Here is a 72,089-nt window from a genome sequence, read left to right as displayed (position 1 = left end):
GACAAAGTGCATCACACTCGATGGGTTCTCACACACTTCTCTCATCTCACTTTTTGTGGCAAATAGTATGAGGTTTTTCTCTCTATGCGAAGAGGCGCTCAAGTTTGGCTTGTGGCTCTCACTCACGTTATGGTGGCTCACTTTCTCACTCTTCTCTCCATGATGGGTGGCTTGCTTGTCGGCTATCACTTCACTAGGAGACATAGGTCGTAGCACATATTCCTTCCCTTTCATCTTGAAGCTATAGTGATTGGTACGCCCATTGTGGATAACACCACGGTTGAATTGTCATGGTCGACCAAGAAGGAGGTGGCAAACAGTCATTGGGACCACATCACACTCCAAAGTGTCCTCATATGCACCAATTTTGAAGGAGACTTGGACCGTATGCTCAACTCGGATAGTGTCGGAGTCACTTAGCCATTGAACCTTGTAAGGGTGCGGATGCTTCCTATTGACCAATTGAAGCTTGGAGCATAGGTCTTCACTTGCCAAATTATGGCAACTACCATCGATGATGACTAAGGGAGTCCTGGATTAGGGGGTGTCCGGATGGCCGGACTATGACCTTTGGCCGGACTCCCGGACTATGAAGATACAAGATTGAAGACTCCGTCCAGTGTCCGGATGGGACTTTCCTTGCCGTGGAAGGCAAGCTTGGCGATACGATATGAAGATATCCTCTGATTGTAACCGCCTCTGTGTAACCCTAGCCCTCTCCGGTGTCTATATAAACCAGAGAGTTTTAGTCCGTAGGACGAACAACAATCATACCATAGGCTAGCTTCTAGGATTTAGCCTCTCTGATCTCGTGGTAGATCCACTCTTGTACTACCCATATAATCAATATTAATCAAGCAGGAGTAGGGTTTTACCTCCATCGAGAGGGCCCGAACCTGGGTAAAAACATCGTGTCCCTTGTCTCCTGTTACCATCCGCCTAGACGCAAAGTTCGGGACCCCCTACCCGAGATCCGCCGGTTTTGACACCGATATTGGTGCTTTGATTGAGAGTTCCTCTGTGTCATCACCGTCAGGAAGGATGCCGCACCCCGTCTTTAAAGACGGCGCTGTTGCTAAAGGAGCTTTGGCTGTCGGCCAAACTCTCCGGCTAGGCAGTTTTTTGATGACCGCCTGTTCGGACGCCGCGCCGATGATGACCTCTCGGGCCATCGAAAGCAATCTTCACATCAGCTCAGAACTCGCCGAGCAGTTAGATCCGACGGAGCTCCTTTCCCTGAATGAGATCTTGGATCGCATTACCGCCCTGGGAGTTGCTACAGATTACGGCCAGATTGGGCTTAAACCCGATCAGAGACAGATCGACTCTCCCCAGGTCACCCACCACGTTGAAGTTGTGGAATAACAATGCGGCGAATCTTCGCCCGTTCTAAGGACCAGATGTGTCCGGATTCCCGACCCCTCCAAGTCGACACCCGCGGAGGGGAGGATGTTGCCTAAGCCCTGAACCTAAAGTCAAGCAGTAGGCCTGATTCATTGAATAATGTCCAAGAAAGCATGCTTCCGAGTTCGGAAACTTCTTGGCCCCTGAATCTTATATCGGGCGAGGTTCCGAATTTAAATCCACCCGCCCACCCAACTATAAGGGATTTATCCCAAATACGGCAAGAGCCCGGGGAAACAGTACACCACTATTGGGCCAGATTCCTCCTGGTTATGAACGGGATAAAGGACTGCCGTGAGAAAGAAGCAATTTCATTCTTCTGTAACAACTGCACGGACATCGGAATCCTCAACGCCATAAGTCGCCACGAAATTACACGCTTCGCTGACTTGACATGCATAGTACGAAAGTACTGTGCGACAGAAAGCGTTCGGAAAACCGAAGATAAATTCTGGGACAATCCGGCCCTGAATACAATACGAGTCCGAAACAAAAGGGTGCATTATCGCCAGGCATCTGAGCCAAACAGCAAAAAACAAAAACCCTCTATAGGTTATGGAACCTTACTGGAGGGATGGCTCAATGGACCCTGTAAAATTCATAGTTCAGGGGAAGTCACACCAACTCACAGCCTTAGAGCATGTTGGATACTCCGACAGGTGGCCAGAAGTGGCGAGGAGCTTCTAACTCCAGAATCCGCAGAGCACCACCCCAGAAACGCCAGTACAGTGTTGACAGTCTTCGAGACCTTCGCATCAAACAATGCGAGAAAACAAACGCGCCGCAGCCTTACCGAAGTCTACCAAGTAGCAACAATAAAGCCATGGAGTGACACGGCTATTACCTTTAATGCTAGTGATGAACCTAAATTCCGGACAGCCCGAGTACCAGCCGCATTGGTCCTCAGTCCGATAGTGGATGGCTTCCGACTTACAAAGGTACTCATGGACGGCGGCAGCGGGCTTAACCTCATCTACGAGGAAACCCTGCGAAAAATGGAAATTGACTGGAGCCGCATTGAGTGCAGCAACACAACTTTTAGGGGAATAATTCCAAGCCGGGAAGCGTGCTGTTCAGGAAAAATCACACTGGATGTGGTGTTCGGCACGCCGGATAATTACAGATCCGAGGAGGTCATGTTTCAAGTGGCCCCGTTCAGCAGCGGATACCACGCTCTGCTAGGGCGAGAAGCATTTACAATTTTCCAAGCCATACCCCATTACGGGTACATGAAGCTCAGAATGCCCGGACCCAACGGAATCATCACTCTCGCAAGTGATCCGGACATAACACTCCGCGCTGAAAACAAGACAGCCGCACTGGCACTGGAGGCACTATCCGAGGCCCTAGCGGCCGAGGAACTAACTGCGTTGCGCTCCACAGTGGACATGGACGATGTGATACTAGACAAGAGATCCAAGTCCACCTCTTTCAAACCAGCAGACGAAATAGTCAAATTCCAAGTCTGTCGGGGATATGCCCCGCGGCGTAAACCGGCCGGAAGGATAAGCCGGCCGGACCTGGCGATTCACCGCTGACCTGCACAGACCAGACGGTTTACAGTTCATTGGTAATCCGGCAGGCGGGCCAGAGGAGCGACAAGACCCGGTGGCCCGTCTGGCGGTTCATGAAGGCCGGTTCATATTATGGTGGGCCGGTTTAAGAGGAAAGGAATATTTACCTTACAAAGAGTTAAGACCAGGACTTGTATCCGGTTTGTATTAGAGATAGACTAGTCCTAATCCTAATAGGACTCCACATGTAACTCGCCCCTTCAACATATATAAGGAGGGGCAGGGCTCCCCAAAGAGGGACAGACAACAATCAATAATCTCTAGGGCTAGACACAAAGAGGAGAGCCGGTTTACGGCGACTCCCTCGTGATGATAATGAGACCTAGCCTCAAACAGCATGTAGGGTTTTTTACCGGATGATGTTTCCCGGGGCCCGAAGCTGTCTAAATCCCTGTCTTGTGTTGCGTATCTCGATTCCGCTCAACCCCTCTCAAGCTATCACATAGATGCGTTGGTCTCGCGACTAAGTCCTGACACTAAGGACATCTGCCGTGACAAAACCACGACAGTTGGCACCCACCGTGGGGCCTGCGCACGGTGGTGTTGAGTTCTTGGAGGGATCTTTCTAAGGATGGAGAAGTTCATAATACCAAGCCGGGAAGCGTGCTGTTCAGGGAAAATCACATTGGATGTGGTGTTCGGCACGCCGGATAATTACAGATCTGAGGAGGTGACATTTCAAGTAGCCCCGTTCAGCAGCGGATACCACGCACTGTTAGGGCGAGAAGCATTTACAATTTTTCAAGCCATACCCCATTATGGGTACATGAAGCTCAAAATGCCCAGACCCAACGGAATCATCACTCTTGCTAGTGATCCGGACACAGCGCTCCGCGCCGAAAACAAGACACCCGCACTGGCCCTGGAGGCATTATCCGAAGCCCTAGCGGCTGAGGAACTAACTGTGTTGCGCTCCACGGTGGACAGGGACGAAGTGATACTAGATAAGAGATCCAAGTCCACCTCTTTTAAACCAGTGGATGAAATAGTCAAATTCCAAGTCCGCCCAATGGACCCCACAAAAACGGCCTCCATCGGGGCACAACTAAAACCCGATGTAGACGCCGCACTCAGAGAATTCCTGCGAGAAAATTGGGACATTTTCGCCTAGCACCCTTCAGACATGCCAGGAATCCCACGCAGGCTGGTCGAGCACAGCCTGAACATCCTAAAAGGGTTTAAGCCCGTTAAGCAGACTCTACGGCGTTTCTCCGAACCCAAGAGACAAGCCATGGGAGAGGAGCTAGCAAAACTGCTGGAAGCCGGATTCATTAGAGATATAAAACATCCGGACTGGCTTGCAAACCTGGTGATGGTACCAAAGAAGGACAAATCCTGGCGCCTATGCATCGATTTCAAAGACCTAAATAAGGCATGCCCAAAGGATCCCTTCCCCCTCCCCCGAATTGATCAAATCATCGACGCCACTGCAGGACACGACTCATTGTGTTTCCTCGATGCATACTCTGGCTACCACCAAATCAAGATGGCAGAGTCAGACTAAGCCGCAATGACATTTATCACCCCATACGGCCCATTCTGCTTCAACACGATGCCCTTCGGGCTCAAAAACGCCGGTGCAACATATCAGCGCATGATTCAGACATGTTTGGCCAACCAGATCGGCAAAACAGTTGAAGCGTACATAGATGATGTGGTCGTCAAAACCAAACACGTCAATACTCTAGTAGACGACTTGAGGCTCACGTTCGACAATCTCTGAACATATGACATTAAGCTCAACCCAGAAAAATCCGATAGACGAATTGAAGCAAACCCAGCCAAGATCCGAGCTCTGTCACAATTGGATACCCCAAAATACCTCAAACAAATACAAAAATTGACAGGATGTGTGGCGGCTCTAAGCCGCTTTATCTCCCGCTTAGGAGAAAAGGCATTACCCCTTTACCGCCTCCTGCGGCGCACCGAACACTTCGAGTGGACGGATGCCACCACGGCCGGACTCGAAGAAATCAAAGCCATACTGGCAACAAATCTGGTCCTGGCCGCGCCCAACACGGGCGAACCAATGCTATTATACATCGCGGCAACCCATCAAGTTGTAAGCACGGTGCTCATTGTCGAACGAGAAACGGACGGACACAAGTTCCCCCTCCAAAAACCAGTTTATTACGTGTCCACTGTCCTAACTCCATGCAAGTCACGGTACCCGCATTATCAAAAGATAGCATACGCGGTGTTCATGGCATCCCGGAAGCTGCGACACTATTTTCAAGAGTGTTCAATAACAGTGGCATCCGAAGTACCTCTTAATGATATTATAAACAACCGCAACGCAACGGGCCGGATTGCCAAATGGGCCATTGAGCTCCTCCCGTTCGACATAACTTACAAGACAAGGCGAGCTATTAAGTCGCAGGTTTTGGCCAACTTCATCGCCGAATGGAGTGAAGCCGAGCTCCCTAAAGAGTACGGCGCATACTCCAACTAGATCATGCACTTCGACGGCTCCAAAATGTTGGCTGGCCTTGGGGCTGGCATCGTTCTGACGTCCCCAACTGGAGATACAGTCCAATACGTACTTCAGATAATGTACACGGATTCCAACAATGCAGCCGAATACGAGGCCCTTCTACATGGTCTCCGGATGGCAGTCTCCATGGGCATTCAGCGCCTAGAGGTCCGCGGGGATTCAAACCTCGCGATATCCCAAATAAATGGAGACTTTGACGCCAAGGATCCGAAAATGGCAGCTTACCGCAACACCGTCTTAAAGATGTCAGTTCGGTTTGAGGGGCTCGAATTTCACCACATAGCCCGGGAGAATAACCAGGCAGCAGACGTGTTGGCACGCATTGGTGCCAAGCGCGATGCCGTCCCTCCCAACATCTTCCTAGAGAGGTTGTTCAAGCCATCCGTATCATAGGAGGGAGAGTCTGGAAATAATAGCCCGGACACAACCACACTGCCCCTCACCGAACACTCTGACACAGTTGGTGGCTCCGCCAACGAAACAACACCATCATCCCACACAATAATGGCAGTCATTGCCCCGTGGACAGAACCATTCCTAGCCTACCTAACTAGGCAGGAACTTCCCGAGGACCAAAACGAGGCCCGTTGCATAGTGCGGCGATCTAAATCCTACAAAGTCCATGAGGGAGAGCTTTATAAGAAAAGCACAACCGGAGTCCTTCAAAGGTGTATCTCCGAAGAGGAAGGGCGAGACCTTCTGGCTGAAATTCATGCCGGACTCGGCGGGCACCACGCCGCAGCCCGGGCCCTTGTAAGCAAGGCCTTCCGTACCGGATTTTATTGGCCAACGGCCCGGGTAGACGCTTAGGACTTAGTGCAGCGATGCGTCGGTTGCCAATTATTCGCCAACCAAAGTCACATGCCGCCTATCGCCCTACAAACTATACCCATTACCTGGCCTTTGCGGTCTGGGGGCTTGACATGGTAGGACCCCTTAAAGGAGGAACCCACAAGCAAAAATATCTACTGGTCATGGTGGACAAATTCACCAAACGGATAGAGGCCAAGCCTGTAAAGACGGCCGAATCTGGACCGGTGATAGACTTCATATCCGGGGTTGTACACCGTTACGGCGTCCCCCACAGCATCATAACTGACAACGGCACAAACTTCATGGCCGATGAAGTTAAACTCTGGTGCAAAAACATGGGCATTAAGCTCGACTACGCTTTAGTCTATCACCCTCAAACCAATGGTCAAGTCGAGCGAGCCAGCGGTCTCATTATGAGCGGCATCAAACCCAGACTAGTGCGATCCCTCCGGGAATCTAACACGCACTGGGTAGAGGAGCTTGACTCCGTACTCTGGGGGCTGCGGACCACGCCAAATCGCACTACCGGATTCACACCATTTTTTATGGTATACGGCGCAGAGGCAGTACTGCCATGCGACATAATTCATGACTCACCTCGAGTGCGCATGTACGAAGAAATAGAAGCCGAGCTCGATCGGCAGGACAGCTTGGACGCATTGGAGGAGGAGCGCGACGTGGCAAAAGCTCATTCCGCATTCTATCAACAACAGGCTCGAAGATATCAAAGCAGAGAAGTACGGGCCAAAACTTATAACATTGGCGAACTAGTTCTACGCCTGCCGGACAAGAAAAAGGACAAACTAAAGCCCAAACGGGAGGGTCCATTCATAATCGACCAAGTACTGACTGGTGGAGCGTACCGTCTGCGAAACGCATCGGACAACCGACTCGAGCCGAACCCATGGAACGCAGCACGCCTACGAAGATTCTACACCTAGCGCCGGACTCCGTGTTCGTCTCCTTCCTCTGTCCCCTTTTTTTATTTTTATTTTTCACATTAGTTGTCTGGCTTTTCTCTCCTTCTCCCTACCCTTTTTCTCCCAAGCCCTTAGGGGCTTGCATGTGCATTGTTCGCACATACTTGACGCGCCACCCGCGCTCATCATACCTGGGGGCTTCTTTATCAGAAGTTTATATAAAACGGGCCTCATGCCCAAAACATGTGTGACACTTCCGCATGAACCTTTTATACACCATTATATGCATCGATATGACTTAAGTTTTGGCCAAGCTGGGTTGCCTGGCTCCTGTGCTTACCCCTACGTTCCCGTTCATTCGGCTAGGTGGTAAAGGGAGCACCTCTGCGATTGTTACTGCCGGGTCAGCCGGATGTGTACCTCAGACTGGGTGAAGCCGAAAGCTAGAGTTCTTAAGGGAATATTCGGTCGGTGAACTAAAAGATGATTTTCTTTGTTTATTTATCTGCCCCCAGATGCTTTTCTGCTCTTTTTAGCAGTTCGGACATGCACTTTAGGGCATGCCTCCCAGGGAAAGGAACCCCTAACGGAACTATACTCCCTGGAAGATGTTTCTTACTAACCATGTAATATAACATAACTAGTTGGGCACTTGTCTGCTAAAGCAATTATGACCCCTACGCCTTGTCTCCATGCATGCCCCGGTTCTTACATAATCGAGAGGGTATTCGGACACACTCCGGACTATAGGGTCCAGAGGTCGAAGCGAAAAGGTCCGCAATGACAAACGATCTACAATCCGGCTAGAAGGCATTTTTCATGTCATTTTAAATTACAGAGTCAATCCGACTCGGTATATTCTTCTTCAATACCATCCAACAGGCGGTCTAATTTACAGTCCTGTTGGGAATACTTTGCAGCCAGCTCTACCTGGCCATATACTAAGCTGACAGGGATCTCCTTTCCGTCAGGACCCATAGGGCCGACCTCGGCCATGTCATTCGGGTCAGCCTTCGTGTACCGAGTCTTCACCATGGCCCAGGCCTCCCTGGCACCTTGACGGCAGGCCGATATCTTCCACAACTGGAAGCGTCGCCGCACTCCCTCCAGCTTCTTTGCAAGCTCCCCAAGGCCTTCTGGCATGGAGAGGGATGGCCACATAGCCTGGACGACGCCCTGCATTGCCTGCCGAACTCGTTCGTGCAGTTGCAACAGCTCTGGAAGAAGGTCCCCCGTTGAACCGGGCATTTCCTCCGCAGGACGACCTGTCAGCAGACCTACAGACATAGCTCTGTCAATCGACTTCCTCGCCAATTTTTTTTTCGAAGATTCGTTCAAGCACTTACTAAAAATGTCGCGTCGAAGTCGCCGATTCTCCTTTACGGAAGCAGACAGCTGAATACGAACATCCTTTAGTTCCTCGCCCAGCTAGGTATTGGCGTCTTGAAGTTTGTTCTTCTCTTGCCTCACCCTCGTCAGCATGCTCTCGCCAGCCTTCAGTTGGCGTAGGAGTTGTTGCTTGTCCGGATTTACTCCGGCCCCATCTGCACTATTCTTGTCAGAGTTGCACACATGCCGCACTTCACAACGGAATCATCTTTCGAAGCGTATATTACCTGAGGGCGTCCCCTTGGCATTATCTGAAGTGGCCAGTCCAACCTCCATTTGGGCCTTGCACTCTTCAAGCTCCTGGGACAGTTGCGTGTTCTTCTTTGTAAGACACTGCATAGCACATGATCCTTAAAACAGTTATCTTCAAGTCTTGGGGGCTACTGACATACATAACCTTCAATTTTACTCACCTGTATGTCTTTTACATACTGCTCTGTGGCTCTGGCTAGACCATTTTGAGCGGCACGGAGATACGCATCTCCTGTATTAAAGGCGTCCAACGCCTCTGGGGAAAAACATGCGTCACGAAGAACAGTCCGGCGACGCCTGTGGTTCATGGCACTCTCCACCTATGAATTGGTGGCAGATAGCCCGTCTGCGTCCTCTGTCAGAGGAACGCCCGAGGCACGCCCCATGTCCGTCTCCGCTTCCGGACCCGGCCTTGAACCCTGGCCGGTGGATATAGTCCGGCGGGCTCTCTTCTTTCTAAGAAAAGCATGAGCGTTAGTATGACTTAAGGGCATAAACCCTAGGCGTTAAATTTGCACGCCGTACTGTTGCGCCAGAATCTCGATCTGGTCCGCACTTCTTTTTGGCCCGCCTGGCTTCAGCGGCCCTTGTTGGCTGCCCACCGCGGGATCGGACTTCCGCCTCAAGGATTTACCCTACGAAACCAAACACTATTGGTTCATGGCATTCAAGACAAAGCATGGATGAATCTCCTTGAAAATACTGGGACTTCGGTCTCAATTACCTTTGAGGCTGGAAGTAGTCCGGGATAGTCGGCCGTAATGGCCACTAGGGTGTTGTCCTTACTCAATTGATGAAAAACCCCATCAATTAACTCCACACATAAGTCCGGGTCCTCTTGGGAGTCCGGATCGAGGGACCGTTCCGGGTCCTCGGGTTGTGGAGGAGGATTGTTTATCTCCTTCACAGTCTGGCGCAGCTCCTGCGTTAACATTGTTAGACTAAGTACTCAACTATGGGAATTTCTAAAGCGGGTAGGCAGGTGAAAATGTTCGCTCACCCAACTTGAAGGATTGTACATGGAGAACCCGCCCTTTGGGTTGGCACGGAGGAATTCCTCTTCTTCTCCCTTGTACAAAGCGGATAAGATTCTCGTTAAAGTGGCGGCCGAATCTGGCCCCTTACAACCACACCGGGTGGCGTCGTCCTCCCCGTTGAAATCCCACATGGGGTGGCCTCTGTATTGAAGCGTCTGCACCCCTCGCATAATGCATATGGCCATGACCTTGATCATGGTCAGTCCGGAATGAGCCAACAACCTTATCCGGCTCATTAGGTAAAGGACGTCCCTATCAGTATCCCTCTGAGGATTCCGCGGGCGCCAGCTCAGGCGCTTCTTCAACGGAGCATTATTGAACTTAGGGAGGCCGGTCTGTACAAGGTCCGGCAGGGGGACATCATCTATATAGAACCACTTTGAGGGCCAGTCCTCGGACATCCTCTTTGGGGTACCGGATAGATATCCGGTCCCAGCGATGCGCCATAGTTCGGCTCCGCCCACTTGATAAATAGACCCCTCCTAAGAACGGGGCACGAGGCAAAGCAACCTCTTCCACAGCGCGAAATGGGCCTCAACGCCCAAGAACAGCTCGCAGAGGGCCACAAAGCCTGCGATGTGCAGTATGGAGGCAGGTGTGAGGTCGTGTAGCTGGAGGCCGTAGAACTCCAGTAGCCCTCGGAGAAACCGATGAATTGGAAATCCGAGTCCTCTTACTAAATAAGGGACTAGGCATACCCGCTCTCCTTGAGAAGGATTGGGGATGCTCTCTGCCTGCTCTCCGCCGCTATAGGTGGCAATCCCGGCTCGAACTGGGACCATATATGCTGGGGGGAGGAGCCCCTTGGACTGAAGCACTACTAGCTCGCTATGCGGGACGGAACACCGCCCCCAATCTCCGGGCCGAGGGCTGGAGAGGCGAGAGGAGGAGCTGCACCGACCGGCCATGGTGGAATGGATCCCTGTCGCAGGCACTCTGATGAAGACTCGCGGAGGGAAGATGGCGTTAATTGGATCTAAATCCCCGTCTCTTTTATGGGCGGCTCATTAGCGCAACTGGGGGGGTAAATGAAAAACCCCCTGGCTTTTCGCATTCGTTTGACACGTGGAAGATGGCCATTATGGGGCACAGAAGCCGAGGAGAGCAGCACGCACTAGAAGCCGGACACTATTCGACAGGTACAGGGAATTTGGAGAAGAACCCGCCTTGCAATGCCGAAGACAACTTGCACGCCGCACTCGTCGTCATTGAAGCCTGGTTCGGGGGCTACTGAGGGAGTCCTGGATTAGGGGGTGTCCGGATGGCCGGACTATGACCTTTGGCCGGACTCCCGGACTATGAAGATACAACATTGAAGACTCTGTCCCATGTCCGGATGGGACTTTCCTTGGCGTGGAAGGCAAGCTTGGCGATATGATATGAAGATCTCCTCCGATTGTAACCGACTCTGTGTAACCCTAGCCCTCTCCGGTGTCTATATAAACCGGAGAGTTTTAGTCCGTAGGACGAACAACAATCATACCATAGGCTAGCTTCTAGGGTTTAGCCTCTCTGATCTCGTGGTAGATCCACTCTTGTACTACCCATATCATCAATATTGATCAAGCAAGAGTAGGGTTTTACCTCCATCGAGAGGGCCCGAACCTGGGTAAAAACATTGTGTCCCTTGTCTCCTGTTACCATCCGTCTAGACGCACAGTTCGGGACCCCCTACCCGAGATCCGCCGGTTTTGACACCGACAATGACGTTGATGGACCTTCCATTGATGTCGGCCTTGGTGTGGAAGATGTGGCACCGTTGGTCTTCTTCTTGGTGGTGTTGGAGCATCAAGACCTTGGAGACCACGAGAGAGGGACTTGAATCATTGTCACAAAAGACTTGGTCATCTTCATCTTTGTTCACGTGCCGGTGCATGGCCACATGCTCAATGGCTTCCATTTCTTCTTCACTCATTGAGTCATATGTGCCGTCATCGTTGAAGATCATTGTTCGCTTGTTGGTGCATTGGAAGGACTTGTGGCCTCGGCCACCACATGTGAAGCACTTGATTGAACTTGTCTTGACGGGATCATCGGGAGGCGCCGAAGATGAAGGAGTCTTGGGTTTGTAGGTGCTTGCCGGAGGACGAGTCGAGGAAGGTGCCACTTGCTTGGAACTTGACTTGTCGCCGGTACTTGGTGATGCTCGAGTTGATGTAGGGGGTGCCGAAGTCGCGGGAGCTTGAGAGTAGGAGCCGTAGGTCTTGGACGAGTACTTGGCGCATTTGAAGTCATCTTGCACTTGTCGCTCGGCCTTGGTCTCTTGATGAACTAGCTCAAGAAGGTTCGAGTATGGTTGGAAGTCGGCGATCTGCTTGATTGGGTGGTTGAGGCCGTTCAAGAAGCGTGCCATTGTTTGCTCATCATCTTCCTTGACATTGGCTCGTATCATGGCAATCTCCATTTCTTGGTAGTATTCTTCCACCGTCTTGGTGCCTTGCTTGAGGAGTTGCAACTTCTTGAAAAGATATCGAGTGTAGTGAGTAGGCACAAAGCAGGCTCTCATGACTTCCTTCATGGCTTCCCAAGTTGTGATTGGCGGTTCGCCTCTTGTATGTCGTCGCTCGATCACTTGTTCCCACCAAATGATGTCAACGTCTACGAAGAACCCTTCAAAAGGGGTTGTAGTGTCTTCTGTAAAACGTAAATTAAAGCAACATGAGTACAAAGGTACTCAGCAAGACTTACATCAGATCCTACATACATGCACATTATCAAGAAGGGTTGGTGGGGTTATTGCAGCAAGCCAGCTTTGACTCTTGGCTAAGCTATCCTACTAGACTCCAACTTGAAATGGTTTTGCGCACTCGAGTCCATTACTCACCACTTCAATACACTACCAAGGATCCACCTCTGTCTTCCTACGGAAGAGCCATCCCCCGCACTCACGCTTATCTTTAGGCTTTAAGTAGTTTCCATTTACTTGTCTATGAACTGTATAGGCAACCAAGTAGTCCCTTACCGCGGACGCGGCTATTCGAATAGATGATGTTAACCCTGCAGGGGTGTACTTCTTCATACACGCTCTCACCACTTACCGCCGTTTACACGACATGTACTCGGCAACCTTCAAGCGGAAGCCCAACGTGGGTGTCGGCCACGACCTACCTAAACACCTAAGTCTCTAGTCCAGGTTTATCGCCTATTCAGGTTCCATCCACAGGGAGTCCGGCCGAGGTTTCCACATATGGCCCCGAACGATGTGAAAAGGGTTCCCGAGATACCTAACGGGCATCCGGTACACCATGCCACGTACCTACCGCATCACAGCCCACCCCGCGGTCAGCATTGTCCACGGCCTCCAGTAGGCTACAAACACCAGAAACTACTTGCAACTCCTGGACAGAGAACTAGGGTGAATAAGAAGCCGAGAGGGTCCATTGGTTTCGGGCCCAATGTATGGTAGTAGCTGATTCTTAAATCACACATACAGATCTCAGTGCTTAAGGATGGCTTCAATGAAACAACCCAGCATGTACTGATACATGGCCTCTCATCGATACCTTTACCAAATCATGTTCAACACATTACTCTCATACCCACATGATCATTTCACTCTAGCCCATCACCCAGATGAACCAGACCTGACACGACTCTAAGCATAGTAGGCATAGCAAGGTAGGAACAACACATACACATGGCTCAATCAACTCCTACACATGCTAGTGGGTTTCATCTAGTTACTGTGGCAATGACAGGTCATGCAGAGGAAATGGGTTCAACTACCATAGCACACAACAGTTTGAATCACGTTGTCTTAATGCAGTAAAAGAGAGCAGAAGCAAGAACATGGGATTGTATCGATATGATCAAATGGGTGGTTGCTTGCCTGATGGGTCGATGCACTGGTATTGTTCTTCGTTGGGGTAATAACTGTACTCCTCGGGGGCAAGACCTGCCGCAGAGAGCACCGATACACAATCATCACCAAACAATATGCAACAATATGATGCATGCATGAGACATGGCAAAATGAGTGTATTGGGCTAATGGAACTAAGACCAGATGGGTTTGAACTATTTTGAACCAAAGGTTCAAGTTTCAAACTCATAAGTGGCCCTTTTAAGTGCTTTATCTTGCACTGTGCTAAATAGCAGGTTAGCTTGCTTAAACATGCATGAAACCAGTACAGATGGATAGATTGGATTTTTCTGATCATTTTTCATATATAACACTTTGCATTTGGAGCTAGAGATTAATTTCTATGATTTTTTGAAGTTTGTGGTGTTTTCTGGAATTTCCTGTGTAAAATTAATTCCGGTAAATAATTTACTGCATCAGCATTACGTCAGGATGACGTCAGTGGTCAACGGGACAGTCCAGGTCAAACCTGACAGTGGGTCCCGCGTGTTAGTGTAATTAGTTTAACTAAATATTAGTTAATACTAATCCTAATTAGTTAACAGGGCTGGGCCCCACCTGTCATTGACCCAGGGGAGTCAAATAGGGCCCACCCGTGGTCAAACAAGGGGTCAGCGGGGTCAACTCACCGGCGTTTAGCCGCCGGCGAGGCCAAACGCGGCGGTGCAGGTGCGGGTTTCGCCTACAGGACATCATTCGAGGCGTTGTTGGGCTCTACGGACAACTGGGAGCGAGCCGCGGCGGGTGGTGCGGGTGGTTGGGCTCGGGGTCACCGGAAACGGCATCGGCGACGTGTTTGGCGGCGGCTGGAGCTCGGGTGAGGTCGAACCCATCGCTAGGAAGCACGGCGAGGCACGAGAGTTAGTGCGTTGGGCTCCTGGGGGTGTGGTGTGACTAGTGGACAGGGTGACACGGTCGTTGGGTGGCCGGAGCCTCGTCGGCGACGAGCTCCGCGGCGGCACGTGCGGGTGAGCTCGGTGTGCTCGCTGTGGTGCACAAGAGCGAAAAAGGGAAGGGGGAGAAGGTAGCCGGGCTCATGGCGGTCTCGAGGGAGCAGACGCCGGGGTCGGGGACGAGCTGGTGCGGCGGCAACGGCGAAAGGGATCTCCGGCGGTGGCGGGGTCGGGCGAGGTTGGTGCAGAGGCCTCGGGGCAAGCGAGCGCTCGAGGCTCGGCTAGCTCAAAGGAGAGGATGGCGGCGGAGCTCCTGGACACGGTGGCGCGGCGCGGGGAATACGGGGAGCATGAGCTTCATGGTGGTGCAGGCGCGGCAGCGTCGGCCATGGAACGGGAGAGCGAGGGAGAGAGGCAGGGGGAGAATGGACGTGTCTAGAGGGGTCGGGGCGCGACGTGGAGGTCGTCCAGGCCAGCAGGGCGGCGAGGGGAGGAAGCAGGGCGGCGAGCAGCTGCGTGGCGCGCGCTAGAGTCGCCGTCGAGCACATGTCTGCTTGCCTGGCCACGTTAAGCAGGTCGCTGGAGCGGCTGCTGGGCTGGGCCGGCTAGGTGGGCCGGCTGGTGGGCTGCCAGGTTAGTTTCCCTCTCTCTCTTTTTATTTCTGTTTTCTATTTTTTTCTGTAACTTTGTGGACTTTCTAAAAATACCTAGGCAACTCCAAAAATCCTCAAACTGCTCATGCCCACTGTTTAGTATATACACAACATGGAACATTTTAGTTTAGGATTATTTGGACACTTAAAATATTTTATAGATTTTAAATGTCCAAATTCAAATACTTATGTTTTAATTCAAAGACCTTAGGATGACCTAGAAAATTGTGCACCACTTTTGGCAAGGGTTCTGGACCAAGACAAAAAATGATGGACATTTTAGAAGGGCATTTCAGGTTCATTGAAAATATTTTTAGTAAACCCTAGTTGGATTCAGAGGGGGCTGGGGTTCTGTCATCCCCATTTCAAGTTTCTGTTGAAAGGAATAGACATGATGCAACACTCTAATGCATGAACTAGCTAGGGTGTGACAACTCACCCCCACTCAAAAGAATCTCGTCCCGAGATTTAGGATCCTCCGGGAAGAAGGCGGGATACTCAAGTCGAAGACGATCCTCCCTTTCCCAAGTTGCTTCCTTCTCCGAATGGTGCGACCATTGAACCTTGAGAAACTTGATATTATGACGTCGAGTGGTACGCTCGGCTTGATCGAGGATACGAACGTGATACTCTCGATACGTGAGGTTATCTTGAAGATCAAGCGTTTCGTGGTCCACTCCACGGATAGGATCCGAGAGGCAACGCCTGAGTTGAGAAACGTGGAAGACATCATGGACTGTGGAGATATGCGGAGGTAGTTCCAATTGGTAGGCAACTTCTCCTCGTTTGGCAAGAATGCGAAAGGGTCCAATGTAGCGAGGAGCCAATTTGCCTTTGATACCGAAACGATGGGTTCCCTTCAAAGGAGTAACCCAAAGGTAAGCCTTCTCGTCAACCTCAAAAGTCATAGCCTTATGTTTTCGGTCATATTGACTCTTTTGACGAGATTGGGCTGTTTTTAGCTTTTCACGAATGATGCGAACTTGCTCTTCTGCTTCCTGGATCATATCCAGGCCAAAGAATTGTCTTTCCCCGGTTTCTGACCAGTTGAGAGGCGTTCGACACCTTCGTCCATAGAGAACTTCAAAAGAGGCTTTACCCAAGCTAGATTGATAGTTGTTGTTATAAGCAAATTCGGCAAATGGAAGGCACTTCTCCCAGTCCATTCCGGATGAGATAACAGAAGCTCGAAGCATGTCTTCTAGAATCTGGTTGACGCGCTCTACTTGACCACTTGATTGAGGGTGAAAGGCAGTGCTAAAGGAAAGGCGGGTTCCCATAGCATTTTGGGAGCTTTCCCAAAATCGAGAGGTGAAGAGACTTCCTCGATCCGAGTTAATTTCCAGTGGAACACCATGGAGGGACACTATTCAGGAGATGTACAAGTCTGCCAATTGACTAGCGGTTATACTCTCGCGAACAGGTAAGAAATGGGCCACTTTGGAAAGACGATCGATAACGACGAAGATAGCATTATTCCCTCTCTTGGTCCTGGGAAAACCGGTAATGAAGTCCATACCAATTTTGTCCCATTTCCATTCAGGAATAGCTAGAGGTTGAAGGGTGCCAGTAGGCCGTTGATGCTCTGCTTTTACACGACGACAGACATCGCAGTTAGCAATATACTAAGCAATTTCTCTCTTCTTCCTAGTCCACCAGAACCTCTGGCGTAGGTCCTGATACATCTTAGTGCTACCGGGATGAATGGTGAGAGGAGATTCATGAGCTTCCTTAAGGATCAATCGCCTTAGGTTTCGCACTTTGGGAACCACTAGACGGTTCCCGAAGTATACGACTCCTTGATCATCAATGGAGAAACAATTCGCAACTCCTTTCTTGACGTTTCTTTTGATACGGGAAATCCCCGGATCTACCTTCTGAGCTTTGATGATCTGATCCGTAAGGGTAGGTTTCGCCACCAAGGTGGAAAGGAATCCTTGAGGAACGATGTGAAGGTTAAGCTTCCGAAATTCCTCGTGCAGAAGTGGTTGATTTTGTTGCAACATCAGATTGTTGCAATAAGATTTACGACTTAGCGCATCAGCCATGGCGTTGGCTTTTCCCGGGGTGTAAGTTATCCCTAAGTTGAAATCTGTGATCAACTCGACCCAACGTCTTTGCCTGAGATTCAAATCCGGTTGGGTGAATATGTACTTCAGACTTTGGTGATCGGTGAAGATTTCGCAACGATTACCGAGGAGGTAATGTCGCCAGGTTTTGAGTGCATGTACTACAGCTGCAAGCTCTAGATCATGAGTAGGGTAATTTTCCTCATGTGGGTGTAATTGCCGTGAAGCATAAGCAATTACGTGACAATCTTGCATGAGAATGCAACCTAGTCCTTGTCGCGAGGCGTCGCAATAGATAACAAAGTCCTTGGAGAAGTATGGTGGTACCAGTACGGGAGCAGAAGTCAGGCGTCTTTTCAGTTCCTGAAAACTGTGCTCACATTGTGGAGTCCACTCGAACTTTTTATCTTTCTTGAGGAGTTCAGTTAGAGGTTTAGCAACTTTGGAGAAATTCTCGACAAAGCAACGACAATAGCTCGCTAAGCCAAGGAAACTCCGAACTTGCTTGACCGATTCAGGTGGAGTCCAATTAAGGACGGCTTGAACTCGCTCGGGATTGACAGCAATACCTTTACCAGAGATTACATGTCCTAGATAGGTCACTTCTGGCAACCAAAATTCGCATTTAGAGAACTTGGCATAAAGGCGATGCTCTCGAAGTTTCATCAACACTAGCCTTAGATGCTCGGCATGTTCTTCCTCGTTCTTGGAGTAGATGAGTATATCATCGAGGTAAACCACGACGAATTTATCCAAATACTCCATGAAGATTGAGTTCATTAACTGAGAGAAGGTGGCTGGGCGTTGGTTAAACCGAAGGACATGACGGTGTACTCGTATTGGCCGTAACGAGTAACAAAGGCCGTTTTGGGAATGTCCCCGTTCCTGATTTTGATTTGATGGTAGCCCAACCTCAAATCCATCTTAGAGAAGACTGAGGATCCAGCGAGCTGATCATACAAGTCGTTGATCCTGGGGAGCGGATACTTGTTCTTTATTCTGACCAAGTTGACGGGTCGATAATCTACAACCATCCGGTCCGTACCATCCTTCTTCTTGACGAAGAGGACGGGGCAAGCCCATGGAGATGAACTAGGGCAGATGAAACCCTTTTTCAAGGACTCATCGAGTTGTTTCTTAAGCTCGGCTAGTTCTAGTGGTGCCATCTTATAGGGTCTTCTAGAAATTGGGACAGTTCCTGGAATGAGATCTATCACGAACTCGACATCTCTGTCAGGTGGGACACCTGGCAATTCTTCTGGAAAGACATCCGAAAAGTCACGAACTACCGGAACGTCTTCAAGGTCTGGCAAAGGACTGGCATTAAGGGAATATAGTTGTCGCTTGGTTACTCGGGTCAAGACATTGACTATCTTTCCCGAAGGGTGCATAAGTTGAACAGTCCTAGAGAAGCAATCAATCTTGGCATGATGGCCTGACATCCAGTCCATACCCAAGATGATATTAATATCCAAAGATTTGAGAGCTATCAATGATGCAAGGAAAACAAGTCTGTCGACCTGAATTTCATTCCCATGGCTTACTCTAGAAGTTTGCCATTTGGATCCCGGGGTTTGAATTACCATGGAGGTGGGCATATCACAGAATGTGGTGTTATGCAGATGAGCATAGCTCTCAGATATAAATGAATGAGATGCTCCAGTATCAAAAAGAACAGATGCCAGGTGGCAATTAACAAGGAGTGTACCGAGAACGACGTTGGGATCCTCTTGAGTCTCTTTAGCTGAGACACAATTCACATGGCCATGTGCAGTGGTGGCCGGCTTGGCGTAGTACACCTTCCCTGCTGGCTTTCCACGGCCAACAGCCTTTCCAGACTGGTTGGGGTTGGTCTGGGGACACTCGCGCATGTAGTGGCCCGATTCCCCACACTTGAAGCACGTCACGGGGCTGGTGCGTGGAGGAGCATTGTTGGTTGGCCCACCATAGGGCTTAGCTGGTGCATACTGCTGAGCTGGACGAGGCGCCTAATAGGATGGCCTCGGTGTGAACCTGGGGGGCAGGGCAGTGTTAGGCACCCACACCCGGCGCTTCTGTGGTCCAGCGCCGGATGAGGAACCCATGTCACGGCCATGCTTGCGTGTTGCTTTGAAATCAGTCTGACCCGTCTCAGCACTGATGGCTTTGTTCACAAGCTTTTGAAAAGAGGTGCACTCATGCAGACGGAGATCTCAGTGAAGCTCGGGGCTAAGTCCCTTGCGGAACCTTGCCTGCTTCTTGGCATCGGTGGAGACTTCTTCAGTGGCATAGCATGCTAGGTTACCGAACTCCCTGCTGTATGCGTCCATAGAGAGTCGACCTTGAGTGAAACTGCAGAACTCCTCACGTTTACGGTCCATAAGCCCCTCTGGAATGTGATGTTCACGGAAAGCCTCACTAAATTCTGCCCAAGTAGTGACATGGCCAGCTGGGCGCATGGCTTCATAGTTCTCCCACCAGAGACTGGCGGGGCCTCCGAGATGATATGCAGCAAAGGTGACCTTATCAGCCTCAGCTACGAGTGCAGAATGTAGCTTGTGAGTAATGCTGCGAGGCCAGTCATTGGCGTCAAGAGGCTCGACGGAGTGGTGGAAGGTGGGTGGATGTAACTTGATAAAGTCGCTGAGCGACACCAAGTTATTCCTCTAATGTTGCGCGGTGTTCTGCTCGATGCGCTCCAACAAACGGTTGGTCTCTTGCTTGTTTCTCTCGGCCTCCAGCATAACCTCGGCCAGAGAAGGAGGGTGAGGCAGGTTTGCTTCCCCAACTCTGCTGCCTTCGGCCTGCTCCGGGGGAGCAGGGTTGTTGCGGGTGTTAACCATCCTAGGGAAACAAGACAATGGTTTAGTCTAGGATGATAAGATTCTGACATAGAAATGTAGAATGTAATGGATAACTCGGAATGCAAGATGATCATCCGTATGACATGGTAAATACAGAAACTGCTTCTTTTATTCCATCATCATACACACCATACAAGGTTTAGTACAATACCAAACGAAGTACTACTACGGTGAAAGGAAGATTACATCTCATCGGAGGCATCCCAAGCTCCTATACATTATTTTTCTACACCTCCGGAAGGTGGTACACACTAAGTCATATCCCACAAGTCACGCAGGACGGTGGATGCCATAACTGTTACAATACTAGTGGTGCTACTAGCAGCTCAGACATTTCTGTAGTAATCCTCATAGAAGTTACCCCCATGTCCTGGGAGCTGAACGTGATCATCCGGAAACAGCTGATCCCGTGGAGCCTGCGGTCCATAAGGACTCGGGTGTGGCCTGGGACCATCAAACGGTGGCAAAATAGGTCCACGGGGAGGAGTGATGCCCCCTACATCTCGCCAATCCATATGGTTCGGCAGAGTAGACCGCACGGGGTAGAGATCCCGCATATCCATATACCCTGCCTGCACAGCAGGTGCAAACTGGGTCAAGGTGGCCCAGTGATCAGAACGAGAGTTCAACAGCTCCAGTCGCAAGGCACGGTTTTCATGGTCCTTGTCCTCAAGCAACTGTGTGGTGGTGCGGAGCAATGAATCCTCATGAGAAGAGTCGGCGTAGATAGCGGTGAAGTAACCTTCTGGCCCAGGAAGTGACATCGGCATATAGCGGAAGTCAGTGTTCCGGAGCAAGGAGGTTCTAGCCCGTATGATAGTCATCATTGAATATGCAGCATCTTGCACAGCCATCTCGATAGTAGCCCCAAGTCCATATGAGCAATGGAGGGGTTCGGTGGATCCAGGATAGCTAGGAAATATCCTGACGGTGCAGAGGTATTGACTTTGATTGAAGTCCCTATATTGCTCCTCGACGGTATACTCGGGATACCAACGGTATCCAGCCTCGGTCATTACCCGGACCAACATGGCAGTATGGCCAGGTACATCGATGCATCGAGTCAGATGAACCACTTGATTCTTAGGGCGGGAAGCCATCTGAAACATGATATAATACCAAGGCATTAGAATTTCTAGCAGAATTTGGACAGCATAACGGCTGTAAATGCTCAAAAAGGATCTTGACACATTTTGCAAAGAGTTGCATAGACGCTCAACAATATCATATCAAGGTTCTGGGTCCAACTTAGCAACATAACAGGGTAGTAGAACTGGACTAGGCTTGTAATCATCAAACCTATAAGGTACTACTGATTAGTAACACGTGAACCTGATAGAGAGAAGAGATCCTAATACTTAACCCATGGTGGAAGAATGGCCTGACTCAGATCAGAATGCCATGAGGTAAAGGAGTAAAAAGAGCCTTGTGTTCCATTCCACAATCAATTCCCCTACATATAACTAAAGCATTTCTAGACTCAACATCGACCAGTTTGGCTTGGAGAACCTATAGGCAGTCCTGCTCTGATGCCAACGCTGTCAGGACCCCGACTCAATGCCACATCGATCTAGCATGTAACACCTCATATCACTTTGCAGCCTCACGCACGGTATTCCCACGAGTGTCGCCTTACCTTTGCCCCGGACCGTTTGCGCCTTTTGGCACACGTATATAATAGTGTCGCTAGCATCCATATGATAAGGAGCCCGGGCTGACATGGCTAGTCGTAAACCCAAAGTGGCACAGACTTACAGGGACAGGCATCCATGACCCAGCATCGAACGTGTCGGTCATCAGCGAGTGAATCCGGGCTGTAGCACTGGCCTAGCAGGACTCCGGTAAACCGGGCTAAAGCGGGCTAACAGGACTCCGGTATTCATCGCGTGACATTTCCCCGAAGGGACAGACACAGGAACGAAGAAGGACACATGCCGGCCAGCCTAAGTGTTCCGGAGTAGTAGCAAGCTACCATGGCTCAGTGGAAGCACTAGGAGACATTTCCCGATAAGAAAGGCTACTAAGGATAAACAACTAGATAGTCAGATCCCACACATACCAAGCATTTCAATCATACACACAATATGCTCGATATGTGCAAATACAACAAGGCATCACAACATGACTCTACAACACAAGTACTTTATTTAAAGGCTCAGAGAGCCATACATAACATACACACAAGTACGGGTCACACGGCCCACATTCAAGTCATACAAGCATACAGGCCAACAGCGGAAGTAACTTGTCTGAGTACAGACAACTAGTAAAATAAAAGAGGCTTGGGTAAGCCTAGCTATACTACATGGTCCTTCATGAGCTCGGGATCACCACCTGGGCTTCAGTCTACTCATCAATGTCAACGTCTACGAAGAACCCTTCAGAAGGGGTTGTAGCGTCTTCTGTAAAATGTAAATTAAAGCAACATGAGTACAAAGGTACTCAGCAAGACTTACATCAAATCCTACATACATGCACATTATCAAGAAGGGTTGGTGGGGTTATTGCAGCAAGCCAGCTTTGACTCTTGGCTAAGCTATCCTACGAGACTCCAACTTGAAATGGTTTTGTGCACTTGAGTCCATTACTCACCATTTCAATACACTACCGAGGATCCACCTCCGTCTTCCTACGGAAGAGCCATCCCCGGCACTCACGCTTATCTTGAGGCTTTTAGTAGTTTCCATTTACTCGTCTATGAACTGTATAGGCAACCAAGTAGTCCTTTACCGCGGACGCGGCTATTCGAATAGATGATGTTAACCCTGCAGGGGTGTACTTCTTCATACACGCTCTCACCACTTACCGCCGTTTACACGACATGTACTCGGCAACCTTCAAGCGGAAGCCCAACATGGGTGTCGGCCACGACCTACCTAAACACCTAAGTCTCTAGTCCAGGTTTATCGCCTATTCAGGTTCCATCCGCAAGGAGCCTGATGTAGGGTGGAACCCTATAGAGAATATCTTTCACGAATTGGAGGTGGAATCCCCAAGAACAAGATGAACAAAGGAGGGAAAACAAGAGGAGCACTCCAGAACAAGTCAAATCACACATCCACTAGACAATCAAACACATAAGATCCACAAGGTACATGAACAACAAAGGGAAATAAGATACATGGTAGAGTTCATCCCAAATCCTATGAAGGAGATGAGGGCTTGATGATCCTATGATTGGGATCCTTCCCCAAGAAGGAGGTCTTGATGTTTGGTCACTCCAAGAGGAGGTCTTGATCTCCTAGTGGAGTGGATCCATGGAGCAAAGCTCACAAATGTGTATCAACTACTTTTTCTCCCCTAACAAATGGTCTAGGTACGGAATATATAGCCTTGGGCACGAAGTGGAGGAAGAGGGGCTCGGAGTGGAGATCATGGCCGTCCATCCTGGTGAGCCCGTGTGCATGGGGTAAGTTGGGCCCGTGCGCACGGGGGTCCCGTGGGCACGGTACAGGCCCGTGCGCACAGGGTGCTCCAGCGCCAGCTCCCTGAGTGGTCCGTGCACACGGGGTCTCGGGGGCCCGTGCGCACGGGGTCGCCTGGGACCTCCTGTCCAGCTCCTGTTGTGCTCCATCTTCTTCCTCATGGCCTTGTGGTTCTTCTCCAACTCCTTTGGGGTGTCCCTCACCAGCTTGTGGGCGTCGGTCTTCGTACCTAAGTACACATAGAGCACTTTGATGAGGTAGCAAGAAAGTCCAATGGATATTCATGATGTTCTCGAAGAAGAGCGGGTTCACCTTAGTTCTGGTAGGTCCACTTGGGGCTTGATGTGCTATGAAGGTGTACATGGAGATGAATGTGGGATGCTCCGTATCATCTCCTCCCCCTTTGGAAAGATCCGACCTCGGATCGTAAACCGTATCGCCATGTACACGGTAGGCATGGATGTACCATAGGTCGATGTCGTGGCACTCCTCAACTTGAAGGTCCATATGGTCCATCTCCAATGTCGGTCCTCCATCCAATAGATGTATCATGTAGACAACAAGAAGGAAACAACAATGAAAGAATGGCCCATCCAATATGCATATTTGAAGATGGCTCAAAGGGAAGGAGTTCACCTTTAGGAGATTCTCATAAATGTTGGTGTTGCACATCATGTACGCCTTCACATAACCAAAATGTGTCTTTATGGCACCGCCTTGTGAATCCTTCAAAATGAAAGAACATGAGAAACACTTGGAAAAACAAATGAGGTTAGTGCAAAAGCAAGACCTATCATTCGAGGGGCGAGATACCCAACAAGTGTATGTATCATGCTCATCATAAGAAAGGACAATGGAGCATTTCATAGTATGTAGGCATATGATGCGAGAAGAACCAAATACAATAGGCTCAAGGAAAGAATTATGCATCACAAGTAAAGTGTCCAAGTCTCCAAGATCAATAAGCATAGTTTGGTTGCACTCAATACAAGTGGATATGAAAGAGGCAACTAATGGACACAAGAGACAATGATCAAGATATATCATGTGAGAGGCATGAACATATGTGTCATCAACCCAAGAAAGCAAGTGATAGTGGAACATGGGTGATGCAACATAGCAAGCAATCATAGCAATCAAGTCAAGTATGCTAGTAGTGCGAAGATGCAACATACTAGAAGGAATCATGGCAAACATGTCATTGGTGCCAATAGTGGGCATGAATAATTCACATGTCATAGCACAAGCATGAAAGCAAGATATGAGTAGAATGGCATGGGGCACATGATAAACATGGCAATAGCAACAAGGATTTCCACCAAGCATGCAAATACACATAGGAATATCATAATGGTGCCTCATGGGTAAATGCAAGCAAGGGTCACAATTGCATGGTAAAGGCATAGGAGCAAGCATAGCACGCAAAGTGAACACGGTAAAATGAGCATAATGTGAGAAGTGGTAAATGGCCCATAGCCATGTGAGAGCCAAGTAGAGGAGTTGCGCGTAGTCCTTGTGTGAAGGGGACATTGGTAAAGATAGTCCATGGGATCCCAAGTCATCATTGCTCTCAAGAGCTCGTTTTGTCAACTCTTGGGATTGAGAGGTTGATGAGTATATATGAGTACCTACACGAAACAAAGACAAAGGAAAAATTGTGTGTGCGTGGTAGATGTACACATCATCCATCATGATGCGCACGTGCATGTGTCGGTGAGCACAAAATAGCCAATGCTCAAATAAATGAGATGCGTGATATAGAAACATGTCATCCATCATGAGAGGTTTGTTATTATGTATGGCATAATGGAGACTCAAAGGATGTAATGCATCATGAGAAATATCGGGAGCATTGTTATTCATGTTATGCAAATGGTGCACGCAATCATGGGAATCATGCAAAGTATGAAATGTATCAAGATCTCTGAATATGTATGAGGAAACTATGGGGGTCTCCTCATGAGCATTAGTGGAAACATCACATGGAGAATATTGACAACATCCAAAACAATGCATATTTGGAGCAATGTGATCATGGCATGGCATATTAGATAAATGATGCAAAGGGAGCATATCAATATCATCACTAAGAGAAACAAATGCCAATAACCATGGACTTGTCATCTATGCCATATGTGCAAATTGGGTTTATTTTAATGGCATATGCATAATCACTATGAAGAGATTGCAAATAGGACATATGGTTGATCTTATGCATAGCATATGACAAGTCAAGCGGATTATCAAACATGATGTGACCAAGAGAATTTTCACATGATATCCTATGGAGCATAGCATCACAACTAGGCAACTCAACATGCTCATCATCATATTCATCGTAAATAGGTAAGTCAAGGCATGAAGAAGTTTCACTAGCATGAAGCATGGTAATAGGTGGGTCAACATCATGCAAGCAATCAATCTCAAGAATGTCCACTAGTGGGACTAGAGCATCACCGTCACCTTTGTTACCTTTGTCACTCCACTCAAGTGGTGTAGGTGAGGTGGGAAAGACCAAATGGTGGTCATCTTCATCTTGATGGAACCATGTGCGGGGTGCATCATGTTCCACCATGGCCATCGTCGTGTCCAAAGGGAGGACGTAGTCATCACGAATCGGCGCGTCATCATATATGGGTCCTGGCACCAAAGAAGAAAACACACTAGGAGTAGAGGTTAAGTCATTAGAAATCATGGTGGCCTCACATGCCGTGTCAACTACCTCACTCACTAGGTGTTGTGGCTCACTCACTCCCTCAAGGATGCACTCACTCATATTGTTGGTGGAGTCACTCAAATGGCGCTCAACCTCACATAGGATGTGTGGCATGCTCTCATGTGTGGGGCTAGTGGTGGTCACACTCATCCTCTCGTAGGAAATGCTCTCAATGTCACATATGGTGGAGTCACTCATGTCACTCATGTGGTGGTGGCTCTCCTCACATGGCAAATGTGGCATCTCGACATATGTGGGTGTCGGAGAGATGTAGGTGCAAATGTCTTCATGCGCGGTCTCGTAGCTTGACTCGGAGGATGAGTCCAATATGGGCACCATCTTCATGTTGTTGAAGAGGTTCGCGCTTGTCGCCGTAGTCGAAGGGGATGGCCCTTGCTCGACCGTCTTGTCGCTGTCTTGGTGTTGGAGGTCCATATGATGTGGCACCTCGTAGCTCGTCTCCATGACCGAAGGGAGTTTCCCATGCTCGGCCATCGTCCTTGAGGGGATTCCGAAGATGGAAGTGTCGCCCTCGCTCGTAGGTGGCCGCCTTGGACTTGATGAAGTCGTTGTAGGCGTACTCGTGGGAAGTAGGCGAAGATGTCGTACGTCCAAAGGCGAAGATGCCTCGATAGCACTTGGCGACGATGCCAAAGTGGTTGGTGTAGCCGTAGCGCCGTCTTGGTGGTGCTCGTCTCGCGGTCTTCTCTTGTGCTTATGAAGCTTCGACTTGGCGTGAAGTAGGGCTTGTGGAGCATCTTCATGATGATGATGTCGTTGTCGTGCTTGAGTTCGTAGGAGATGTCGTTCGTTGTCGTCGTGCACATGATGCTTTGAGGTGACTTGCCCTTCATGACGATGTGGATCACGAACGTGATGGTGGTCGCCATGTAGATGTAGACGAGGACGATTTGCACTTGCGTCGAGGCCGCGCTCCGAAGACTTGTGGCTTGAATGTCGCCGCCTTGAAGATGACGAAGGGGAAGAAGACTTTATCAAGGCTCTAATCTCTTCCATCCTCGCATCTTGGTCTTTCTTTTGTGCGGCAAGCTTGTTGTCGATGTAGTCCCTTTTCCTTGCTTCGGAGAGATGAATGTCGATGGAGAGGTTCTCGATGCGCTCTTGCAAGGTGGATTGTGCTCCTTGCATTTCTTGTTGTAGTCCGAAGATGGGCCTTTTGGTGATGTAGTCGTTCACGCCGTCGTTGTTGTTGTAGACCGGAGAGGAAATGCCTTGCCTATCCATCACAAGACTCGAGAAAATGTTAGTAGGAAATGAGATAAACAATACCAAGCTACCTTTTCCCAAAGTTGAGGATGTATCTTGTATCACTCAATGTGAAATGAAAGAATAGTGGAATTGGTACCGGACTTGTTCACTCACACCTACAAGTAAAAGCTTATGGTAGAGCTCGGTGAGGATAGTGGCACAAAAATTTGATGCAAAATGTTAGCAAGAGTCAATAATGTTGGAAAAGATTCACAAATTCGCAAGTGAAACAAGTAGACCAATAGCAAATGAGGTACACGGAAACACACACACGGATAGATAAATGGGGTCGTGCAACCAAGGAATGAGCACAAAATGTGGAGTCCACGGAAAACGCTCGTGTCGCACAACTCAAGAGAGACGCTAACACGATTGCTCAATAGGCGGATACGACACTTGTGCACAACCTATGATATGCAAAATGGATAAACTTCTATCCCAAGTATGCTATGTATGTATGGTTCCCGATGTTTCTCTCAAGATGATCCAAGATGATCGGATATGACAATCTTATGTGCAATGGGGTATGATGTTATGGCACTTGCTCACGAGCTCTTTGCTCTCTTTTTGCTTAAAAGCTTTTTTTCTTTTTTTTCAATGGCCACTTTTGCACAATGCACAAACCAAGATAGTTATTGTGAATATGCGGGAACGATATTGTGACACAATGGATGATATGATACCAATATGATATGGTATGTATGCAATGGAATGGTGGATCACTAATGTGCACAAGTAACGTTGCCGGCAATACTCAAATGGCTAGTCTCGATAGGTAAGTGACGCAAAATGGGCTCGGGGTTAACAATGCAATTGCAAGGGGAATATACAATGGTGTCGTCGAGGTTACCGTCCTTTGCGATGATGAGTAGCGGTGTTCTTGATGTAGATACCAAGATGATGTAGACCCGTCCCTAAGTAGCCGAAACACCTTAGGAAACGGTAAAAAACCGCAAACTCAAAATCTCAAATGACAAATGTCAAATGGTGGAAGTGGAAATGGCAATGTGGAAGTAGTGGTGGTTTGTGAAGAAGCAAATGTCCCTAAGTAGCCGAAACACCTTAGGAGACTCACGTCGCCACTCAAACAACCACAAATGCTAAATGGAGTAAAATGGGTTAGGTTGCGGAAGGCTATGGTGGTTTTGCGGATGATATGGTGGAAGGCCTAGGCAAAGATGCCAAAATGTAAAAATTTTGATGGAGTCAAATGGTGATGGTGACTATGTAGGTGGATGGGGGATGTCAATAGCTACACAACGAGCTAAAGAACGCGAAAATCGGACTCCGGATGTGGAAGTTATCGGCAAAACTGTGAACTGCTCGCGGCTGCTGTAGGGGGGCCGTGCGCACGGGGTCTAGGGCCCATGGGCACGGGGTCCCGTGCGCATGGTACATGCACCGAGGGCACGGGGTCACCTGGGACTCTCGGGTTTGGCGGATTTCTTGGCGATATGTGCTCCAAATGGATGGATCTCGTAGCTGGGGTTGAGGTGGGGGTAGGGGGTGGTATGGAGGACGAAGGGACAGCGGAAGGAACTCACTGGAAGGGTCGTGCGCACGGGGTCTGGCTGGCCCATGTGCACGGAGTCCCGATGGCCCATGTGCACGGGGTCCTCGAGGAGCGGATGAACAGCTCCAGATCCGTGGGGAAACTCGATTTTGAGGTCAAATTCGAAGGGTGGAAGGTAGGGGAAGGTGGTAGAGGGGTTGATCTACTTGCTAAACACCAAATTCATGGATCAAATCCAACAAAATGACACTAAACCAACAAATCACAAAAAAAAATTGGGGCTATTTTTGGTGGGGATTTTCGGATTTAGGACAAGAACAACAAAATCAAGCTAGAAAACAAAGAGGGGGCTCCAATTTCATGAGAAACCATGGCTCTTGATACCATATGATGTAGATTTTTGTGGGGATTTTCGAAATTGGGCAAGAACAAGCAAGATTAGGCTAGAAAACTAAGAGGGGGGCTCCAATTTCGTGAGAAACCATGGCTCTTGATACCATATGATGTAGATTTTTGTGGGGATTTTTGAAATTGGGCAAGAACAAGCAAAATTAGGCTAGAAAACTAAGAGGGGGGCTCCAATTTCGTGAGAAACCATGGCTCTTGATACCATATGATGTCGGGTGGAACCCTATAGAGAAGATCTTTCATGAATTGGAGGTGGAATCCCCAAGAACAAGATGAACAAAGGAGGGAAAACAAGACGAGCACTCGAGAACAAGTCAAATCACACATCCACTAGACAATCAAACACATAAGATCCACAAGGTACATGAACAACAAAGGGAAATAAGATACATGGTAGAGTTCATCCGAAATCCTATGAAGGAGATGAGGGCTTGATTATCCTATGATTGGGAACCTTCCCCAAGAAGGAGGTCTTGATGTTTGGTCACTCCAAGAGGAGGTCTTGATCTCCTAGTGGAGTGGATCCATGGAGCAAAGCTCACAAATGTGTATCAACTACTTTTTCTCCCCTAACAAATGGTCTAGGTACGGAATATATAGTCTTGGGCACGAAGTGGAGGAAGAGGGGCTCGGAGTGGAGATCATGGCCGTCCATCCTGGTGAGCCCGTGCGCATGGGGTAAGTTGGGCCCGTGCGCACAGGGGTCCCGTGGGCACGGTACAGGCCCGTGCGCACGGGGTGCCCCAACGCCAGCTCCCTGAGTGGTCCGTGCGCACGGGGTCTCGGGGGCCCGTGCGCACGAAGTCGCCTGGGACCTCCTGTCCAGCTCCTGTTGTGCTCCATCTTCTTCCTCGTGGCCTTGTGGTTCTTCTCCAACTCCTTTGGGGTGTCCCTCACCAGCTTGTGGGCGTCGGTCTTCGTACCTAAGGACACATAGAGCACTTTGGTGAGGTAGCAAGCAAGTCCAATGGATATTCATGATGTTCTCGAAGAAGAGGGGGTTCACCTTAGTTCCGGTAGGTCCACTTGGGGCTTGATGTGCTATGAAGGTGTACATGGAGATGAACGTGGGATGCTCCGTATCAGAGTCCGGCCGAGGTTTCCACATATGGCCCCGACCGATGTGAACAGGGTTCCCGAGATACCTAACGGGCATCCGGTACACCGTGCCACGTACCTACCGCATGACAGCCCACCCCGCGGTCAGGCGCTGTCCACGGCCTCCAGTAGGCTACAAACACCAGAAACTACTTGCAACTCCTGGACAGAGAACTAGGGTGAATAAGAAGCCGAGAGGGTCCATTGGTTACGGGCCCAATGTATGATAGTAGCTGATTCTTAAATCACACATACAGATCTCAGTGCTTAAGGACAGCTTCAATGAAACAACCCACCATGTACTCCTACATGGCCTCTCATCGATACCTTTACCAAATCGTGTTCAACACATTACTCTCATACCCACATGATCATTTCACTCTAGCCCATCACCCAGATGAACCAGACCTGACACGACTCTAAGCATAGCAGGCATAGCAAGGTAGGAACAACACATACACATGGCTCAATCAACTCCTACACATGCTAGTGGGTTTCATCTAGTTACTGTGGCAATGACAGGTCATGCAGAGGAAATGGGTTCAACTACCGCAGCACACAGCAGTTTGAGTCGCGTTGTCTTAATGCAGTAAAAGAGAGCAGAAGCGAGAACATGGGATTGTATCGGTATGATCAAATGGTTGGTTGCTTGCCTGATGGGTCGGTGCACTGGTATTGTTCTTCGTTGGGGTAATCACGGTACTCCTCGGGGGCAGGACCTGCCACAGAGAGCACCGATACACAATCATCACCAAACAATATGCAACAATATGATGCATGCATGAGACATGGCAAAATGAGTGTATTGGGCTAATGCAACTAAGACCAGATGGGTTTGAACTATTTTGAACCAAAGGTTCAAGTTTCAAACTCATAAGTGGCCCTTTTAAGTGCTTTATCTTGTTCTGTGCTAAACAGCAGGTTAGCTTGCTTAAACATGCATGAAACCAGTACAGATGGATAGATTGGATTTTTCTGATCATTTTTCATATATAACACTTTGCATTTGGAGCTACAGATTAAGTTCTATGATTTTTTTGAAGTTTGTGGTGTTTTCTGGAATTTCCTGTGTAAAAATAATTCCAGTAAATAATTTACTACGTCAGGATGACGTCAGTGGTCAACGGGACAGTCCAGGTCAAACCTGACAGTGGGTCCCGCGTGTTAGTGTAATTAGTTTAACTAAATATTAGTTAATACTAATTCTAATTAATTAACAGGGCTGGGCCCCACCTGTCATTGACCCAGGGGGGTCAAATAGGGCCCACCCATGGTCAAACAAGGGGTCAGCGGGGTCAACTCGCCGGCGTTTAGCCGCCGGCGAGGCCAAACGCGGCAGTGCAGGTGCGGGTTTCGCCTACAGGGCATCATTCGAGGCGCTGTTGGGATCTACGGACAGCTGGGAGCGAGCCGCAGCGGGTGGTGCAGGTGGTTGGGCTCGGGGTCGCCGGAAATGGCGCCGACGACGTGTTTGGCGGCGGCCAGAGCTCGGGTGAGGTCGAACCCGTTGCTAGGAAGCACGGCGAGGCACGAGAGTTAGTGCGTTGGGCTCCTGGGGGTGTGGTGTGACTAGTGGACAGAGTGACGCGGCCGTTGGGTGGCCGAAGCCTCGTCGGCGACGAGCTCCGCGGCGACGCGTGCGGGTGAGCTCGGTGTGCTCGCTGTGGTGCACGATAGCAAGAAAGGGAAGGGGGAGAAGGTAGCGGCAGTCTCGAGGGAGCAGACGGCGGGGTCGGGGACGAGCTGGTGCGGCGGCGACGGTGAAAGGGATCTCCGACGGTGGCGGGGTCGGGCGAGGTTGGTGCAGAGGCCTCAGGGCAAGCGAGCGCTCGGGGCTTGGCTAGCTCGAAGGAGAGGAGGGCGGCGGAGCTCCTAGACACGGTGGCGTGGCGCGGGGACGATGGGGAGCGCGAGCTTCACGGTGGTGCAGGCGCGGCAGCGTCGGCCATGGAACGGGAGAGCGAGGGAGAGAGGCAGGGGGAGAAAGGACGTGTCCAGAGGGGTCGGGGCGCGACGTGGAGGTCGTCCAGGCCAGCAGGGCGGCGAGGGGAGGAAGCAGGGCGGCGAGCAGCTGCGTGGCGCGCGCTGGAGTCGCTGTCGAGCACCTGCCTACCTGCCTGGCCACGTCAAGCAGCTCGCTGGAGCGGCTGCTGGGCTGGGCCGGCTAGGTGGGCCGGCTGGTGGGCTGCCAGGTTAGTTTCCCTCTCTCTCTTTTTATTTCTGTTTTCTATTTTTTCTGTAACTTTGTGGACTTCCTAAAAATACCTAGGCAACTCCAAAAATCCCCAAACTGCTCATGCCCACTGTTTAGTATATACACAACATGGAACATTTTAGTTTAGGATTATTTGGACAATTAAAATATTTTATAGATTTTAAATGTCCAAATTCAAATACTTATGTTTTAATTCAAAGACCTTAGGATGACCTAGGAAATTGTGCACCACTTTTGGCAAGGGTTCTGGACCAAGACAAAAAATGATGGACATTTTAGAAGGGCATTTCAGGTTCATTGAAAATATTTTTAGTAAACCCTAGTTGGATTCAGAGGGGGTGGGGGTTCTGTCATCCCCATTTCAAGTTTCTGTTGAAAGGAATAGACATGATGCAACACTCTAATGCATGAACTAGCTAGGGTGTGACACCGGCACCACCGAGACGGCCTCCTGAGCCTCTCCCTGGCTCGGGATCCTTTGAGACAACACCTTGGTGTTGTGCACGGCCTTGGGGGAGGAGGCCGTCGGAAGGGACCCGCTGTCCATCGCTGACGGGTCCAGCGACCCCTCCAAAGAGGAGGATAGCTCGATGTTGGACCGAGCCAGACTGCAAATGTGTAAATCAGCACATTAAAATAGTAAAATGACGAGGCCGGATACATGAACGTATCTGAATACTTACAATTTTGCCAGGGGCTTTTTCCTGGGTTCCCACTCCCCGCTGCTGTTGGTGGCAGCTGCGGAGCTGCCCGGAAGGGAAGTTATCCCCTTCTTGGGTGCCTCGGTCTCCACATGCGTGGAGGTTGTCCTCTTCTTTCTCCCCCTAGCAGGGGGGGATGGATCTCTTCCTCTTCCTCCTCCTCTTCCTCATCGTCTCCGGCGGCGGAGGAGTGATCCTCGGCGTCTTCAGACATTGCGTATGAAGCGCCCTTGCGACGGAGACCATCTTTGGTCCCCTGGGCCTTCTTCTTGGCCTTCTTCTCCGGCACCTCATAAGGCGCCGGAAACAGCATCTTCGTCAGGAGTGGGGTTTCTGGGTTTTCGGGCAGCGGAGCCGGACAGTTAATCTATTCCGCTATCTCTATCCAGGCCTGAAAAAATTGATAGTGAGGCAGATTCCTTCCTCAAATATGCCAGTAAAGGGTATACCTTGAAAACATGAAAGAACTTACCGGATTAGCCTGGCGAGTTGAGCTAAGCCCACGATCCTCGGTCATGGGCGGTGGTGTCTCGCCGGCCTTGAAAAGCACTTTCCAAATATCTTCGTGCGTCGTGCCGAAGAGCTCTAGTAGCGTCTGGTGCTTGGCCGGATTGATCTCCCACAAATAGCAAGTCTGGCGTTGGCACGGAAGGATCCGACGGATGAGCATAACCTGGGTTACGTTGACGAGCTTGATTCTCTTGCTTATCATGTTCTGGACACACGTCTGGAGCCCTGTCAGCTCGTCCGAAGAACCCCAGGCCAGGCCCTTCTCTTGCCAGGAGGTGAGCCGCATTGGGATGCCGGATCGGAATGCGGGAGCCGCCGCCTAGTTGGTGCCGTGCGGCTCGGTGATGTAGAACCACCCCTACTGCCATCCCTTCACAGTCTCCATAAAGGAGCCTTCGGGCCAGGTGACATTGGGCATCTTGCCCACCATGGCGCCTCCGCACTCTGCTTGTTGGCTGCTCACCACCTTTGGCTTCACATTGAAGGTCTTCAGCCATAGGCCGAAGTGAGGTGGGATGCGGAGAAAGGCCTCGCACATGACAATAAATGCCGAGATGTTGAGGATAGAGTTGGGGGCCAAATCATGGAAGTCTAGCCCGTAGTAAAATATCAGTCCGCAAACAAACGGGTGGAGAGGGAATCCCAGCTCGCGGACGAAGTGTGTGAGAAACACAACCCTCTCATGGGGCTCTGGGGTAGGGATGATCTGTCCTTTGGCCGGAAGCTGGTGAGCGATTCCCTTGGCCAAATACTCGGCCTCCCGGAGCTTCTTGATGTCCTTCTTCTCGATGGAGGAGGCCATCCACTTGCCTCCTGCTCCGGATCTGGACATGGTTGGAGTGCTTTTTTGGGCGGAGAAGGCGAGATCTTGGGCGCTGGAGCTCAAGGATGGATAGGCAGAGGAAGGAGAAGGCAGTAAAAGTCATGCACCTCCCCACTCGCCTTAAAACTCGCCTATTTCCCAAACGCCGTGCAGATGGCATGGTCGGGTTACCCATGCCCGTATTGATGAGAATCCCATGATAAGGGGACACGACCTCTGCTTTGACAAGACGTGCCAATGAAACCGCACCTTGAAATACGGAGCGGCAGGCTAAAAAACGGTTTGAATAATGACCAGATAGTGGCGTGATGTCATGCTACAAAAAGTTGTCAGCGGATTGGACTCGTGAAATATTATACTCTCTACGGTTGTGTGGGGTACTTGTTTTGCAGAGCCGGACACGTTTTCTATGTTCGGAATGCTATGTTGGAATATTTGGAGAAGGAACCCGCCTTGCAATGACGAAGACAATTTGCATGTCGGACTCATCATCATTGAAGCCTGGTTCAGGGGCTACTGAGGGAGTCCTGGATTAAGGGTCCTCGGACAGCCGGACTATATACTTTGGTCGGACTGTTGGACTATGAAGATACAAGATAGAAGACTTCGTCCCGTGTCCGGATGGGACTCTCCTTTGCGTGGAAGGCAAGCTTGGCGATTCGGATATGTAGATTCCTTTCTCTGTGACCGACTTTGTACAGCTCTAGCCCCCTCTGGTGTCTATATAAACCGGAGGGTTTAGACTTCTAGGGTTTAGCCACAACCATCATAATCTCATAGGCTAGACTTTTAGGGTTTAGCCATTACGATCCCGTGGTAGATCAACTCTTGCAGTACTCATATTCATCAAGATCAATCAAGCAGGAAGTAGGGTATTACCTCCATAGAGAGGGCCCGAACCTGGGTAAACATTGTGTCCCCCGCCTCCTGTTACCATTAGCCTTATACGCACAGTTCGGGACTACCCGAGATCCGCCGGTTTTGACACCGACAAGCGTGTATCCCTATTTAGGACACATGATTGTCTGGGGGTGGGAGGGACGCCCCGAGTGCGCTTTGAAGAGCCAGGTGTGCCCTCTCTGATGAGAGTCCGGGACGCCTCCTCGGCAGCCTGGACCTCAGCTATGAAAGTTGCGACCTGCTCCTTTGTTCGAAGGGAGCACTCAGTGTTGTCGTTGACTGTAATAACACCTTTTGGCACTAGCATTTTTAGTTTTAGATATGCGTAATGTGGGATGATACGTCCATTTTGCATCATGTTTTACTATTGTTATTTATAATGTTTTTATGCACAGTAATGCTTTATGGAGTAATTTTAATGTCTTTTCTCTCATAATATGCAAGGTTTACACAAAGAGGGAGAATACCAGCAACTGGAATTCTGGACTTGAAAAAGCTACGTCAGAGTTACCTATTCTGCACATCTCCAAATGAGTTGAAATTTTACGGAGAATTATTTTGTAATAAATAAAAAATACTGGAGAAAAGAGTTAACAGAGGGGGGATGTATGGTGCCCACAAGACACCAGGGCGCGCCAGGCCCCCAGGCGCGCCCTAGTGGTTGGTGGGCAGCCCAGCCCACCTCCGATGGCCATCTTCTGGTATATAAAGTCTTTTGACCTAGAAAAAAACAAGGGGAGGACTTTCGGGACGGAGCGTCATTGTCTCGAGGCGGAATTTGGGCAGGAGCACTTTTGCCCTCCGGTGGAGCGATTCCGTTGGGAGAACTTCCCTCTTGGAGGGGGAAATCGAAGTCATCGTCATCACCAACAACCCTCTCATCTTTGGGAGGCCAATCTCCATCAACAACACCATCTCATCTCAAACCCTAGTTCATCTCTTGTGTTCAATCTTTGTACCGGAACCTCAGATTGGTACATGTGGGTGACTAGTAGTGTTGATTACATCTTGTAGTTGATTACTATATGGTTTATTTGGTGGAATATATGTTCAGATCCATTATGCTATTTAATACCCCTCTAATCTTTAGCATGAATATCATTTGTGAGTAGCTACCTTTGTTATTGATGTCACGGGAGAAGTCATGTAACGAGTAATCATGTGAACTTGATATGTGTTCGATATTTTGATGATATGTATGTTGTGATTTCCTTAGTGGTGTCGGGTGAACATCAACTACATGACACTTCACCATCTTTGGGCCTAAGGGAATGCATTGTGGAGTATACCTGGCCAAACCTCGGGCCGGGCCAGGCTTTGGGTCGAGCCTAGCCAAGCCCGAGGCAAAAAAAACTAGGCCCGGGCCCAACCCAGCCCGGCCATCGGGCCTAGTTTTTTGGGCCCAAGCCCGGCCCGAACGTGTAAAAGCCCACCGGGCCTCGGGCCAGGCCCCTTCAAAAAAGCGCAAAAACGGCAGGCCCGGCCCAGGCCGGTCGGGCCGGGCTGCCCATGGCCAGGACTATTGCAAAGTAGTTATTAGATGATGGGTTGCTAGAGTGACAGAAGCTTCAACCCTAGTTTATACGTTATTTCGTAAGGGACTGATTTGGATCCATATGTTTAATGTTATGGTTAGATTTTATCTTAATACTTTTTTCGTAGTTGCGGATAAACCTGGGAATGGTTTGGACTGAAACTATGGTTTCAGTCAGTTTTCGTATTGGGCTGCTTTTGGATTGGATGAAATGGGCTAAGTATGAAATCAGTTTAATTTGGTCTGGGATTTAAGTATTGTTGGACTGGGTTAAGCTCGGTCTGGACAGGAACCGAATTGGTCTCACACCGTTTCGACCCATGGTCTGAAACCAGATCGAGGACCAAATCGGCAGCCGGGCAAGTGACCTAACGAGGAGCGCCTCTACGGCCGCCGCCTGCCGCTAAGTTAGGGATTTTCCGCCGCCTGCCTGCCGCTGTCGTTGCCGCCCACTGGAGCTTGGTCGCCGCCTTCCCCTCCCTCTGACACCATTCGGTCGGTGGATGGCCGTCTTCCCCTCCCTTGGCTGGAGCTTGGCCGTCGGTCACCGCTACGGGAAGGACTCGCCGGCTGCCGCTGGCTGGAGCTCGGTCAGTGCATCCTTACCATTCTCTTCCCCTGCTGCTGCTCCTTCCTCTCCCGAACTTGTTGATGCTCTCTCTTTCAACCTCCCTCTGCTGAAGATCCTTTCTCCACAAAACTGCTGCTCCTTTTCTTCCCCAAACCTTGCTGTCTGCTCCTGTCTGTATCTTGAACCTGCTATTTCGGTAGTATTGAGATGTGTAAGACAGTGTAATGATCAGATGTTACAAGTACTTGCACCTGTTAATTTTTCAGTTCAGATTTGTGCTTGTTTAGTACTTGCTGTTGCTGCTCCTCCCTGTCTCTTTCACATATGTGGCTGCCGCGGTCGACACCGCCCTCAGACGCAAGAATATCCTCAACATCAAGTGCCTTGACGATCCTCTCCTGTGAGCAACCGATCAATCTCCCAGTATATTCTTTTTCATCTATCAATGATATGCCACGTTTTAGAAACTCGATTGGTTCATATATGGTGTAGGTGTGTTGTTCCGAGGGATAAGCTCAACACCCTAGTGTATGACCAAAAGAAGAGTCTTGACCTTGTGAAATCCCTATAGACTTGGCTGTAAATCTAATCCTTTCTAATTACCTATTTCTAAAGTGCAAGACACAGGACATCTGGATGACCAACTTTTGCAGATACTGGTGCATTGTTACTCAAGTAACGTTGAATTTTTTTTATTTTTTTTTGAAGCAAAGTAACTTGAATTTGTATTGACGAATTTTAAGAACTTACTGAACATCTGATTATATTTCAGATCTAATGTTATTATATTTTAACTATTGTTATATTAGGATATTTGCATGTTAGTTAGAACGAATTGTGCTATTGCTATATTATTTTGACGCTCCGAACGTAGGGGAAACTTTTGTTTCTTGGATGGCCAGCTCCTGTATCCACGCCAACGGACAGATAATCGTTGGAGATGCACTAACAATATATGGCTAATTTCGGAATCCAGGTTAAAGCATAGCAATTGGGTGAGCAAGTAGAGAAGCAGGTAGAAAACAAAGAACCCTTTGCACCCACGTCGACTATTAGATTAAAAATGGTGAATGGAACTCTATTACACCCAGTCGGCTTTATATCACAAGTATAGCAACACAAAAAGTAAATGAAAATGAGGTAGAGTTGATAAAGCAAAAGAACTGCTGAAAGAGTTGTTTGTTGATGTCATTGAACTAGAGCCTGGTCTTCATAAACGAACCATACATTCTTCAGTAATATTCAGAGACTTCAGAATCATGACAAATAGAAGCAATATTTTTGTGAAACCTCATTAGACAATCAAATTACATGGTAGACATCCTTCTACAACATATATACATGCATATATTTCAACACAAGGTTCCCTACAAAGATTACTGTGTCAAAATTGTACATCTCTACCCAGTGAAGGGTAGCCAGAAGATATTGCTGGTCAATGAGACCATTTCTTCCCATAATCATAGCTAGTACATAGCACGACAATCAGCGTGTGTATCCTTCAAATACAGTCAGCCAAGAACCAAGCTGAGTTATCATGGTGGAGAAGTGCAAAGAAAAACTGTTCACTATGTCTCTAACTTCACATCTAATAATTTGAGCTCTTCTAATAATTCCTCATACTTCTTTGTTTCCTTAGCAATTTGATACCGGAGCTTTTGTTCCTAAAAGCATGATCACAATATTCTTTTGTTATATCAATCAGTTCTCTAAAATGTTCAGCTCTAAAGATAACACATAGGAATGTACAAGGGCACCAACCAAAATATAACTCAAGATTGCCAAATTTCTCTAAAATGTCAAGCTCTGAAGACAACACAAAGGAATGTACAAGGGCACCAACCGAATATTAAATGTAACTCATGATTACCAAATTATGACGGCGATGGCACTAGGCCACTAAATGGATTCATTTTCAGTACAAGGAGGGCCTTCATACTATGTAGGTTGTACCTTAACGATGGTGAAGTAAACCATGATTTCAATTAATAGATTAAAAATGATGTGGCTGAACTTTACAAGAATGGTTGACTTCTTTAAGTTTGGACAAAGTACATATTGCGGGAAGTTTGGTTCCGTTGAAAACCAAGCATTCACAGACATTAGAGACAGTACCTCATCATTTGCACTCATGAAACAACAGTAAGAGGTACTACTTTACTTGCACAGAAGATAATAATACCTTTTCGACAAGTTGCTTCTCTGATTCCTCGTATTGTAAGCATCTGGTAATTCAAAAAAGATAGGCGTTAACACTAAAATTGTCGAAGCACGCATGGCATATTTACTTTGAAGAAGCTGTAACCTCTTGGTTCTAATGTTACATGTATATTTGTTTTCATACTACCCTGATATTGCTAATAGAAACATGGTACCCAGACATACGAGCAACTGATAATCCTCTTTATCAACATATACTATTCATATTCTGCGTTAACTACATCAGCAGTAACAGATAAATTGCATGTGGGAAAATGCTTTCCTAAACTGCTTTGAACTCTGTAGATTCTCCTTAACAAACAAAGAAACTACAATGGCTAAAACAAAAAGATGTACAAAGTGCATATATTGACGTGTCAAACTCTGTAGATGTTCCTTATCAAACTCTGTATTGTACTTACTCATCACGCAATTTGTCATTTTCAAGTGTCAAGGTCTTGTATTCATGAAATCGTTTTCGTTGAATAACATCCCGATGCTGTCAAAGAAAACCAACAACAAATCAGCCATGTAAGGACACTCATGGTATTTTGAAGATGTTCCATACCAATATGCGCTTCTAAGAGGACCAAAAGAATTAGTTTTGCGGTGTGTAGCGTGTGGGTGGGGGTAACCAGACAGAAAAGATAGATGCCCATGCTAGTCTCCCTTGCCTTCGTCTGGTGATTATTTATGTTGCTGATGACTCCGAGGGCATCGAAATTTCTCTTCTGTCCCATGCCTGTTAAAAAACAGAAAAACATTAACCAAATAGTGAAATTTGACAGGTGACCCTAGAAAGATGGATTACTCACTACTCTGTGCACAGCTGCTTGTTGGAACATCAGCAGTCAGTAACTGATGAGGAACACTTGCTGGCGAAGTACCAGCGCCCGTCTGCTTAGCACGATAAAGTGCACGGGATGCTTTAGGTAATGACTTGTTATCATAACCAAGGCGATGGCAATGCAGGCCCCTACAAAAATGATTAGTTCAAGCATGAAATTCTGATGACATTAAGTCACTCAAAAAAGCATGACAAGGACACAACAAACACCCACACATCAATCATAGTCATTTATCACAACAAACGCGTAAAAGTTTAAGATGAGGTTAAGAACTAGCAGTTAACTAGTTAATATATCTCAAATGAGATAATATTCAGCTTTTACAAGTTATGATCTCAGGCCATCCAATTAACTCAAAATCAGCAACTTCCTACAGTGATCAACAAACTAAACCTCTTGTTGTTGCCAGTGCAGCAATGCTACAGTTCATGCACTACAGTGGTTCACAGGGTTCTCATGCCCAGCACACATTCACAGTAGGTACAGCATCGCAACTATTTCATATGTCAAGTAAACTCAGATCTTAGATAAAACAAGGAGGGAGTCAATAGATGCACGATATGGGGTTAAAGTACTAGAATGCAGAGTAGTAGGCCACAGATTAAAGAGAGGAATTTCATGAGGAAAAGGCTACTCATAAGTACAACGCAGTCATGACTTGACTTGACAATCCAATCTTCACTATTTTGCAATGCATGTGATGGCTCTTTTCAAGACATGCTTCTGCAATTGTAACAGAAGTAAAGTTCTGATTTCATACTGCAATAAAACGTAAGTTTTTTGCTCAAAAAACTGGATCAAATTTTAAGTCTTACATGCATGTCGTGTAAGCATTGTCAAATTATATCGGATGCTTTTTTTAACATTTTGAATGGCAAACTCAGGACCTAGGGAGCGCACCTAAATTAACATCACGGGACGTGTTTGGTTCCCTGGGTAGCTTTAGGCTGCATGGCATGGGGGATGCTGGGTGAGTGCGGCCTGGTTCAGCCGATGCAATGATGAGCCGAGATGAGTGTTTGGTGAAATTTGTATGATATGGCTGGCTGTACATGCAGGTTTTTCAGAATGTAGCTGAAATCAGGAAGGAACGTGGATCATGGCGACGGGATCTGGGGCTCGATGACTCCAGATGGCCTGACGGTGGATCCTCGCTTGTGACGGCACGAGGCGGCAGGATCCGGCGTGCAGCGCTTGGACGAGGGCGAACGAGGCCGGTGGCAGCGCTTGATGAGGCCGGCAGCGACGCTTGGACGTGGGCGAAGGAGGGCGGCGGAGCTTTACGAGGGCGCGGCGGCGGAGCTTGACAAGGGCGCGGCGGCGGAGCTTGACGAGGGCACGGCGGCGGCGGCGCTTGGTTCGAAGAGACCGAAGAGGGGAGAAGAAAACCAAAGGAACGAGCCTGTACACGAGCTACGCTCGATCCCTGCGTTTCCCTCAGCCTGGCTGAGAGGCCCCTTTTTGCATCCATCGGGCCAGGCTGAAGAGCCCATACAGGGTACCAAACCAAAATTTGCATGGTGTATGTGAACCACATGCAACGCAGCTAACCAAACACCCCTGCAAGTATGCTGCCAGCAGACGACATCAAAGAAAAAAGGTATGGACTATCCAGTAAATGCCAGAAAAAAAGGACTATCAGAACTACACAAAGGTCCCCCAATATGGTCAGTCTTACGGTTCTTAATCCAGACAGCATGTGCTGACTAACGAGTGACAAATTTTTTGATTAAATGATTTGGCAAAATGATCCACAACAGGGCACACCTGCTAGCGTGATGAGATCATATTTGTGTGGGTCTATTGTAGATTAGAAACGTGACCAAGTTATCGTTAGTTCGTTACTGTTGCAAATCTTTAGAATTTTTCTGAAAGAAAAAGCTTTACCAGTATTCGTAAGTCATTTCTTTCAAACGATTCTCGAGCCTTTGATAAAGGACTGACTTCTCAAAGTCCTGCTTGTCGTGGGTAGGTTTGATGAAACTCGCATCAAGAATACCTGAAAATACCAACAGAACAAAACATACGCATAATGTTTCTTCTATATTTTGCATAGGACACTACGCAAAAGGCTAATGCTCATCATCTCCACCCACTTAGATCTGCTCCCTATATTATCTCTACTCTTTTACCACTACAAAAAGTTATGACAAGAATGCATGGGTTTACATTCATATGTGCCAACTTGATATACGCCTAGAAAATCAGGAGCGTATGTGTCCCACACAAAAAGAACAAAGTGTACATGTTTGAATGGCATACAATTCACTGTTTAGGCTGTACCAATTTGATTGTTTGTGTAGGCACATGTGGTCATATTTTAGCACCACAATTTGAATGTGTACATCTTAGCTGTACCAATTTGATTGTTTTGTGTAGGCACATGTGGTCATATTTTAGCACCACAATTTGTACGTGTACATCTTATAGCATTGTAAACATCCATGAAATCCGTTTTAAAAAATCATTAAAAAGTCTCAAATATTTTCGTAACTTCTGTATAGTGGGAAAAGAGAGAGAATATAAGGAGCTTATACAAGTGGGCGAAGGAAATCTACTTTATACTAAGTAAAACATCTCTTACCCACAACTCCCCGCCCTTTGCCATATGAGTTGCTGGCAACTTTCCAAAAAGGCTGCAAATAATTTGGAAGTGTGACTTGCCAAGCAAACAACAGGGTTGAAGAAACATATCTAGTAAATAGCATACATCACATATTTTCTCAATTGTGCTACATAGTGAACTCAATTTCTTTATTATTCAAGTTGCAGGGATGATATTTACGTTTTTTAAAATATTTAGCTACTTGGAAGACTACATAGCACAATGGCACTACAAGCTTGGGTGAATGCTCGCTGAGCATGACCCGCAAAAAAAAAGGCTCGCTAAGCACCTAATCATGGGCAACTATTTAGAATGTTAATTAATCCATACTGGATTAAATTGGGTGTGTTGTGCATAAAATACTAAAGACTCCCTAGTCCCAACAGCATATTCTCACCCAACTATTTTAGATTGTTGATATATACCAGATTATAGTGGAGGTCTTATGCACAATTTGCCAAGGAGTCCCTAGTCTGAACAGCATATCCCCATCAACAGGATATGGACTTGTCCATAACTCAAATAAATTACCAATGCATTTCACTAGAACTACATTCCCATAGTCTAGAGTCATTCATTTGTTAGATAAAGACATTGCTTGAAGGAAGAGCTTTCTGATGATAAAAGTACGTCAAAAGCAACTTATTGCTGACAGAAGATAAAGACTATAAAAAAGGGCAGCCCCGTGCACGTAGCTCCCACTTGCGCAGGGTCCGGGGAAGGGTCCGACCACTTTGGGTCTATAGTACTCAGCCTTTCCCTGCATTTCTACAAGAGGCTGTTTCCAGGACTCAAACCCGTGACCTCATGGTCACAAGGCAACAGCTTTACCGCTGCGCCAAGGCTCCCCTTCGCAGAAGATAAAGACTATGAATAAACTATTTTCTTGAGAAGCACAATATTCTACGTTGTCAAGTGTCGTGGAAAAGAAGAAAGCTCTCACCGTTATTAAACGATTCTTGTGATAAACGTTGAATCCTTGTACATCAGTGTCTGGGGCACCTTTGACAAATCCGATGGTTGTGACTATAGATAGCTAAATAAAAACAACATGGAGGTACACTGAGAAGGCATGCTTTATATAAACAAGTTTTGCCTACTATACTACAAATACAGAACATTTTGCAAAATCTAAGCAGACTTTAGTGGAGGTGAGGGGGTAACCATTTCATGGAGTAAAAACCACTACCGAGGGACTAGATGATCCATCCAGTAGGACATTCATTTCCAGGCTAAAAAGACTTACAAAGGAGTGTTTCAAGTATTATTAATATATTAAGATCTTGTTTTACCTAGCAACTAGTGGTTCTGGAAAAAGTTGCATAACATAGCAAATGTAGACATTTCTAACAAGGATGATACAACAACACAAAGGGCAACCTATTCTGGACCTCCTCGTCATCCATACTTAACTAAAATGATTTACTTTGTACAACATGGATATGACTAACAGAAAATAACTAGATAAGCAATGTACAATTTAACCTTGATTTTTTCTCAAAAAACAGAACAGATTATCCATGGAAGTAAAACACTTCTATGAGTAAGATTCAATATGGGGAATTTATCATGAGAAATCCATAGGCGAAAGCAGTTAGCAGATGGCTATCAGATAGGTTTCTCACAAAACAGACCAACCAACTATTAGAATAGAGACATCCAGGATACAACCATACAAGTGAACATATACAATCATTCTAACTATCTTACAAGAAGCTTTAAAATGGTTTTCACATCGACCAAATTGGTGAAATAGAAAATATGCTTCAGAAATTCTAAGTTACACATACCTCTGGAAGTCCAGCGATTTGTGGTTTATACAACACACATTCACGATACAACAAATCATTAACTACATTATGTGGTTCCACATCCTGTCCACGCAGGATTATCCTGAAACTATCAGGTACACGAAGATACAAGATGGAGGCGTATGCCTGCTTGAATTCAGGCAGAAATGCAAATGAGACATGTTTGTCTAGCAAAATAAACAAAACAAGTTTAATAAATCAGATAATGGGGATCAGTACTTAACTCTAAGTGAATAACGAAGTCGATTTGCAATGTAGTCCTGAGTCACAAGCTTCTCATGTTTGTTGGTTTTGACCTTCTTCTGTGCCCCAGTAATGAGAATATCCTAAAATATTGTATATCGAACTGTTTAGCCAATGGTAGAACTGTTCAAATAATAACCCCAAAGGAGATGCACAGATAGAACATGTAGCTTGTAAGATAAATAAACACTTCTACTATATAGCATGGCATATGTATTGAAACATATCACTTCATCAAAACTAGAAACTCCTACAATACTTATTCAGCATGTATCAAATCTCAAATCAATTCCGTGTCAGTTCTATAGAGTTGTCATGTCATGTTTCTAATGTTATGCTTCCAAATAATGGATTGGGAACTTTGATTTTATTCCTATTGTGTTACACAAGAACTGGCTTACTTGTAAAACGAAGCAAATAACAAACTTATCTTTGTTCTACTTATTTTATATATGTGTGGTCCACGATCATGTAGGTTTGGCTAGTTGTCTACCATTTCAAAAGCATTTTAGAGGGGAAAAGCCCAATTGAAGTACTAAGAAAGAAAACTAGGGGGAGGCCCTGTTGAAGAGCTTGCTGTCATTAATTACATATCTCGCTCTTTCCACCTCCTACAGAACTAACAAGAAAAGCAGGGAAGGATTAGAGCTTGCCAAGCAATTACTGATCAAGCTAAAAATTCATCTTATCATCACATCTTCTATCGTTGAAACTGGTTTCTATAGTACATCAAAATAACATGTGGGCCCCAACCAGTTATTTTGGAAAATGATGTGCTACAGGGCAGGGAATGTGGCATACTGGCAAGTCCGTGTCTGTCAAACCATGTTTACTGAAATCCTCAAGCTAATCGTAAACAATTAAGTCAAACTGGATTGGGACATCAATGTCCCAATATAAACGAGCTAAGTTAATTCATGCAATAACACATCAAGTTTTGGGACATCAAAATCATCTGCCAGCAACAAATATAGCTCTAGGAGGCCAACATTACAAACCTTCTTATCGGAGTTGAAATCAAGCTCCATGTCCCCATCATCATTGAACCAGAGGTTGAATACAATTATCTTCGTCCCATGCTCCCCGATATCATCAAACTGTATCGTAAGTAAGAAAGTATTGAGATAAACCAGAGAAAAGATCAGCCAGAATGATAAGCTGGGCAGCTCGCCCTAACTAACAGAGATCTATGATAATTGAGGCACTTATTCTACAAGGGAACTGTCACATATAGAATTGATGGGAACTAGGAAAACCATTTGGCTTAATTTACAGATAAACTATACATGCATCAATTAATCTTTTGCGATAAATAAAGAATATAATACACATATAATGTTACATAGCATGCTAGAGACATATAATTGATTTTTAAGAATTAGAAAATCACTATGCAAGTCTATTATGGGGGGCAAAAGACTGTTCAACAGTTCCATAGGCACCTTCACATGCAGGTCACTTTCCTACAAAAGAAGACGGACCATCTTTCTAAACCATTTCATCTATACAGGCTATTTGTTAATCTGTCAAACCTCTTAATTTCCAAAAGCATCTGCGAACTCTTTCTTTACATAGTATACTCATCTTTATATGATTGTTAGCACCATTCAACAGGTTGCCAGAAATATGCCAAAACAATAAAATGCTAGTTTACATACTTGTTTAAGCAACTCAGCTTCACTAGCAAAAGGGGACCATTTCGAAAGGATCGCCAAATTAGAAGAGAAGAGTTTCTGATTATGACGTAACAGCTGAGTATATGAAGCAGTTGTAAGATCATATTGGTAGTCTACCTGCAAGAGACAATGGGGCAAGGGAACAAGTAAAACTACAACATAGCTCAGAGCCCAGCTAACTAAAATTTCCAGAACTTGACATCAGCTTACAAAGAAAGCATCAAACTTACTGTTGGCACCAATACATCATCGCAGCCTGTTTCCATCAGAAATGTGTAAGAAAGAAGACCAATACTTCTTGTCGGTGTCCTAAAAAGAAGCAACAAATTGCTTGAATTGATACATGAACTGGGTGGCCAGACATTTTACTAAGGCAACAGAGGAATTGAGAGGTATGATTATATTTTAAGCAACATAACCGAATGATAACTCATGTGGTGGCAGCGTCACAGTGAAGCATGAGTGTGTGTCTGACAAGGAACATGCAACAAATAATATAATAAATGAACAGTCGCCATATGAGATTGGATTAGACATTAGAGTGATACATGTTTGATTGTTTCCATGTGACACAAAAGGTGAAAATTACCCCCATACGGACATTTTATTCAAAAGCATTGCAAAAGGCCGTATTAACACTTAGAAATACTTTCAATAAATATTTCACCATTTCTCAGATCCATTCCTGCACAATACTCTTGAAAATTTTAGTGTACTTTCCCTAAGAGTTACTTTTGAAACCGACGACCAAGGTGGCAAGTGACACCACAAAATGTTTGTTCTGATATACCACCTGTTTCTAAATGTAAGACGCTTTGGCAGTTTAAAATGGACTGCCAAAACGTCTTGTATTTATGAACAGAGGGTGTAATTGTGAAGAACTGGACTCCTAGATTAAATGAGTGCAAATGAGAAATACCAGTTTTTTTGGTTCTGTGTAAAAACAATCACATCTGCTCCAAGCCTCATTGTGCTTGTTTTGAAACCATTGCCATCTGACAAACAGGCAACAATGAATCCAATAGCAAGACTTTAAGATATTGATGATCTTGCATGGAAATAGGAAAAAAGGCACAAAGAACATACATTGTCCGATGAAAGCATCAGACTGCTTATCTGAAAATCCAAAGCTCATGCAACATCGCAGTGCATCTGGATCCATCCCCCCTCCATCATCTTGGCCATACAGAACACCCCAAGGTCACTATTGAATGTTTCTACCAACTGAATAGTTTCACATTTATTTGTCATATCGAAGCTGCAAACCTTGAACCAACAATGAGGGACTACCATCCCGTGGGTTTGTGAATTTATTAACACGAACAAATGTTGCCCCATTATTCACCTGACAGAAAATACGCAACCAAATAAACCATACATAGCATTCATGTTGATCTATTTTTCCTTTTAGGATGGAGTTAATTGAGCATCGTCAAATACGGAAAATACCTCATCAATAGCGTTATCAAGAAGCTCAGCAATGGCTGCAAAAATTAGCGAAGTCAACACTGGATACAAATAATGAAGAGAAAGTACCATATGATGCAAAGCAAAGTGTGTCCATTATACACGCAAGAAAGTGGGTTAGGATCAGGTTAGATATGCTTGAATTTAACCCCAAAAACAAGTAGAAACCGCGATAATGTCCTAGATTGGTTTTCGAAGTGCTAGTATTTACACAATGATTCAAGCCTGTACTTACAAAAGTTATGTAAACAGTGGAACAATTGTTATAATACAAGATTCTGAGATCGAGAGGGACATTTATGCCCAGATTGTAAGGATAAATGGGCTAGGCCACCTTGTATGCGGCAGACAAAAATTCAGATGACAATTCTCAATATACGTCTCAGGTCCTTTTTGTTTTAACTAAGTGAGTAAGCCATTTAGAAGCCACTGTTTTACTATATTTACTGCTAACATGCAATTTTTTAAACTTCCCATTACATGTTTACAACCGGAAATAAAGTGGTAGTGAGGAAGAGAATTAACCCATGATAGTCAAATACATAAATGACAAGCTCACAACTGACAAGACAAGTTGTTACTACAAAACTGCATTCAACAGAAACTGGGACGCCATTATGCGTATGAACTCTTATCTTACTAAAAAAAATGCATTTAACAAAGACTGGGAGGCCATTAAGTGTATGAAAGAATTTGTGAACCAAATGAGTCAATTTCTCAAGATGGAGTTATTTTCTAAGATTAGTTAATTCTCATACCGCCAAATGCCCACTTGTGAGAAGTAGCATTTGAGTGCAGGAACTTTGGATTGATCCTCAGCCGATTCCGCCCACCTGCACACCACCAAATCACAAACACCGAAATCAAAAGGAAATAGTAGAAACAAGGGACGTGTCGCCGAGATTTCTGCAGTCAGCATACCAGGGGCATCGGCGTCAGGGTTGCGGCGGGCTACAACATACTCGCCGGACTTCCAGAATTGGCGGCAGAGGCGCGGCGGGGGGAGGACCCTGGGGGCTTCGGCGGCGAGTGGCAAGGGCACGGGTTCCTCGTCCTTGACGGGCACGAGCGCGTAGCAGCCTGGGGGCTGGATCGGGTAAAGCAGGGGCTTCACATCGGCGAGCTCGTACGGCTTGACATCGCGGGGGGAGGAGGGGGCGATGGTGACGGCGCTGGTGCTGGGAAAGGGGAGGGACTCCTCGTCGTCGTCGCTGGAGAGATCTATCACCTCGGCGGCGCCTCCGGACCTCATCCCGTCGCCGGCGTCGGAGCTAGGGCTTCTTTTTTACTCTACCTTCTCGGTCAGTCGGTCCCCTCTGAGCTTCTGGGCGGGTCGTTGAGCGGACAAACTCGTTCCTGTGTCCCGTATTTTCATTCGGAGGGTCGTTCAGCATCTTTTTTCATAGAAAAATCGTCTTGATTCCGTAAAACGGCCTGTTCTGAAAAAGAAAACGAGCGAACCTGCATATTTCGGCCCTCGTCCATTTTCTCTCTTCATTTTACCGTTTTCTCTATCTTACGTACGTTTTAGCTTGCGCCCAGCATTTCGCCGCATCTCGTCGCGGATTCTTGCTGTCCCGCGCACCCCACACCGTCGAATAGTTCCACCGCCCTCCGCCGCATCTTCTCCACCAATTTTGAAGCTTGGGGTTGCCGATTTTTACCGCAAGAGCGTGGCCGCCGCCATGAATATGTTCCAGAGCTTTGCGCGGGCCTCGTTGCGGGCGGATCCGGCTGCTCCGGCAGCGACTGAGCCACGGAATTGTCTTCGCACCTGCCGTAGGTTTGGGGCTGTGGGGAAGTACAGACGGCGGATTTGCTTCCGACCGACGGTGCGGAAGAGATCTCGGTTGCGCGGATTTGCTACCTGCCAAAGGTAATCTCTCTAGCGGTTTCTCTGCATTTTAATTTTAGGTGACGAGAGATATGTTATATTAAATCAATGATTAATTTTTTAGATGGATGATCGAAGTTCTTCGTCGTTGTTAGAGTCGGATGATTCTGACATAGAGGAGATGCTTTTTGACGACGATGTCGACCACCTCGTGATGGTGTTCTGGATAAGGGGGTGGTAGCCACGTCGGATCCCGGGCACATGGGTTGGGTCAAGGACCACCAAATAATTAGTCACTGGCCACATTCGTCGGCTCCTAGGACAATCAAAATGAAATTTTCCGAAGACTTGGTGCATACTCCAAGACTTAGAGGCAATCCTCAACATATTTACCATTAAATGTAACGACCTATGTGTAACCTGATGCGGAGCATCCTTCGATCATCCCCATGGACACTACATGGACTCATCAAGCACCACGAGAAACCTATGACAAGAGCTCGCGCACGTGCCATCGGAAACGAGGTGAACTCACTCCTTTATGAGATTGATATGGATATAGATGAAACTTGGATGCTACCTCATCAAAGAATGCTATGTGTCCTTACGTACGAGGACGACACCCATCAAGCAACTAAGGAGCATCCCCAAAGCCTAGGAGAAGGACGTCAAGGCCACAGGAAAGAAGGGGTCCCATCAAAAAGAAGGCAACACCTCCTAGGTGACCCCGTGCGCATGGGCCTCCCAGACCCCGTGCCCATGGGCTACCCAGAGAGCTATTAGAAGTGAAGATGCACACCCTGTGTGCAAGGGCCTTCAGACCACATGTCCATGGGTCTCGCCGATGTAGCTACCCCTTGCGCACGGGCGTGTACCGTGCCCACGGGACCCCCGTGCGCACGGGGCCAACTTAGCATGTGCGAACGGCCCTCCCAGGATTCGGCCATGGAATTTCCTGTTTTGCCCTCCAACTCGTCCCTCGCCCCTCGCCCCAAGCTACTTATATATTCCGTGTCTAAGACATTTGTTGGGGTTAGCAAAGTATATGAGACTATCTAGAGGGAGTTTTGCTCATCTACCACTCCTATAGGAGATCAAGAACTCCTAGGAGAAGATCCCTAGTGGATATCAAGACCCCTTCTAGGGAAGGATCTTGCTAGATCATCAAGACCTCATCTCCTCTTGGATTTCAGAAGAACTACCTTTGTGCTTGTTTTCCTTTGATTGATCTTGTATGCTTGTGTATCTTGACTATGTTATTCTAGTGGATGTGTAATGGGGTTTTGTTTGAGTGAATTTCTCTTGTTATTCCCTTTTCCCCCTCCAAGTGTGAAAAGATTATCCATTAGGGTTCCACCCTACAACATCTTGTATCATGAGCAAGGTTGGTTCACATCTTAGAGTCCCTATCCCCCCCCCCCATATTCTAGCCTAATTTTGTTGCTTTTTGTCCCAATTCGAATATCCCCAAAAAAATAGTCGTCCCAATTTTTTTGCAAGTTGTTGGTTCTTGTGAGATTTTATTGATTTGATCCACCAATTTCTTGTTTGGCAAATGGATCTATCCCTCCCCACTATCCCCAACCTTCCCCAATGATGATTTTTCCCGAAATCTTTGTTTTAGCCACGAATTTGGGTGTGTTCTTGCGCAGGCGGAACACTCCATGCGCACGGGACCCCGATACGCCGTGCCCACATGACCCCGTGCACATGGGCATCACTTACCCCATGTGCATGACCTCACTAGAGAGGTTTTCCTCGCCCATTTGGTCCAGTTTTCCACTACTTGCACCCCCATTTGTCTTCCGCATTACCACACTTCGCCCACATACGTAGACTTCTACCACCACACATTTAGTTTGAGATTTTGAGTTGCGGTTTCCGTTTCCGAAGGTTTCCGTTTGACGTCAACATCACGGCTATTCATCATTGCCACAGACTCGACATCGACAATGACCACCTCACCTTCATACCAACCGTAAGCAAGGACGGTAACCTCGATGACAACTTGTACATATCCCTTGCCATTGCATTGATAGCCTCGAGCCATTTTACGTCAATTACCCATCAAGACTAGCGAGTTGAGAATTGTCGGGCCACGCTCTTTGTGCACCTTAGTGATACGATTGCTCCGCATAGTTATATTTAGCGTGCAATCATATTGCTATCACCATTATGCCATAAGTCTCTCATGTGCATATCTTATATACTTGTCTCACATATTGGCTCACGCATCAAGCATTTTGGCATAGTCAAAATAAGAGGAAGAAAAAGCTTTTAAACAAAAGAAGAGAAACACGGAGCTTGTAATCAATAGCATTGAGCCATTTTGCATAGTTCATTGTTTTCGGTCATACATACATAGCATACTTGGGATTGAAGATGACACGTTACTCTCATAGGTTGGTGCACAAGCATATCTAGCCCATTTGAGCAATCGAGCTATTGTCTTTCTAGTATCCATGCAACAAGAGCATTTTCCATGGTTGCACATTTTGAGCTCATTCCTTGGCTGTGCAGATCCCATTTTATCTTTCGTGTGTGTGTTTCCAAGTGATATCCTAGGGTTTTGATCTATTTGTCTTACTTGCATTTGTGAATCTCTTCAACATTATCAATATCTTGCCTAAAACTTGCTTGAATTTTGTGCCACTCATCCTAACTGAGTTCCTCAATAAGCCTTTACTTTTGTAGGTGTGGGAAACAAACATGTTACCACTTCTACTATCATAGCATTTGCACTGAGTGATACTCCATACATCCTCAATCTTCAGAAAAGGTAACTTTGGTATTGCTCTCTCATTGTCCTACTCACCACCACTTGACTATGATGGATAGGCCAAGCACTTCGGCAAACCCACTCTTCAAGGATAAAGATGAAGCGCACGACTTGTTACTTTAATTTAATTTTGTTGGGTTTAATGATGATGCTTAATTGGGATTGAGAGGATGTCTATCTTCTCGATGTTTAACAACCACCATGATAGTTAAATAAAATTTATTCCTTTGCAGTAGGGAAAAATTGGATTTATGCAAAACTGTAACCATAGAGCTTTCCACCAGCCACACATGCATGCAGTATAGCATACTTCTGTTCATTACTCTCTATGTGTTACATTGCCAGCATATTCCATGTGCTGACCCATTTTCGGGCTGCAACGTTCATGTTGCAGACTTTCAGACGACGAGTAAGGTGCCTTAGGTCGTGGTTCTATACTCAGTGATGCCGTTGGAGTTCATGGACTCACTTATCTTCCAAGCCTTCCGTTGTTATCGTTATTAGATGGCCTTAAGCCATATTTATTGTAATAAGTTCTCTTTTGAGACATTCGATGTAATAAGTGTGTGATTGCTACTCTGTTATAAATCCTTCAAGTACTGTGTGTGTCAGCACTACTGATCCAGGGATGACACTGAAGCACAGAGGTCAGACCGGTTGAGGTCTGGTTGCTAGAGAACTGGACGAGGAGTCCACAAGCCCTCTAGGCGCTTTACCCCCCCCCCCTCGGGAGGGGGCTCCGGGCTTGTGGGCACCTCAGGCACCCCCTTGATGTGAGACCGACGCAAAAAAATCTTACAAATATCCAAACCTCCAAAAAGAACCTTAAATCAGAAGTTCCGCCGCCGTAAGCCTCTGTAGCCTCGAAAAACCAATTGGGAGCCCGTTCTGACACCCTGCCGGAGGGGAAAATCATCACCGGAGGCCATGTTCATCATCCCGGCGGTCTCCATGATGAGGAGGGAGTAGTTCACCCTCGGGGCTGAGGGTATGTACACTACTGCAGGATGCTGCTAACGCGACACTATAATCGGAGATCCTTCGACGAAACTGTGTGTGATGCATTAGATGCAAACGGTGATGTAAAAACCGTCAAAAAGATGCAAAACATTTGCGATGGCGGATACATCAAACACGGTTCAGATTTTAGTTGCGTGTGTGATGCGGGCATACGATTCAGTTCAATGAACTATTGGCAATGAGGAAGAAGAACAGAAACGGGCAACCAAATGAAGGCGTGTGCGATATACGACATACCGTTTAGTCAGATTAACTATTTGTGATGAGGCGGAATAACAGATATGGGCAGCCAAATGAAGGTATGTGCAATTGAGGGCAGACGCTTCAGACGAATCAACTGTTTAAGATTAGGCAACACAACAGAAACGGTCAGCAAAATCAACGTGTCTGCGATTGACGGCATACACTTCACACGGATGAACTGTTTGCGATTAGCACAATAAGCAAAACCAGTTAGACATATCAACGTGTGTGCGCTAGACGAGCACACATTCTAATTAAAAGAAGCATGCGCGATGGTAATAACGAGCGCGCCCGGTTGTTGGAACAAGACATGTGCTGACATTGCCTATTGCGGTGCACCCTATGGTGCAAACGCCACGTACGCGGCCGAGAAAGGGTGCCCACGTTACGCCATCCAGGAATAGTGCCGCACTTAGAAATTATAGAACCGTCAAATAAATTTTGAGCCTGCGTCCCGTCACATTCCAAATTACTACCACACTATATTTAATTACAAACCTGTTCATACCGATCAAAACCTAAACAGTTTCCCACTTAGGAGCCAATTAGTACTTGGTTATAAATACTACTACTTCAAGATGACTGCATATTCCTTCTCAAGTTCTCATCCACAAAAACAAACAAGTCATTCATCAGTGTTCCCTTGCATCTGCCATGGCCAGCGTGAGTTCTGGGTCGAGAGATTACCACCGGGGAGAGGCGAGCATGGAAGCGAAAGCATGAGAGATGTCCCGCCTCGCCGCAAAAGCAACTGATATGTCCCGTCGTGCGGCCGTAGCAGCACAGAGGTCCCGCCGCGCCGTCGAAGCATCACGTAGGTCCTACTGCACCATCGAGGCAGCAGACTAGTCCCGCCGCACCGCGGAAGCAGCAGAAATTCTTGCCGCGCCACGAATACAGCAAAGATGTCCTCCTGTGCCACAACGGCCTGGGAAAATGTCTCGCAGGCAGGCGAGGACTCTTATAGGCGCATGCATGCGATCATCCATAGCCAGATGGATCAGATCTCCAGCTGGGCGAGGTTGCAGGACGACATGAAAGCCTTGTTTGAACAGGCTACCGGCATCATCCGACAACTAAGGGAGGGCAATGCGAAGCTCCGAGCCAAGCGCGACCTGCTGAGGGCGAAGATCGTCGGAAGTGCGGAGCAGCAGGAGGAGACCACTGCCTTGTTGAAGAGGATCGACGTCATCGTCAAGAAACATATGGACGAGAATGCCATGCTCCCCATCGAACACCAAAGGATGGTGGAGGAATTCTTGGATGCTCTCAAGCAGCGTCTTGAGAACATGAATGAGCTCATCGCTGTTTGCCACGGAGACTAGTTCCCGCGGCCTGCAGCAACGCATCAAGAAAGTAGAGATCAGCGAGCCCGATCATTGTCTTCCTTCTTCTTTTACCCTTGTGTATTTCGGATGTTGCCGCATGTGGGTTTTTTAATTATCTTCCTCAATATTTAAGACAATTATTATCCACTGTCATCGTCCTTATATTCATCAGTCTTGCTATAAGTCGCAGTCGATGCTATATCGGTCCGTCGGATCTTACATCAAGATCCGTGCAAAACTTTCTTTTCAGATTTTTTGTTTTTCTCTCTTAAATCTCAATCAAGTGAGACATAGCCACGCCATGAAACAGGGGCTCGGGCGCCATTAATGGAGACGTTGGAAGGGAGGTGGGCAGCGGATAGAGGTCAATGGGCTCTCCTCTCGATGAGCACGTGTAGGGGTCTGATCGCACGCCTCCCATACTCAAATAGCTACCCCGCACTACACCTCCTAGCCAATAAAAAGGGGACACATGGTGGCACGTAAATGGTAAGTAGAACACCCACGGTTTCAATAATACTTGTGTTTTCGATTTGTAACATGACATCACTTGTTCCAAACTGGCTTTGTTGATTGTTAATGTGTGCGCCTTCGCAAATCGGACAAAAAATTTACCACAACATGTTGGTGCCATGTCATGACACCATGCCAAGTTTCATCATTTTTAGGCGAGTTTTGGATTTACGGGAATTTTAAAACCAAGTTTCTCGATGTTTCCGGCCGAGCCAAGACGCCCAGATGTTTGAATTCCATTCCCACTTCTTGCATGGGACCTAGAAATTTGCCCAAGTACACAAAAATGAATTTCCAACTAACTTTTGCACACTCGAGCATTCCCTTGTACTTCAAATTTGAATTATGTGCATTAAATGCCTGGAAAATCAATTAATGTATAAAAAGGCAAAACAAACCTGGAATAATTCCAAAATTTAGCATGAAGCTCCTATTTGGTCTAAGCTGCCTGTGTAAAAAAATCAAGGTGGGAGAAGGCAGTGTATGTCATTTCGCACACGGAGGTGACACGTTCCCTCTCGGAACCACGAGCCTTCTTGAGAAAAGCCCCGGTTTGCAAGAAGCTTATACCAAAGCTTGTCCCAATTCGGCCAAAAAATTTACCACATCATGTTGGTGCCATGTCATGACAGCATGCCAAGTTTCATGATTTTTAGACATGTTTTGGATTTATAGGAATTAATAAATCAAGTTTCTCAATATTTCCGGCCTAGTAACGATGCCTAGATGTTTGAATTCCGTCCCATTTCTTGCATGGGACCTAGAAATTCACCCAAGGACACACATGTGATTTTTCAATCAACTTTGGTGCATTGGAGCATGTGCTTGTAGTTCAAATTTGAATTATGCACATTAAATGCCCAGAAATTCAATTAATGTAATAAAAAGGCCAAACGAACCCAGAATAATTCCAAAATTTAGCACGAAACTCCTATTTGGTCTAAGCTGCCTGTGTAAAAAATTAAGGCGGAGGAAGGCTGTGTATGTCATTTCACATAGGGAGGTGACACGTTCCCTCTCGGAACCACGAGCCTTCTTGAGAGAAGCTCCGGTTTGCAAGAAGCTTATACCAAAGCTTGTCCCAATTCGGCCAAAAAAATACCAGAGCATGTTTTTTTTAGGGGTTTAGCATGGCACTCGTATAGTTCTATGTTACCTCTATAAAAAATCAAGGGGTTTAGCATATATGGTTTCACACACAAAGGTGACACGCCCCCCTTGGGAACCACAAGTCTTCTCGAGAGAAGCTCCGATTTGCAAGAAGCTTATACCAAAGCTTGTCCAAATGTGGCCAATTTTTACCATAACATGTTGGTGCCATGAAATGACACCATGCCAAGTTTCATGATTTTCAGGCGAGTTTTGAATTTATAGGAATTTACAAACCAAGATTCTCAATGTTCCCGACTGAGCCACGATGCCCAGATGTTTGAATTTCATTGCCATTCTTGCATGGGACCTATAAATTTACCCAAAGACACACATGTGATTTTTCAACAAACTTTGGTGCATTGGAGCATGTGCTTGTAGTTCAAATTTGAATTATGCACATTAAATGCCTAGAAACTCAATTAATGCATAAAAATGCCAAACGAACCCGGAATAATTCCAAATTTAAACACGGCACTCATGTAGTTGCATGTTCACTGTACATAAATGTTCTAGCAATTCGAACACCATCCTTTCCCTCCGAAACACCATTTTGTCTTTCAAAACATAATGAAAAAGTCAGGTGTACCACAAACAGTTAACTAGCAAGAACCGTGCGGGATGCGATATAAAATATGTTGGCGCACCGTCTTGTCTAGCTTATGCAGGAAGCTTCATCGTCTACAGTCCACCGCCAGCGCTTGAACCACACTTGTGCGCCAGTTTCTCACGGCACCGAGCGAAATTTTTCTGCCACCGCAAAAATATCTATCTCCCCGCCCCCTCCCTCCCACTAAAAGCCACATTTCCATTGTTCCTCCTTGCTTTCCAAGTTCAAACCTTCACTACTGCTTACTGGCAGCTCAGCCTCCTCGCCGGTGACCCTTCTTCTTGCAGTGCCGCCTCCTCGCCATAGACCCTTCTTCTTGCAGCGCGCCTCCTCACCACCGCCCCTTCTTCTTGTTGCGCGGCCTCCTCGCCGTCGACCCTTCTTCTTGCTGCGCGGCCTCATCGATATGGTTAGGTAATCCACACCCAACCCACACATCCTCCTCCTTCCCCGTCCCACATGCCTCGACCGACGACGCGACACCTTCCACCAAAATCACTGGCCCCGTCCTCTAATTAAGTGCCACCCACAGCCATTTTGCACATAGTATAACATGGAGCTCAGTAGCATATGGCAGCAAAGAAGCAAATCACGACTGCACGCGTGCATGAGGTTGCTATGGCTGCCATGCGTGCCAACCGCCAAATCTTGGAGGAGCACCTCATCTTCGAGGCCACCATCGACACCGCCACGCGGTTGTCTACTTTAAAATACAGTTCATGCTGTTTTCTCGAGGCCACCGCCAGTGCCTTCTAGTGATTTGTCCTCCGTAATGTTAATATGCAGTATGATGTTCAGTTAACAGTTTCGTCCTCTGAAATGTAGTGTTCAGTTAACAGTTTGGTCCAACAATTGCTACATTTCATAGTACTGTTCTCAAGCATTCTTTGTCTTGTTAACTATCTTATCTTCCAGTACATGTTTCTATTCTGCAATGTCGTGCTCAGTTAACTGTTTTGGTTCATTTGGTCTGCTGTCCATTTAACTGTTTGGTTCAATTCTGCAATTTGATTTTCATTTGCTGTGGGTACAATTTTGTATTGTTATGCATGTGAGAAATAAATCGAATTTGGCTGTACTCGGTACATATTCTACTGATAGTATGGAAACTCTCAGTTAACCTGATCAAGATCTTCCTTATGTGTTGTAGGGAAACAATGGGAGACACCGCGGTTTACCATCGAGGTTTGCTCATGCATGGTCCTTTTGCTAGTAGCACATTATTGTGCAGTTGCAGGAATCATTCTAATATTTAGGTTTCTTACAATTTGGTCTTGCACATGTAGGTCCTACTGTCAGAGGCTTAGACCCACTGTTCGACCCATTTTGCATATGGGGAAATGCGGTGTCCATAAATATCAGTCAAGTCAAGAAACTCAGAAAGATTGTTAGGATGAAGAAACTTGCGACGAATAACAGCAAGATCTTTGTTTGCACAATGAAGAAGACATCAGTCAACTATAGGATGGTACTAACTATTTTTCCTTGTTTTTACCCCTTGCGCCATTTCAAAATTTATAACAGTGATTTATGCATATCTTTGTTTTCAGTAATTTTCAAAGCAGTTCACCGATGATTACCTCTCAAACCACCTGCATGGTCAAGAGGCGAGAAAGTTATTCATTCAACACCCACGGTACAATATTGAAGTCTTCCTGAAGAGGACGATGGTTGGGCGGGCAATTATCCATAGCAACTGGCCTAAAGTTGCAAGGACATTCAACATCACTGAAGGCTCAATATTTGCCTTCCGCTTCTGCAGTTTCCCATATGAGATTCATGTGTCTATTTACCATGTAAGATGCTACTTTCCAAAGGTTTTCAATGTTGCATGTGAAACTTGGTGATGTTGTGTAATGGCATAATAGAGTGCTGAAGATATCTGATGTAATTCGATTATGAAATCTTTGTTGCCGTTATACGGATATGAAATATCTGGTGTGTTTCATAAGAAATGTCAATTTGATTACCACATGGATTATCAATAATAGGCTAATTACCCTACTTATTGGGCTTTTTTATTGCAGACGGTTACTGAGACAACACCGTGGGCAATGAACTCAAACAACCCACACGGCTTCTAGAAAGTAGGTGTGTTGGAGAGAACTGTTTGCGTTAGGCCACCTTGCACAAACGTTTCCACACAAAAAATTGTGTGTGATATATATACGAATGGAAATGTTTTTTGGGATTCACCGTGTGGAATATACATACGAACAAAAACGAATGGGTTTCGATACCTCGCCCGATCGCACACGAGCTCATTTTGCCCCCGCCTGTGTGGCCCGAGGGCCTATCCCCTACGGTTTCTGGGTCGTGTGGGAAGGACCCCCCCCATCGCACACACTCACTAGGCGACGATTTAAAACTACGTTGCAGAAAGGGGGTAAAAACGTTTGTATAGCACGTCTCTGCACCAGTGGTACCAGTAGCTATGTGTTTCATCTCTCTCTCTCTCTCTCGTGTTCTTGATTTGGCACGATCTTGATGTACCACGAGCTTTGTTACTATAGTTGGATCATATGGTGTTTCTCCCCCTCTACCTTCTTGTGATGAATTGAGTCTTACTCTTTGAGGTTTTGTTATGTTGGCTTGAGTATTCGATTTGTGAACACTTGATGTATGTCTCGTGATGGGATATCTGTGGTGACAATGGGATGTCTATTGATTCACTTGATGTATGTTTTGGCACTCAACTCACGGATTCCTAAGGTGACATTGGGGTAATCTATGCATAGGGGTTGATGCACGTTTTCGTCCTACGTTCTCTGATAGAAACTTTGGAGTGATTCTTTGTTGCACGTTGAGGGATTCTCATATGATTTAATTATGTTATCATTGTTGAGAGACTTTGCACTAGTGAAAGTATGAACCCTAGGCCTTGTTTTCAAGCATTGCAATACCGTTTTGCTCACTTTTTTTACTAGTTACCTTGCTATTTTTATATCTTCAGATTACAAAAACCTATATCGACTATCCATATTACACTTGTATCACCATCTCTTTGTTGTACTAGTGCACCTAGACAATTTACCATTGTATTGGGTGTGTTGGGGACACAAGAGACTCTTTGTTATTTGGTTGCGGGGTTGTTTGAGAGAGACCATCTTCATCCTAAGCCTCCTACGGATTGATAAACCTTAGGTCATCCACTTGAGGGTAAATTGCTACTGTCCTATAAAACTCTGCACTTGGAGGCCCAACACGAGTCTACAAGAAGAAGGTTGCATAGTAGACATCATTCAGCCCCTTGCAGCAGAGCTTCCAGGCAAGCAAACCCCCTTGATCATTCCTATATCGCCCATTCTTTCTCCCTCATGCTTGCATTAGAATTTGCTACTGTATTTGATTGCTCCTATTCTGATGCATAGCCTGATTTTAAAACCTGCTATTGTTACATATCTGCTTATCCTATATGTTTAGTATAGGTTGGTTAGTGATCCACCAGTGACCCCTCACCTTGTCCCTGTAGCCCCCACTTTATCATTGATGACTCGATCAACGTGATCGACGTCCTGAGCCCGACACATCACCTCACACCCCCTTAATTGCATGACTCTGTAGAGCTACTATCGACTACTGAGGGTGATACCTCGTTTAGCACTTCTAATGAGATCTTTGTAGTGTAGCTAATCAGTTGTGGGCTACGAAGGGTGATTCCTCCTTCACCACTCCCGGCAATGACTCTGTCGTGCAACACCTCAAGTGTGAACCCTTCGAGGGTGAATCCTCAAAGTTCACCTTGACGGTTACATCAAGTGGAATGCATTGAGGGTGATTCCTCGGATTCCCCCTTGGTGTTATGGACACACGGTTACTTTGACTTTACCCCCTGAACCATGACGAAGTCCGGTCGGCCCTGAGGGGTACCCACGAGAGTAATGTGAAGTCGAGTTGATCGTGATGGTACCCGCGAGTGATGTGGAGTTGGGTTGATCTGGAGGATACCCGCTAGATAATTATGCAGCACATCCGGGCATTCTTAGCCCTTGCCGTAAGTCGATGAGATGGGCGACGGGAACATAGATCGAGGATCATTGATCGTCTCCATGTGCTCCTAAGAAACTAATGGTTTGGATATGTGATCTGAGTAGGCCTCTGGCTTTTTTGTACTGACCACCATGCGGCAATAAGTATGGGCACTCTGAGTTGTACGATTCTTCCAAAAGTTCACTAACATCAGCGGTTTAGTGGCACACGCCCGGGTGGTATGCGTAAGCACCTGCTTTGTATAAAGAGGTAGCCAAGACTGATCTCGGCCGTCCGTGCAACACATAGGATTACAAAGGACGATTGGCCCATGGCCCCTTCGCATTTAGGATGTAGACTGGTGTGTTGGCCTCTTTGTTGAGCCTAGGTAGGACTACGGTGTGTCGATCAGCCAAGGCCGGGCATGACCCAGGAAAGTGTGTTTGACCAGAGTTAATCAAGCGTGTTGGGTAAGTTTGTGCACCCCTGGAGGGAAGTTAATCTATTCGAATAGTCGTGTCCACGGTAACAGACGCTCAGACTTGTCTCCCGATCTATATAACTAGAACTAGATACTGGAGACATGAAATGGGTATGATGGCTCCGGGATTGCTTTCTCGCATGGAGTCGAGGAAGAATCTCTAGGCATTACTACAATATACTTTCTGCTTTATAATATGCTAATCTGCACTCTTCTAATGTTGGAAGATGCTTCAAGATGCTAGTCTTTTATAGGCTAGGCTTTCCCTTCTCTTCTGACATTTCTGCAATCTAGTCCAAAGATATATCCCCATTCCCTTGATACTGATGCATGCTTAGTATAGATATGATGTAACTCTTGCGAGTACTTTGGATGAGTAATCACTGTTGCTTTGCTACCCTTTTCCCCTATACCCGATTGCTGCAATCAGATGACGGATCCCATGAGCCAGATGCCACCACCAACGACTACTACTACCCCGAGGGTGTCTACTACTATGTGGAGGCTTCCAACGCTAGGAGTAGTTAGGAGGCTCCTAGGCAGGAGGCCTTGCATTTTCGATCGTTGTTGTTGTTTCTGCTAGCCTTCTTAATGCAGACTTGTTTACCTTATGTTTGTACTCAGATATTGTTGCTTTCACTGACTCATTTTTATTCGAGCCCTCGAGGCCCTTGGCTTGTAATACAAGTCGTGTATGACTTTATTTTGTGTTTAGAGTTGTGTTGTGATATCTTCCGGTGAGTCTCTAATCTTGATCGTGCACATTTGCGTGTATGATTAGTGCACGATTAAGTCAGGGCGTCACATTGATCTAGCAGCACTTGCCTTGCGATGTTTAACTCTGTCAATTTTAGTTTTATCAATACTAGCTTCAATGGCTATACTAGGTTGTTTGTAGTTAAACGTGCCTTGTTTATATCAGTACTGCACACTATGTGATGTTCAAGTATGAACTGCCCAGCTCAATTTCACCAATACCAGCTACAAACTTACAATACATGACTTAGGGATGTGGTTAAGCCTGTTGTAATTAAAAGTTTTATCCATTTTTTAATCTGTCCCTCTGCTACCGTGCTACTCTTCGCAATGAAGATATCACTAGAGATGTTGTCATTTTATTTCCATTTGCTATTTTTGGTGGATGTTAACCGTGTTGTAGTTAACATGCCTTTCCATGTACTTACGCAGGACCACAATGGGCGATGCTATTGTTTGCCATCGAGGTTAGCTGCATCCCTTGTCTTATATTACTTTACATCATTTGTGCAATTGTAGTTTAGCTTGTAACATTTACTTGCTTCTTGCAGGTACACATGTCAGCGACACTGATCCATGCTTTGAATCGGAGGAACACCTTGCCTCTGCCGCCGCCGACTTGGGGCAGGCTCTGGTCCAGATGAAGTGCCCAAGCAACTACCCCTCAGGATTTACCAAGTATGAACTGACCAGTTCAATCTTACCAATACCAGTTACAATGGCTATGTTTGTACAATTGATGTATTAAGCATGTTGTAGTAAACACACCAGCCCCGTCCTAGCTATTTTTCGTACCTTTTTATAGACAACTCGGCCATTCTCTGCACCAGCCGCACTTGCCTTGCGATGTTTAACTCTATCAATTTCATATTTAGCAGTACCAATTTCAATGGTTATACTAGGTTGTGTGTAGTTAAATGTGCCTTGTTTATTTCTATAATGCACGCTGTGTGGTGTTCAGGTATGAATTGTCCAACTCAATTTCACCAATAACAGCTACAAACTTACAATACATGACTTAGGCTGCTGTTAAGCCCGATGTAATTAATAGTTCTATCCATTTTTAATCTGTCCCTTTGCTACATGTCATGTGTACGACGATCTATGGGACAGAAAAAAGGCCCCTTTGCAGTTCAACTCGGGAGATCAACAAGCACAAAGAGAAGAACTAGCAAAAAGCACGAGGATTTACCTAGGTTCAGGCTGCTATAAGGCGTAAAACCCTACTCCTGCTTTGATTGTATTAGACATGTTGAGCTCAAGTACAAGGAGCACAACTTGCCGGCAAGGTGCACGGGAAGTGCAGCTACACATGTAATTGACCAAAGTGTCGACCTTTATAAAGGTAGCCATGGACCTCCTTTTATACATGAAGGGGTTACCACAGTGGCAAAACAGTCTTTCACTACTAGGGAAAAGCCTATACATAGAATCTTATCAGCAGCGCGCTTTAAAATAAGGTGATGCTGCTAATTAGCAGTAGCGTGCTCAGGAGTAACTCGCTGCTGAAACAAATATAGCAGTAGCGCACCCGCTCAAAGACGCGCTACTGCTATAATTCCCACGAGGCCGCCATGAGGCTAGTTATAGCAGCAACGCGTTATAACGACGGGCGCTACTGCTACGTAGCATAGTAGCAGCGCATTTCTCCAATAAGCGCTACTGCTAAATTTACTACAAAAATTTAGCCCCATCTCCTCTATCCGATCCACTCACACAGTCACACACTAGCTCACTGGATCCCCTCTCAATCCCCCGCGCCGGTCCATCCCCGTCACCCCTCCTCCGTCTGCGTCGCCGTCACCTCCTCCTCCTTGCTGGACTCGGTACCGGCCTCCTCCTCCTCCGTCCTTCCTCTCCACTCGCTGCTGGCCGGCCCCTCCTCGCTCCGCCTTCCTCCTCCATCCTCCCTCCACTGGCCGCGCCGGCCGGCCCCTCCTCGCTCCGCCTTCCTCCTCCATCCTACTCTCTTCTCCCTCCTCGAGTCACCCCTCCTTCTCCCTCCTGCCCGCTACATTTTGATTTAGTAGCTAGGCTAGCTCATATGCAACATTTTGATTTAGTTGATATGATTAGTTGATTTAGTAGGCTAGTTGATTTAGTTGACTTAGAACATTTTGATTTAGTTGATTTAGTAGGCTAGTTCATATGCAACATTTTGATTTAGTTGATATGATTTAGTTGATTTAGTAGGCTAGTTGATTTACTTGACTTAGAACATTTTGATTTAGTTGATTTAGTAGGCTAGTTGATTTAGTTGATTTAGAACATTTTGATTTAGTTGATTTAGTAGGCTAGTTGATTTAGTTGACTTAGAACATTTTGATTTAGTTGATCGTTAATCCTTTGCTCATATTGCTTTAGGAAAAATGGCGCCACCGCCACCACCACTATGTCGACTGTGCAAGTCAAGATGCGCCAGCAGCCTTGCAACTGGCAAGCTGTTCGGCATCTACTTCTAGCCGAGTTTTCGTCATGCGGCGGTAAGAAATTAGATGAAATGTAATAACTATTTTGTTTTTAGTGTTGGCACTACTGCATTGTGTCATTTTGCTTATTTTACACAGATCGTCCCATGCAATGTGAGGTTGAAATTCAACAAGCTGACAGGAGACACTGTGACATTTGAGGCTCCTGGGGGGCCGTACACTATGGAGGTCGAGAAAGGACGCAATATGTCGCAGATTGGAGGAGATGGATGGGCCCGTTTCGTTGCTCGCATGCGTCTTACTGGTGGTGAGTTGATCAGCTTCTCCTTCCGAGTAGAAAGACCCAAGCTAGCTGTCATTTATCTCAACCTGGTGGAAGATGATGAAGATGACGAAGATGATGAAGATGATGAAGATAATGAGGACCCACTCGATGAAGATGATGAGGACCCACTTCATGAAGCCATCGTAGCTCAAAGAACAAGTCTGAGTGAGGAGGAGGTGTCCAACCTGTGGGACATAATTCCGCCACGTGCTGACTTTGTCGGGGTGCCATTCGTGACTCGCTTGACAAATACCATGGTTGATCGACATGATATGGTATGTTATACTTACAAATGCAAATTATCCGATGAATTACTTAGTGTACAATCCAATGATATGGTATGTTGTGTGGAATCTAGTCGATGATATGTTTTAGTGTAGAGTTCGATCACATGCTTATTAGTGTAGAATCTAACGAAACTATTAATAGTGTAGATAATCCATATGTACTTATTTGCGAGGCTATTTATTAATTGATATGTTTTTCTTATTCAGAAATTGGCAAAGAGCATACCTGTGAGTTATGGTATCGAGCCTGATGAAGAAGGCTCGGCTGGACTACGCCTTACTGCAAGGGGCTCCGTCACAACCTGTACTTACCGCGTGGACACGGACGGTCGCACACACTTAAACTCGGTTGGGTGGAAGAAATTCCTCGATGGCAAGAATCTTCGTGTTGGACAGGCCATCCTAATTACTATCAGGAACACCAACCGCCCAGGCTTAAGGATGATGATTGTCTTCGATATCATCTAGAACTACATATGTGTGTGTGGCTATATCATCTAGAACTACATATGTGTGTGTGGCTATATCATCTAGAACTACATATGATGATCGTCGTCGATATCATCTAGAACTACATATGATGATGGCCGTTCATATGACCTTGTACTGCTTGAGGATGCATGTTGACTATGCATGAAATTGTTATCTAGTACTCCCTTCGTTCAAATTACTCGTCGTGGTTTGAACTAAAACCACGACGAGTAATTTGGAACGAAGGGAGTACTACCTAGTAATGGTTTATGAATTTGATATCTACTAGCAGTACCTAGTATCTAGTATCTGAAAGGGAAACTGAAAGGGAAAGGGGTAACGGGAAAATGATGAAAGATATAGCAGTAGCGAGGGATGGTGAAATCGCTACAGCTAGGTAATAGTAGCGCATTCTTAAAAAGCGCTGCTGATATCGTAAACAGTAGTAGCGCGGGTAAGGGTCGCGCTACTACTATGAGTTAGCTGTAGCGCCTTATTAGTAGCGCGGCCACCCGCGCTGCTGCTAGCCTCAAAACCTGCGCTACTACTAGGGTTTTCCCTAGTAGTGTTTACACAAGGTAAATAGTGCCTATAGTGCCAAATACCTAACTCTGACGGGTTAGGACAAATGCATTAAATTTGTCATGAGGTGTCGTGCTGGTGAGGTGTTCCAGCAAGGGTTGTCTCTCCTTCTATGTCGTTCGCCTAGCTACGTCTTATTATCTTGACACGCCTTCAGGACAAGTGTCATTAAAGTTGTGTCCTCGACGGTGAGCTGCCACATGACCAGACAAGTTTCACCTAACTACCTGCCCGCTCGACACCTATTTGAAAAGCGACGAGCTGGCTGCTGAGGTGGAGCGGTGGCAAAGCAATGGGAGCTTTCCTACACGGAGCTTGCCGGGTCTTCACTTGCCGCCAAGTAGCTTGCCAGCAACCAAAGTCTTGATATTCAGTACTAAACTAGTACTTCTCAATGACTTGTCTTCAGGTCTTCTTCATGGTTTTGCACATGAAGACTTGAGTCTTGTTGGTAGTAGTCATCCGGCAAGCCCTGCCGTCAGGAAGGCTGCCACTGCCTGTGCACAAGTGAGGGTACTAAGGCACCATGTCCTTGTACAATGACAGGAGCCCCCGGGCCTGGGCCATACACGCATGTGTGGCATCATTGGATGATGACCCATGAGTATAGGGGATAAATCTTAGTCGTTTCGATCAGTAAGAGTGTTGAAACCAACGAGGAGCAAAAGGAAATGACAAGTGGTTTTTAGCAAGCTATTATCTGCAAGCACTAAAATTATCGATGACAGATAATTTGATAGTAAGGTAATTTGTAACAAGCAACGAGTAGTAATGGTAAAAAAAGGTGCAGCAAGGTAGCCCAATACTTTTTGTAGCAAAGGACAGGCCGGGACGGTCTCTTATAATAAGCAAAGCATTCTTGAGAACACATGGGAATTTCATCTAGTCACTTTCATCATGTTTGTTTGATTCGCGTTCGCTACTTTGATAATTTGATATGTGGGTGGACCGATGCTTGGGTGTTGTTCTAAATTGAACAAGTCTACCACTTATGGTTACCCCCTCTCGCAAGCGTCCGCAGCTACGAAAGAAGAATTATGATAAATCTAACCATAGCATGAAACATATGGATTCAAATCATCCCCTTATGGAATAACGCACAAACTAGGGTTTTAAGCTTTTGTCACTCTAGTAACCCATCATCTAATTACTACTCCATAGTGCCTTCCCTTAGGCCCAAGTATGGTGAAGTGTCATGTAGTCGGTGTTCACACGACACCACCAAGGGAAATAACAACATACATATCATCAAAGTACCGAACGAATACCAAATTCACATCATTACTTATGACAAGACTTCTTGCATGTCCTCAAGAACAAAAGTAACTACTCACAAATCATAGCATTTATAATAATATGATATATCTTCTTTTCATCAAGATAAGCATATTCCAACATGTCGGGTAATTTATTAATTAAGTTCAAACACGGGATCACCCTTAGGTGAAGGAGGACCTCCAAGAGTTTCAACAGGCAAATCATGTTTAAGGGTAGGTGCTTGATCAAAGAATATCTTATCTATTTCATTTCTTCCATTCATATGCATATCCATGGTCTAGCAAATATTGTTCTAACTGATCAGTAGGAGGTACGACAATAGAAGAGAGACCAACAATTTCATCCTTAATAGGTAATTATTTATCATGAAGTTTTATACGAAATTTAGAGAAACTAAACTCATGGGATACATCACCAAATTTAACACTGACAGTTTCTTTATTGCAATCAATCTTTGCATTAATTGTATTCAAGAAAAGTCTACCAAATATAATGGGACAAAATTTATCTTATGGAGAACCAAGAACTAGAAAATCAGTAGGGTATTTTATCTTTCCACACAAGACTTCAACATCTCTAACAATCCCAAGCGGTGAAATGGTATCTCTATTCGCAAGCTTAATAGTAACATCAATATCCTCTATCTCAGCAAGTGCAATATCATTCATAATCTCTGGATATAAGGTAAACGGAATAGCACTCACTAGCACCCAAATCACATAAACCATGGTAACAATGATCTCCTATTTTAACAGAAACAATAGGCATGCCAACAATAGGCTTATTCTTATCTTTAGGATCAGGCTAAGCAATTCTAGTAGTTTCATCACATAAGTAAATAACATGTCCATCAATATTATCGACCAAGAGATCTTTAACCACAACAACATTAGGCTCAACTTTAATTTTTTTCTAGAGGGTCTAAGTGTTCTAATATTACTTCTGTTAACTACAGTTGAGACTTTAGCATGTTCCTTAATCCTAACAGGAAAAGGAGGTTTCTCAATATAAGCAGTAGGCACAACTGGATCAACATTGTAAATGATAGTTTCATCTTTAACTATAACGGGTTCCTTAATATTTTCTTTAATAGGGGGGGGTGATATTTAAACCACTTCTCCTTTGGGAGATCAACATGAGTAGCAAATGATTCACATAAAGAGGCTACTATCTCAGAGTCAAGTCCATATTTATTGTTAAACTTATGAAAAGCATCAATGCCCATAAAAGATTAAACACAATCAAACTCAAGTTTCATACCTGACTCTTTACCTTTATCGAGTTCCCCTTCAGAGTTGCATTTAATTATTTCCAGAAGATCCCATTTGAATTCAATAGTTTTCTTCATAAAGGAACCAGTAGAAGAAGAATCGATCATGGTTTGATCATTATGAGAAAGCCGAGCATAAAAATTATGTATGATAATTTCTATTGAGAGCTCATGATTGGGGCATGTATACATCATGTACTTAAGCCTCCCCCAAGCTTGAGCGATACTTTCTCCTTCATGAGGACAAAATTTTTATATATAATGACAAGTGGTTTTCAGCAAGGTATTGTCTACAAGCACTGAAATTATCGGTAACAGATAGTTTGATAGCAAGGTAATTTGTAACAAGAAACAAGTAGTAACAGTAACAAAGGTGCAGAAAGGTATCCCAATCCTTTTTGTAGCAAAGGACAGGCCGGAATGGTGTGTTACAATAAGCAAAGCGTTCTTGAGGGCACACGGGAATTTCATCTAGTCACTTTCATTATGTTTGTTTGATTCACATTCGCTATTTTGATAATTTGATATGTGGGTGGACTAGTGCTTGGGTGCTATTATTACTTGAACAAGCCTCCCACTTATGATTACCACCTCTCACAAGCATCCACAACTACAAAATAAGAACCAACATAAATCTAACCATAGCATGAAACATATAGAACCAAATCAGCCCCTTACAGAATAGCACATAAACTAGGGTTTAAGCTTCTGTCACTCTACAAACCCATCTAATTACTACTCCAAAATGCATTCCCTTAGGCCCAAGTATGGTGAAGTGACATGTAGTCGACGTTCACACTACACCACTAAAGGAAACAACAACATACATATCATCACAATATCGAACGAATACCAAATTCACATGATTACTAATGACAAGACTTCTCCCATGTCCTCACGAACAAAAGTAACTACTCACAAATCATATTCATGTCTTTGTGTAAACCTTGCATATTATGAGAGAAAAGGCATTGAATTACTCCATAAACCATTATTATGCATAAAAACATTATAACTAACAATAGGAAAACATGATGCAAAATGGAGGTATCACAAAGGTGCTTCACTCCCCGGCAACGGCGCCAGAAAACAGTCTTGATGACCCACAAGTATAGGGGATCAATCCTGATTCTTTCGATAAGTAAGAGTGTCGAATGCAACGAGGGGTAGAAGGAAATAGCAAGTGGTTTTCAACAAGGTATTCTCTGCAAGTACTGGAAGTAGCAGTTACATATAGTTTTGTAGCAAGGTGATTCATAACAAATAGCAATAGTAAGAAAGGAGCAGCAATGAGGCCCAATCTTTTTTATAGCAAAGGACAAGCCGAAAAGTTCTCTTATATGAAGCTAAGCATTCTCGTGGACACATGGGAGTTCTCGTCTAGTCACGTTCATCACATTTAGTTGATTCGCGTTCACTACTTTGATAATTTGATATGTGGGTGGACAGGTGCTAGGGTGTCATTCTTACTTAAACAAGCAACCCTCTTATGATTACCCCCTCTCGCAAGCATCCGCAATTACGAAAGAAGAATTAAGATAAATCTAACAATAGCACGAAACATATGGATCCAAATCAGCCCCTTACAAAATAACTCATAAACTAGGGTTTAAGCTTGTGTCGCTCTCCCAACCCATCATCTACTTATTACTCCCCAATGCCTTCCCCTAGGCCCAAACATGGTGAAGTGTCATGTAGTCGATGTACACACGACAACACTAGAGGAAGAACAACATGCATATCATCAAATTATCGAACAAATATCAACTTCACATCATTACTTATAACAAGACTTCTTCCATGTCCTCAAGAACAAAAGTAACTACTGAAAAATTAGATTCAAGTTCAAGATTAGTGGGTATTGAACATGATTAAGGATATGACATATGATCTTCCACCAAATAACCAACTAGCATCAACTACAAGATGTAATCAACACTACTAACAACCCACATGTACCAATATGAGGTTTTGAGACAAATATTGAATACAAGAAATGAACCAGGGTTTCTGATGAGATGGTGCTGGTGA

The 72,089-nt window shown here is 46.2% G+C and overlaps 1 protein-coding gene and 1 long non-coding RNA gene across 5 annotated transcripts; one reads left to right on the top strand and one right to left on the bottom strand.

Moving 5' to 3' along the window:
* Positions 1–39,049: 39,049 nt before the first annotated feature.
* On the bottom strand, positions 39,050–50,108 carry LOC123069915 (protein MICRORCHIDIA 6). Of its 4 annotated transcripts, none has more exons than XR_006433197.1 (19): positions 49,656–50,108; positions 49,493–49,567; positions 48,717–48,751; positions 48,534–48,612; positions 48,354–48,443; positions 48,187–48,262; positions 47,498–47,576; positions 47,250–47,384; positions 46,590–46,688; positions 45,573–45,674; positions 45,328–45,474; positions 44,481–44,573; positions 43,517–43,568; positions 42,820–42,931; positions 40,900–41,060; positions 40,653–40,826; positions 40,507–40,583; positions 40,068–40,110; positions 39,050–39,549 (listed from the first exon to the last, which is right to left on the bottom strand). XR_006433197.1 is itself a non-coding variant. In XM_044492891.1 (19 exons), exons 1-19 carry the CDS (start codon positions 49,984–49,986, stop codon positions 39,454–39,456), a joined length of 1,989 nt encoding a protein of 662 aa, XP_044348826.1. In that variant the 5' UTR covers positions 49,987–50,107; the 3' UTR covers positions 39,050–39,453. The 4 variants fall into 4 exon arrangements, 2 of the variants coding, with proteins under 2 accessions (XP_044348826.1, XP_044348827.1); XR_006433198.1 differs by having other exon boundaries at positions 40,725–40,826; XM_044492891.1 differs by having other exon boundaries at positions 40,720–40,826; positions 49,656–50,107.
* LOC123069916 (uncharacterized) lies at positions 41,060–42,679 on the top strand. The gene is made up of 2 exons (XR_006433199.1): positions 41,060–41,902; positions 41,991–42,679. It is a non-coding gene; the product is annotated as an uncharacterized lncRNA (long non-coding RNA).
* Positions 50,109–72,089: the final 21,981 nt, after the last annotated feature.

This window comes from Triticum aestivum, chromosome 3B (genome assembly GCF_018294505.1).
Source record: "Triticum aestivum cultivar Chinese Spring chromosome 3B, IWGSC CS RefSeq v2.1, whole genome shotgun sequence".
Classification (NCBI taxonomy): Eukaryota; Viridiplantae; Streptophyta; class Magnoliopsida; order Poales; family Poaceae; genus Triticum; species Triticum aestivum.
This window is presented reverse-complemented; position numbering and strand designations above follow the sequence as displayed.

Coding starts and splice junctions, on each gene's coding strand:
- LOC123069915 (XM_044492891.1), bottom strand. CDS start 49,986: ATGAGGTCCGGAGGCGCCGCCGAGGTGATAGATCTCTCCAGCGACGAC. Junction 45,675..46,589: donor ATTTCAACTCCGATAAGAAG/GTTTGTAATGTT, acceptor ACAATATTTTAG/GATATTCTCATTACTGGGGC. Junction 44,574..45,327: donor AAATCGCTGGACTTCCAGAG/GTATGTGTAACT, acceptor GTTTTTATTTAG/CTATCTATAGTCACAACCAT.